The sequence below is a fragment of the Pongo abelii genome, chromosome 2, assembly GCF_028885655.2.
Source record: "Pongo abelii isolate AG06213 chromosome 2, NHGRI_mPonAbe1-v2.0_pri, whole genome shotgun sequence".
NCBI lineage: Eukaryota > Metazoa > Chordata > Mammalia > Primates > Hominidae > Pongo > Pongo abelii.
In genome coordinates this window covers 133,710,024-133,782,112 of record NC_085928.1, presented here as the reverse complement: position 1 = coordinate 133,782,112, position 72,089 = coordinate 133,710,024, and positions in this window count along the sequence as shown.

Below are 72,089 nucleotides of genomic sequence, written 5' to 3'. Positions count from 1 at the left end.
TCATTGTCCTCTATGGCTTTCAGGCAAACATGCATCATCTAAATTACAATTTCTCCCAAGGTCATAATTCCATCAATTCCTAGGCACATTCCCTTAAGACACGGTAAGTATTGCAGCTACCTATATAGGTAATGGAGAATATCTTTCTAAGTGTTTTCAGTAAACTTCCATGCTTCCCTTTCAAATTCACTCAGAATTTGTGGAACCATTGGTTTTACTGTCAAAATCTTTAAGGGATATTTCTCTAATTACTCTTACTGTAGAATATCAGTGATATTAAAACATTGCTTCTCAGTGGAATTCTGGACCTGCCTTTGATGAAGTCTTATCAGGCTGCTCTATGAATATGCCTGTTTTCCTGTGTTTTAACCTTAGTCTGTTAATATTTAAATTTTTCCTGTTTCACTCTCTTTTCTAATGCATTCTGTTTTCCATTTCATTTGTGTGACCAGCTGTCAACATTGTAGTCATTCTTCTAAGGAAATCTTTCTTTTCCTCTGACTGAATCAGTTTTTTTACTTTTGGTTTTATTTTCCTCTGTTTACCACTTCTCTTTTTAATGGTAAGACTGAAACAAATTTTTCAAACCATTCGAATTCCTACTGGATTTCCTGGGCAAATGTGACTCTTGAATATGCTCTGTTCCTCTCTCAGGACTTTTAAGTTCTTTGCCTTTGGAATTGTAATCATTTTACTGAGTTGCTTCTTTACCTCAACCCAACGAAGTGACGTATTTTGTTTATGGTAAGGTCCCCCTTGCTCTTTATTTGTTTTGTTTTTGTTTTTTGAAATTCAACATAAAGATTTAGTTTTCACACTCAGATCTCATATGCTCTCCAAGTGATAACCAGACTCATTGGTTTTCTTAGAGCCAACCCTCTAGTAAAATAATAATCTCTTTCCTTTTTATTTCCTTCATAGTCCTGTGAGCATGATCCCATTATAATATGATCCCCATGAAGGCCAGGATTTTGTCAGTCTTGGTCCCTGTTGTATCTCCAGGGTCTTGGACACTGCCTGGCATATATGAGGACAAAGTAAACATATGAATAAATACATGAGATGAATAAATTATTTAATCTTCTGTGAGTAAAGCCATGTTTATGGTCTTGGAAATCTAAAGCCATAGCCAATATTTATGTAATTAACAAATCCAGAGCCAAGTTGAGACCATAGAATTCCAGATAAATAAATGCTACATATCCTAGATTATTCCCAACAGATTTCTTTGAAAAGAAGAAAACAGTTCCAAAAAACATAAAATAAGGAGCCAAGGTGGTGTAGTCTATGTGTCTGTGTGCACTGCATGTTGGAGCTACACTAGGAATATTGATAATATATAAACCATTAATACTTTTCTCCAAGCCTGGAACTCTTCCCTTGCCATAGATGTGCCTGCTTAGGAAAAGATGTGCTTATTATAATTCAAACTGTAGCAACTGCATTAATATAATAAAATGGCTTCCATTTAGTATTTCCTATGTTCCAGGTATTGGTATCACTTATCTAAAGTAATTTTCATTAACACTTTATATAGCAGGTATAATTATCCTATTTGGTAGACATTGAAATAGACTCATAAATGTTAAGAAAATTGTGCAAGCACATAGAGCCAGAAATTGATGAAGCTATGATTCAAATTCAAGAATGTAAATATGATACTAATCAGTACATATAAGAAGATGTAGAGAATAAGGTGCACAGAGACTCTGGAGTATCACATTGTCCACGAGAAAGGGCAATAAAAAAACATTCTCAGGTCTAATGGGACTAGATACCTGAGTGGAGCAGATTTTAACTTGAGCTTGGAGAGTGACAGCAACAAAGGCATTTAGAAATTAAAAAAAAAATGCAGTCTTGTTAAAAAGTAAAAAATAAAACCAGAAAGTCAGCTGGGAATGGTTCCAAAACTTTTAAGAAAATTCCTGCAGCTCTCAGCTTCCAATAGCAATTTGAGGTCCCATTGCAAATGACATGTCTCAACATTAATGGCCTTTCTTAGCTTCTTTTCCTCCTTTGGCTTGTTAAGTCCTGGAAGAAACTTGGGTTTTGGAGGGGTATTTGGGTTATACTATTAAGGAAAGCTAAGTGAATCATAATGGGAAATTCTTGACCTCTTTTACTAGAGGTTTGTTGGAGTATGATTCTTATTCTAGAAAGAAGATTAATAGGGGGATTTCTCCTATTACTCCTATGCTCTCAGAGACTTGGGAATTCTAAGGGTCACTTGATTCCCCTTCAGGGACCTATGAAGAGAAGATGTGTAGTGAAGTGCATTGAAGACATTATTGCACAGTCTATAGTTATCCTGCTACAAGCAAAGAGATAAAATGGAAATTGTCCCAAGCCTTGTCTCATATAATTTTATTCAATCTTTTCTTCTTAAAGAAAGCATAATCAAACACAATGAAGAGACCTTTAGAAACTTCTATATCTAGTAAGCTGAATTAAGAAATGGTGATTAAATAAGTAATATTTATATTATTAATACTGATCATTAATACTATTATTAATACTGCCCATTTTCTACATCTGCTTACTGGTTATTTTAATCATTTTAGAGTAGAAATAATATTTATTGAGCTTAGAAATAGAAGTCAATGGAAATAAAGGTCAATTATGGCTTGTCCAAGATTACAAAAATATAACAGTTGTGAAAGGGTTAGTTTGGTTTCAGGTAATCTAAGTCGAGTATCTTACAAAGTCCTTCATTGGTTATTTACAGGTAGTGATACTCTTTCTATGTGTCCAGAAGCATATGGGACACAGTTGCATTTTTAATACATCACATAAGTAAATAGTGTAACAGCCACTTTGAAGGTGGTTCAAGGAGAATTAAGGTAAAGAAATTCAGATATAAAGAAGATGGTTGTAGTCCTCTTTGTTTTAAATTTGAATATGGTTTCATTCTTATCGATAAGAAAAAAATGTCATTTCATAAAAACTAGTAGAATTTTTTTAAATTAAAAAAGTGTATCTTAATTTAAAAATTTATAGAAAAGTTGCAAAAAATTGGAGTCATAGTATACTCTCATCTTGTGTTATGGGCTTATTTATGTCTCTTCAAATTTATATGTTGAAATCTTGACTGTTAGTACCTCAGAATGTGACTGTATTTGGAGATAAGGCCTTTAAAGAGGTAGTTAAGGAAAAATGAAGTTATAAAGGTGGGCCTTAATCCAATATGACTGGTGTCCTTATAAAAAGAAAACTAGGTCACAGTTATACAGACACAGGGACAACCCTGTGAGGACACAGTAAGAGGTCAGCCATGTGCAAGCCAAGGAATGAGGCCTCAGAAGAAACCAAATGTGCAAACACATTTATCTTGGATTTAAAGCCTCCAGAATTGTAAGAAAGTAAATTTCTGTTGTTTAAACCATCCAGTGCATGGTAGTTTGTTACGGCAACCCTTGTAAACTAATGTTTCTAGTTTTCTTCATTGTTAATGCCTTGTATTATCATGGTACATTTTAAAAACTGACATGGATACATTACAATTAACTAAATTTCAGACTTCAACTTTCAACAGTTTTTCATTAATGTCCTTGTCCCGTTCCAGAATTCAATTCAAGTACCACATTGCATTTAGCTGTCTGATCTCCTCAGTCTTTTCTGGTCTATGGTAGTTTCTCAGTCTTTCTCTGATCATTCAGTAGGATTTTGTCAGTGTGGAAAACCTATATGGAATATAGAAAAGGGGGACGGTTAGATATGTTGCTTTCAAAAGTAAAGAGAGAAGAAAATGCCGAGGGGAAAGAACACAACTGTTATTGTTGGGGAAAAGGGGATGTTTACAAAAATGAGACTCTTATCTATCAAAATATATTGTAGGAGAAAGGAACAAATTCTTACAAATTACTTTGAAAGTTTCATACCTCTAGAAAAAGAGGAGAGTTTGGATTTGTGAAAGCATTTGGATTGTGAAAGATTTGTCCTGGAATTTAAGACATAGCTCTTCTTATGTCCTATTTGGACAAAAAAATTATGCAGTTACCCTAATGGCAATTCAATAGGGTGTGAAATCCTGTAACTCTCAGGAATTTCCAGATCATGTCTCTTTTCCCAGAGGCATGAAAAGACCATTTGATCCTTTACGTGTTATTAAGTTGAAGGAAATAGAAGAAGCTAACACTGGAAATACGTCCTCTTTGATAGATCACTATTGGAGGAGTTCATTTAGCCACACGAGTCAGTCACTGAAAACAGTGGGACTAAGAATTACTTTAATTTATGTTATCTTTAACATTGAAATATAACATCTTCACTGAAACTGATTGGAAAGCTAGTTCCTGTCTGAGTTTGGAAAGTCTTCACTGCCTTGACACAGTTTAAACTTTATTTGAACCTAAGCCTTGTGTATTTAAAAACACAGAAATGGATATCTCTCACCTGGTTAATGTCTGACTCAATCATTGAGCTTGGAGCATTCTGAATCAATCAGAATTTTGGAAACAGAAGAAAACTAATTTTAGCTTGATTGACTATAATAGTATATCTTCAAATCTTTCTTTTTTCACATACTTTACGTATTGCATCTGTTTAGGGATCTTTCTCAGTGGAGCAGTATATAAAACAGATGCAGACTCTGAAGGATGTTAGAAGCACAAAGAAGGTCATGTGCACGACATTCAGCTGAGTACAAAATTCAACATCTGGAAGAGCTGAATTTTGATTCCAGTTCTGCCACTCCCTTGCAATATCACTTATGAAAAATCCATCATTTCTTCTGGGCTCCAAAACCATTTCTTAAGAATGGGAAGCATCCAGACATAAATTTTATGAGTTGAACACTGAATGAAATAGCTCATCTCAAAAGGAGTGAAAATTCTTACAAAAACAATGTAAACTGTTGTTAAATTTAGGCTAAGGCACACATAATCTATCTTTAGAAATTTTATTGATATTGGCTGGGCGCGGTGGCTCACGCCTGTAATCCCAGCACTCTGGGAGGCCGAGGTGGGCGGGTCACGAGGTCAGGAGATCGAGACCATCCTGGCTAACATTGTGAAACCCCATCTCCACTGAAAATGCAAAAAATTAGCTGGGCGTGGTGGCGGGCGCCTGTAGTTCCAGTTACTTGGGAGGCTGAGGTAGGAGAATGGTGTCAACCCGGGAATCGGAGCTTGCAGTGAGCCAAGATCGCGCCACTGCACTCCAGCCTGGGTGACAGAGGGAGACTTGGTCTCAAAAAAAAAAAAAAAAAAAAGGAAAGAAATTTTATAGATATCATACTCATACTCTGCTTGGTAGTGTAATCTACATATTCTGCTCTAAGAATTTTTTCAAGATCTTTGGATAGGAAGTTGGGGAGATGCTCATTCCACGTAACTCCCTCAACAGATTATTCCTGTTCTGAGGCTTAGCCATATTGTTAATTCTAACCCTAAATTTGTGCTGTCCCATGTCATCACAAAACCTTTCCTTAATCTGATATTAAAAGTAATATATTTTATTTTAGGAAATACACAGTTTTAAAAATTAAATTACCTGTTATCTCCTTGCTCAGATTTAACCTCTTTTAACACTTTGTATTCTTTGTTTCCTTTTTTTGAGTAAATCTGTCTATATATAAATAATACATGAGGATATATGTGTAAATGTGACTGTATGTGTGTATCCCACACTTCTCTGATTAATGTACTCTTTCACTTTTTAAGGCAGCTTGATTCCAATTTTTTCCAGGCTCTTTAAATTTTTAATGCTATGTCTGTCTCTTCCCTCTCAGCACATTATCTCACTTTTAATATTGAGAAATAAGAAGCCATCACTTGGGAATTTTCTCAACTTCTTCCCAACAAACCTACAGATTTGAAACATCTTCAACTATCTTTCTATGATATCCAGTTACACTTGAGAACGTGTCTCTTCCTTTCCATGGAAAATAGATTCAACTGTGCATATTCTGAAGAATCTTGTAATTGTTCTTTTAGAGTCTTCCTTTTTAATTAGTTCATTCACATTGGCATTTAACCTTTTTTCAGATGTAGAGTGTTATTTCTATGAGTCTCATGTGCATATTGGAGTTATTCATACTCCTCAGTTCATCGCTGGCAATCAACAGTTTCACATTTTGTTCCTTCAAATCCTAACTCTGTTTTTTTTTTTTTCAACCAGGACTTGATCCAAACAGCTTATCAACACACACGTTCTTATTCTTGTAAAATATATTAAGTATTTGTGGTGCTGAAAGTTTTCGCCTGAGATTAGAACAAAGATATTATCAGAAGAATATGAAAATATTTGTTTTAGAACTAGTAGAGAAAAAACAAAGTGGAGTTTTTGTCTGTGTTACGTGGTCAAATGAACTTCCTTACAGTTTTGTCTACATATCATCTTGTATTTCTTGTTATTTCTTGCATTATCACACAGGGTGGAACCCCTAGTAAAATTCTGAATCACAGTTATTGCATTAAACATTCTTGCTCTATTCTCGGTCTTGGAGAAAGAACACTTAGTCTTTCATCATCACTTATGATAATAGCCCCAGGTTTCTTTGTAGATCCCCCAACTTTTTCTTCAGGTGATCAGTTTTCCCTTTTGTTCCTAGTTGAGTGATAATTTTTATCAAATTTTTTCAAATTTTGTCCATTGCATTTTCTGCATTTATTAAGAATATTATGTGTTTCTTTCTTCTTAAATATGTTAATATGATGAAGTGTATTGACCAGTTTTCTATGTCAAATCTATCATGCATTTAGGTGATAAACCATATTTGGACATGAACTATTTATCATTTTCTGGATGATGGATTTAATATATATTCTGTCAAACAATTTCTTGTCTCCATTCCCAAAGAATATTGATCTGTAGTTTACTTGTGATGTCTTTGTCAAGTTTCATACAGAGTATGTCTGAGATCATAAAATATATTGAAATATGTTTTTGTATCTTTTGTTTTCTTCAAAAGTTTGTGTAGAATTGGTATTTCTTCTTAAAATGTTTGTTAGAAGTCACCACTTAAGACATCTGGGGCTGGAATTTTTCTTGTGCATTTTATAAACAATTTAATAGCTGTAGGATCTGAAATAATAGCCTCTCCTTTAATATTTTCCCTCTTTCATTCTTTTTCTAGATTCTGAAGTTAGAAACTCAGATGATTGACTTGAGATATTTCTTCTTTTCTAATATAATTGTTTAGTAATATTATTTCCTTCCTAAAAAACTTAACTGCATCTTACACACCTTAATTTGCTATGCTTTGATTTTCATTTAGTTAATTTTTTTCTAATACTTTTCTAATTTTCTTTGTGATTTTCTTTCATCCATAAGTTATTCTGAAGTTTGTAGTTTAATTTCAAAATACTTGGCAATTTTCCAGATATCTTTTTTATGTCAATTTCTAGTTTAAATCAATTTTGGTCATAAAACACACTTTTCATTATTTCATCCCTCTTAAACTGAACAAGATGTGTTTTATGGCCCAGACCTATATATGACCTATATATGTTCTATCTGGATGAATATCACATATTTATTTGAAAAGCATGTGTAGGCTATTGTTGTTGGAGGCATTGTTCTATACAGGTTAATTAGATAAACTTTTCTGATAGTGATGTTAAATTCTTCCATATCCTTACTAAATGCCTATCTACTTTTTGTATTAAGTATTGAGAGAGGAGGATTAACATTCTCAACACTATTTATGAATTTCTATATTTCTTCTTTTAGTACTATCACTTTTTGCTTTCTTTATCTTTAAATGTTGTTATTAGGTGCATGAACATTTAAGAATTTTTATATTCTCTTCATGAATAAATCCCTTTATTATTATAAAATTTTTCTCTTTAACTCTGGTATTGTGCCTTTCTCTGAAATCTTTTGGTTAATATTAATAGGATACTCTATATTTCTTTCAATTTGGGTTTTCATGGTCTAGATCTTTTATTATTTTATTTGTATTTTTATTTTTAACTTTTAGGTTCATGGGTACATTTATAGCTTTGTTAGATAGGTAAACTCATGTCATGGGGGTTTGTTGTACAGATTATTTCATCACCCAGGTCCTAGGCCTAGTACTCAATAGTTATTTTTTCTGATCTTCTCCCTCTTCCCCTGTTCCACCCTCAAGTAGGCCCCACTGTCTGTTGTTCCCCTCTTTCATCATTTAGCCCCCACTTACAAGTGAGAACATTTGGTTTTCTTTTCCTGCATTAGTTTGCTAAGAATAATGGCCTCCAGCGCCATCCATGTTCCCACAAAAGATATGATATTTTTCTTTCTTATGGCTGCTTAGTATTCCATGGTGTATATGCACCACATTTTCTTTATCCAGTCTGTCATTGGTGGGCATATAGGTTGATTCCATGTCTTTGCTATTGTGAATAGTTCTGTAATAAACATTTGTGTGCCTGTGTCTTTATGGAAGAATAATTTATATTCCTTTGGGTACATACTCAGTAATAGGATTGCAGGGTCAAAGGGTAATTCTGTTTTTAGCTCTCTGAGAAATTTCTACTCTGCTTTCCACAATGGTTGAACTGATTTACACTCCCACCAATCTTACCAGCATCTATTATTTTTTTGACTTCTTAATAAAAGACATTCTGACTGTTGTGAGATGGTATCTCATTGTGGTTTTGATTTGGATTTCTCTAATGATCAATGATATTGAGATTTTTTTTCATATTATTGTTGGCTGAATGCATGTCTTCTTTTGAAAAATGTCTGTTCATGTCCTTTGCTCACTTTCGAATGGGGTTATTTGTTTTTTTCTAATAAATTTGCTTAAGTTACTTATAGATACTGGATATTAGACCATTGTCAAATGCAAAGTTTGCAAATATTTTCTCCATTTTGTAGGTTGTCTGTTTACTCTGTTGATAGTTTCTTTTGCTGTGCAGAAGCTCTTAAGTCGAATTAGATCCCATTTGTCAATTTTTGCTTTTGTTGTGATTGCTTTTGGTGTCATCATCTTGAAATATTTACCCATTTGTATGTCCAGAGTGGTATTGCCTAGGTTGTTTTCCAAGGTTTTTATAGTATTTTATAGTATTACCTTTAAGTCTTTAATCTATTTTGAGTTGATTTTTGTACCTGATGTATGAAAGGGATCCAGTTTCAATCTTCTGCATATGGCTAGCTCATTATCCCAGCACCATTTATTCAATAGGAAGTCTTTTCCCCATTGCTTTTTTTTTTTTGTCACCTTTGTCAAAGATCACACAGTTGTAGGAGTGCAGCCTTATTCTTGGGCCCTCTATTCTGTTCCATTGGTCTATGTGTCTGTTTTTGTACCAGTACCATGCTGTTTTGGTTACTGTAGCTCAGTATTATAGTTTAAAGTCAGAAAACATGATGCCTCCAGCTTTGTTCTATTTGCTTAGGATTGTGTTGGCTATTCAAGTTCTTTTTTTATTCCATATGAATTTTAAAATAGTTCTTTTCTAGTTCTCTGAAGAATGTCATTGGTAGTTTGATAGGAATAGCATTGAATCTATAAATTGCTTTGGGCAGTATGGCCCTTTTAATACTGATTCTTCCTGTTCATGAACGTGGAATGTTTTTCCATTTGTTTGTGTCATCTCTGATTTCTTTGAGCAGTGTTTCATAATTTTCTTTTTTTTTCCACTTTCCATCAACGTTTATTATATATTTGCAGCTTTGACCCAGCGTTTTTTGTCTAGTTAAATGAAATTGGCAGAGAATCTCTTGCATGCATGCAATTACCCTGCAAAAGCCACAGCCTTCAGTGGCTCCTATCTTTTTTTTAATTTTATTTTAGTATTAATATACTTTAAGTTTTAGGGTACATGTGCACAATGTGCAGGTTAGTTACATATGTATACATGTGCCATGCTGGTGTGCTGCACCCATTAACTCGTCATTTAGCATTTGGTATATCTTCTAAAGCTATCCCTCCCCCCTCCCCCCACCCCACACAGTCCCCAGAGTGTGATGTTTCCTTTCCTGTGTCCATGTGTTCTCACTGTTCAGTTCCCACCTATGAGTGAGAATATGCAGTGTTTGGTTTTTTGTTCTTGCGATAGTTTACTGAGAATGATGATTTCTGATTTCATCCATGTCCCTACAAAGGACATGAACTCATCATTTTTTATGGCTGCATAGTATTCCATGGTGTATATGTGCCACATTTTCTTAATCCAGTCTATCATTGTTGGACATTTGGGTTGGTTCCAAGTCTTTGCTATTGTGAATAGTGCCACGATAAACATACGTGTGCATGTGTCTTTATAGCAGCATGATTTATAATCCTTTGGGTATACACCCAGTAATGGGATGGCTGGGTCAAATGGTATTTCTAGTTCTAGATCCCTGAGGAATCACCACACTGACTTCCACAATGGTTGAACTAGTTTACAGTCCCACCAACAGTGTACAAGTGTTCCTATTTCTCCGCATCCTCATTGTAGAAATTTTTCATCTCTCTGGTTAACTGTATTCCTAGATATTTTATTCTTTTTGTGGCATTTGTGAATAAGATTGCATTTCAAATTTGGCTCTCAGCTTGGCTGTTGTTGATATATAGAAATGGTAGCAATTTTTCTACATTCATTTTGTATACTGAAACCACTGAAGTTGTTTATCGGCTCTGGGAGCTTTGGGGCTGCAACTATGGGGTTTTCTAGACATAGAATCATGTCATCTGCAAACAGTGATAATTTGACTTCCTTTTTTCCTATTTGAATGGCTTTTATTTATTTCTCTTGCCAAATTGCTCTGGCCAAGACTTCCAATACTATATCGAATAGGAGGGGTGAGAGAGGGCATCCTTGTTTTGCTTGTTTTGTGCTGGTTTTCAAGGGGAATGCTTCCAGCTTTTCCCTATTCAGTATGATATTGGTTGTGAGTTTGTCATAGATAGCTCTTATTATTTTGAATTATATTCCTTCAAAACCTAGTTTACTGAAAGTTTTAAACAGGAAGGGATGTTAAATTTAATTGAATACCTTTTCTGCATCTATGAGATAATCATGTGGTTTTTGTCTGTAGTTCTGTTTATGTGATGAATCACAATTATTGATTTGTATGTGTTCAACCAACCTTGCATCACAGGGATGAAGCCTACTTGATCGTGGTGGATTGTCTTTTTTATGTACTGCTGGATTCAGTTTGCAAGTATTTTGCTGAGGATTTTTGCAATGGTGTTCATCAAGGATAGTGGCCTGAAGTTTTCTTTTTTTGTTGTGTCTCTGCCAGATTTTTGTATCAGGATGATACTGGCTTTATAAAATGAGTTGGGGAGAACTCCCTCCTCCTCAATTTTTTGGAATAGTTTCAATAGAAATGGTACTAGCTCTTCTTTAGTTCTGTACATTTTCCTCTTAAAACTGTCTTAGCTGTGTCCCAGAGATTCCAGCTTATTGTGTCTTTGTTCTCATTAGTTTCAAATAACTTCTTGATTTTTGCTTTATTCACTCAAAGGCCATTCAGAAACATGCTATTTAATTTTCATGTTATTACATGGTTTTGAGTGTTTGTTTGAGTCTTGGCTTCTATTTTTATTGCACTGTGGTTCGAGAGTGTATCTGGTATGATTTCAATTCTTTTGCCTTAGCTGAGGATTGTTTTATGTCTGATTATGTGGTCTATTTTAGAGTATGTGTCATGTGACGATGAGATTGTGTGTTGCTTTTGGTTGGAAAGTTCTGTAACAGTCTTTCAGATCTGTTTGGTCCAACCTGTTCTTGGTTGAAGACCAGGTTCTGAATAGCTTTGTTAATTTTCTGCCTCAATGATCTGTCTAATATTGTCAGTGGAGTGGTGAAGTCTCCCACAATTATTGTGTGGGAGTCTGCATTTTTTCATAGGTTTCTAAGAATTTGCTTTATGAATCTGGATGCTTGTGTGTGTTGGGTGCATATATATTTAGTATAGTTAGTTGTTCTTCTGAATTGAACCATTTACCATTATGTAATGTCCTTCCTTTGTCTTTTTGGATCTTTGTTGTTTTTAAGTCTGTTTTGTCTGAAATTAGGATTGCAACCCCTGCTTTTTTTCTGTTTTCCATTTGCTTGGTGTATTTCCCTTCATCCCTTTATTTTGAGTCTATGGGTATTATCTGCATGTGAGATAGGTCTTTTGAAGAGAGCATACCATTTGGTCCTGCTTTTTTTTTTTTTTTTTAATCCAGCAGTTCACTCTGTGTCTTTTAATAGGGCATTTAGCTTATTTATATTCTGGGATAGTATTGATATGTGAGAATTTGATACTGTCATTGTGTTGTTAGCTGGTAATTATGCCAGCTTGTTTGTGTGGTTGCTTTATAGTGTCACTGGTTTGTGTACTGAAGTGTGTTTTTGTATTGGCTGGTAATAATCTTTCTTTTCCAAATTTAGTGCTCCTTTCAAGATTCTTTTAAGGCAGGTCTGGTGGTAACAAACTCCCTCAGCATTTGCTTCTCTGAAAAGGATTTTATTTCTCCTTTGCTTAGGAAGCTTAGTTTGGCTAAATATGAAATTCTTGGTTGAAGATTTTTTTTAAAAGAATGTTGAATATAGGCCCCCAGTCTCTTCTGGCTTGTAGGGTTTCAGCTGAGAGGTCCTCTGTTCGCCTGATGGGGTTCTCTTTGTAGATGACCTTCCCTTTCTCTCTAGCTGCATTTAACATTCTTTCTTTCATTTCTCCCTTAGAAAATCTGATAATTATGTGTTTTGAGGATGATCTTCTTAGGTAGAATGTTGCAGGGGTTCTTTGTATTTCCTGAATTTGACTGTTGGCCTCTCTGGGAAGGTTGGGGAATTTTTATGGACAATATCCTGAAATACGTTTTCCAAGTTGTTTGCTTTCTCCCTGTCCCTTTCCAGGATATACTGATTAATAGATTTGGGCTCTTTATATAATCACACATTTTTTGGAGGTTTTGTTTATTTTTTCTTATTATTTTTTCTTTATTTTTGTCTGTCTTATTTCAGAGGTCAGTCTTCAAGTTTTGAAATTCTTTTCTCAGCTTGGTCTATTCTGCTATTAATGCTTGTGATTGCATTGTGGAATTCTTTAAGTGTGTCTTTCAGCTCTATCAGATTAGTTAGGTTCTTTTTTATACTGGCTATTTTGTCTATCAGTTCCTATATTGTTGGGGAGGCTCCCCTAGATCTGTGTCACTCCCAGGTCATTCTGCCTTGCTTTTATCCATTTTCCATGGGTCAAGTTGTTTCCTCGATGAGTCTCAATGCAGGTACCTGGATGTTTCAGTTGAAGGTGCTATATTTACTTGCCCCTTTCATTTCTCTCCAAAACAGTGGTGCACACTAGCTACTTCTAGTCAGCCATCTTGGCCACCCTCATTATTTTACTTTCAATCTATATATGTCTTTGCATTTAAAGTGTATTTCTGCCAGGCACGGTGGCTCACGCCTGTAATCCCAATACTTTGGGAGGCCGAGGCAGGTGGATCATGAGGTCAAGAGATCGAGACCATCCTGGCCAACATGGTGAAACCCCATCTCTACTAAAAATACAAAAAAAAACACAAAACAACAACAACAACAAAAAAAACAAAAAACAAAACAAAAAAAAAGCTGGGCGTGGTGGCACCCATGCCTGTAGTCTCAGCTGGGACTACTACTGGGAGGCTGAGGCAGGAGAATCGCTTGAACCTGGGAGGCGGAGGTTACAGTGAGCTGAGATTGCACCACTGCACTCCAGCCTGGCAACAGAGCGAGACTTCGTCTCAAAAAAAAAAAAAAAAAAGATACAGATTAAAGTGTGTTTCTTATAGACAACATTTGGTTAGATTATTGTTTTTGATCCCATGTGACAGTTTCTCACTTTTAATTAAAATGTTTAGACTATTACAGTTAATATAACTGAATAAAATTATTGACATTTTTGGGTTCAAATCTTACATGCTGTTATTTTTCCTCTATCTATCTGCTCTTTTCTTTTTCATTTTTTTCTGCATTCTTTTATTATTCTGCTTACCTACATTATTGGTTTAGTAAGTAAACACCATTGTTTAATTTTTAACAGTTTTTCTAAGGTTCACCTATAAATCTTTAAGTTATAACAGTCTAAATTCGTATAGTATAATTCCAGTACATATATAGTATAAAATCTTATAAAAGTATACTTTTAATCTTCTCTTTTTTGCGAACTTTAGTAAACATTTTACTTCTACAACATTTGAAAACCTAACAGTATTTTATGATATTTATAATTTTTGCTTTAAATCATCAAATATATTGTTAAATGTTTTTCAAATATGAAGGTGTAATAAAGACTTCTTCAGGCAAACATATGTTGAGAGATTTATCACCAGCAGACTATTATTATAAGAAATCTTAAAGTTATTTAAGGAGAATACCGACAAAAATTTAGATCTACACAAAGAAATGAAGAGTATATATATGTCTTAAAATATATTTGACTGTTTAAAAAAAATGTGTTGTATATACATATTAGAACACTATTGAGCCATAAAAAGAAACAAAATTATATCATGTGCTGTAACATGGATGAGCTTGAAGGACTTTATGTTAAGTGAAATAGCCAGACATAGAAAAATAAATACCGCATGTTCTGACCCATATATGAAAGATAAAAAAGTTGATTTCATAGAAGTAGAAAGTAGAATAGTGAGTACTAGAGGTGGGGAAGGGTAGGGAGGAGGGGAGATAGCCATAGCATGGTTAACAGATACAAAAGTATAGCTAGATAGGAGAAATAAGTTCTAGCATTCTGTAGCACTATAGGATGACTATAAATGACAACAATTTATTGTATATTTTTAAATAGCTAGAAGTGCAAATTTTGAATGTTCCCAACACAAATTATTACACATTGTATACATGTATTATTGATTATTACACATTGTATACATGTATCAAAATATCACACTGTAGTCCATCAGTATGTATAATTATTATGTATCAATCAATAATAATAACAAAAAGCTTAAATATATATATTTCCACATTTTAACTATTTGTTACACTGTTCATTTCATTGTGTAGATCCAAATTTTTATCTGGTATTCTCCTTAAAAAACTTCAAGATTTCTTGTAACAACTGCTGCTGGTGATAAGTTCTTTCAACATATGTTTGCCTAAAAGAGTCTTCATGCTACCTTCAAAACTGAAAAAATGTATTTTCACTTAATAAAGCATTACTTGTTTTTTTTTTAATTTTTCCACTTATGCAGATGTTTTTGCATTGTATTTTGACTTACACAGCATCTGATGAGAAGTCTGTTTTCATTCTTGTTGTTTTTTCTTCTATTTTTAATGTATCTTTTTCTATGTCTGCTTTTAAGAGTTTCTCTTTATTGCTAGATTTCAGCAGTTTGATTACAATTTACCTTGATATGGTTTTCTTTAAGTTTCCTCTAAGTGAGAGGTTTATCGAGCTTTCTAACTCCATGGATATGCAGTTTTCATCAAATTTGAAAAAAAGTTGTGAATATTCCTTCAGATGTTATTTCTGTTGTCTCATATTTCTCTTTTTTTTTCTGAAATTCTAGTTACACACAAGTTATCTCATTGTATATTGTACCACTGATTACTGGTATTTTTTTGTATTTCAATCTTTTTCTTCCTTCTTCATTTTGGATAATTTTTATTGCTATTTTTACAATGTCATTAATCACTGATCATTTGTTCTGTAATGTCTTTTCTTAACTTCATCCACTGTATTTTTCATTTCACAAATTACATTTTCTCACCTCTAAAATTTTTATTTGCACATTTTATACCTTAATTTTATCTCTTTATTATAGTAATATTTTCTACTTTCTCAAATATATAGAATATCTTTATAATATCTGCTTTAACAGCTTTGTCTGCTATTCCCACTGTACCTCATTCTTAGTTCTATCATTGATTTTTATCCTAATTAATAGCTATCAATTCCTGTTTCTTTGTGTGCCTGATAATGTTTTATTAGATGCCAGATATTGTGAACTTTTTCATTCTTTCTATTTTGTTGTATCCCTTTAAAGAGCATTGGCTTTTGTTCCAATAAATTTTTGGAAAATGGCTAGAAATAGCTAGATCTTTTTGAATTTGTTGAATTATTTCAAGCTTTGCTCTTAAGCTTTGGTAGGACAGGTTCAGAGCAGCTTTAATCTAAGGTTAAAATAATCCCACTTACTAAGGCAATACTTTTTTGTTTTAGACCAAGTCTGGGTCTGTCGCTAGGCTGGAGTGCAGTAGCGCGTTCTCGGCTCACTGCAACCTCCTCCTCCCGGATTCAAGCGATTCCCCTGCCTTAGCCTCCTGAGTAGCTGGGACTACAGGCGCAAGCCAACACGCCCGGCTAATTTTTTTTTTTTTTTTTGTATTTTAGTAGAGACAGGGTTTCACCATGTCACCATGTTGGCCAGGATGGTCTCGATCTCCTGACCTCGTGATCCACCTGCCTCAGCCTCCCAAAGTGCTGGGATTACAGATGTGAGCCACCGCTCCCGGCCAGGTAATACTCTTCTACATTTTCTACATGATGCCCTCATGAATTACAATTATTCCTAACCCTGTGTGAGCTATTGGAATTGTTAGACCTACTCCTTTGTACTACTCCCCTCTGGGGGTTCTTTTTCTAGTCTTGGGTAATATTTTCTCCCATTGCAGATATCCATATTTACCTAAATACCCCGGGAGTCCAAATTCAGATTTTCAGCTCTCTCTCTCTCTCTCTCTCCCCCGTCTATTTTTCTTTCTCTCCAGCTCCCTACTCTCCAGTACTTCACCCTACAAGTTCTGGCTAACTTGGCCTTGCCAAACTCCAAAATCTGTTTCCTCGATTGAGTGATATTTCCAGACTTTGTTTGGGTACATCTCACTCTGCTGTGCCTTAAAAATTGCCTTTCAGCTAGTAAGTTGGTACAACCATAGGCTCACATTGTTGCTTTGTCTTTTCTCTGGGATTATAGTCCTGCATTACATACGGTCTGATGCCTGAAATTATTATTTTCCATATATTGTCTAGTAAGGTAAATCTGAAGTCTTACTATACTGTTTTTGCATAACTCCGCTCTCCCATTATGCTATGTAATTTTCATTAACATGCTTTCTTTTTCCTCCTTTTCTCTCTCTCATTAAATGGCTCAATATTTTTTTCAGCTCTTTTGAAAATTCAAAGTCCATTTTATTTAATCTACTTTATTTTCCTTTAGGTAGTTATCCTTAATTAATTATAATCAATATTTTGGGTTATTTTTACCCATCATTTTGTTAAATTTACCAATATCTATATTTTGCCTCAAACTAGATACTCTGGCAAGTTATCTTTTTCCTCTTGTTTTTCACCAACCTGCCCCTGTCTCCTAACATTATATTTTTATCTAAAACTTCATATCTGGATTGTTATCACTGTACAATTTGGATTTGTTTATTTAGATAATAGTTGACATAATTATGATATTTTATTGCCCTCTTTAGAGCATCCTCCTATTTTTATTTACATCTTTCTGGTATACCTCCTCCAACAACACTTTCAGAGAGGGTCATTGTGTGATAAAGTCGTTGAAGCCTTTTATGAGTGAAAACATTACTCTTCTTTTGCTTTTTTGGATCTAAAGTTATCTTTAAATTTGCCCTGAACATACAAGGGGACTCAAAAAGTTCACAGAAAATGTGTATTGTGAAAAAACTATGCATGGATTTCAAAATATTTCTGGCACCAAAATAAGCTTACACTAACTTGTTATAACATGTCTGAACAGGATCTAGTTTGAAGCATTAAGAAAGATAAGACATCAGTTTGAAAAGAGCCCCCATTGTAGCAACATGAATTCAGCTGAAATTGAAGCAGGAACTTCAATTGTGGTGAAGCTTGGGTGAAAGAATGGTAAAATAATTGATGCTTTACAAAAAGTTTATGGGGACAATGACCCAAATAAATAAACAATTTACAGATAAATAACTCATTTTAAGAAGAACAAGATGATGTTGAAATGAAGCCCACAGTAGCAGACCATCCACATCAATTTGTGAGAAAAAAATTAATGTTGTTTTTACTCTTGCTCTGATTGAAAAGAACTGACAATTAACTGGAGAAACAATAGTCAATGCCATAGATATCTCAATTAGTTCAACTTACACAATTCTGACTAAAAAATTAAAGTTGAACACATTTTCCACTCAATGGGTGCTGAAACTGTTGTGCTCATATCAAGACAGAGAACAAGCTCTGTCTTGCGCAGACAAGAGCAGAGCTTTCAATGGAAATTTTTAAAAAGTGGGATCAAGATCCTGAAGCATGTCTCTGAAGAACTATAATAGGAGATGAAACATGACTTTACCAGTACAACCTTGAAGACAAAGCACAATCAAAGCAATGGCTACCAAGACATAAAAGTGGTCCAGTCAAAGCAAAAGCAGACAGGTCAAGAGCAGAAGTTATGGTAACAGCTGAAGTGCCAAAGTATAATAACATCTGCTTATTATGGGAGTGTTTTGAAAAAGTTAGCAAAAGCTTTAGCAGAATTAGCAAAAGCTTTAGCAGAAAAATACCCATGAAAGCTCCAACAGAGAATCTTTTGCCACCACAACAAAGCTCCTGCTCATTCCTCTCATCAAACAAGAGCAATTTTGCCAGTTTCAGTGGAAAACATTAAACATTCACTTTACAGTTCTGATTTGACTTTTTCTGATTTCCTTTAGTTTCCTAATCTTAAAAAAAAAAAGGTAAAGATCACTCATTTTTCTTTAGTTAGTAATGTAAAAAAAACTGTATTGATATGGTTGAATTCTGAGGACCCCTCAATTCTTTAGGAGTGGGCTAAATGGCTGGGATCATTACTTACAAAAGTTTCTTGATCTCAATGGAGCTTATGTTGGGAAATCACGTTGATATTTTTAATTTTTATCTTTTAATTCCATTTTTCCATGAACTTTGTGAAGCCCTTCATATTATTCCATACTCTATCTAGCACAGTTGCCAGTTATTTTCTTGTCTAGTGGTCAGTGTTGTACTGTTACTTTACTGTTAATTTTTTACATTGTGGCTGGGCACAGTGGCTCATGCCTGTAATCCCAACACTTTGGGAGGCCAAGGCAGGAGAATTATTTGAGCCCAGGAGTTTAAGGCCAGCCCGGACAGCATAGTGGGATTCTGTCTCTACAACAAAGTTAAAAAACAAAATTGCTGGGCATGATGGTGCATGCCTGTAGCCCAGTTACTTGAGAAGCTGAGGTGGGAGGATCACTTGAGCCTGAGAAGTTGAGGCTGCAGTGAGCCGAGATCATGCCACTGCACTCCAGCTGAGTCAAAAATATGTGATGAGGTATTGAGCAGAAAATATATTCTAATGTAGTGGATACGGGGAATTAGTGAGAATGACACAGCTTTGGTCTCATTAAATATTACAGACCATGCATGTGTGGAAATTCTCCTATTATCCTCATGCTATTTGTGGAGATTGGTGGACATTTTATATAGTGTTTTTCTATATACAATTCTGCTATTCTGCCTAAGGGCTTTATTATAACTTTTCTTCATGAAAATAAATTCCATCTGCAATATGAAAGTTCATTGACTAATGCTTATTTCTGTTTTAATTTGGGAATTTTTAAATGTATAATTTGGTAGGAATGTAGGAAAGGCCAAATCAGGCACTGCTAGAATTTTACCATAAAAATCTGGAAACCTTAACATTTCTGTGCCTCACACATGTGATTCACTCCCTTCTATATTTCCTTTTGAGTCCTGTACTGGACAACTGTTGTTTTGTTTTACTTTCCTATCTTTCTTCCATTCTTTTTCTTGGGAACTACTGCCTCTCCATTCCCTGTGTAGCGGTAGTCATCAATGTGCTTCCTTTTGCCAGTAGCTCGTCCTACCTCAGGTAGGGGGTGAACACTATCTTTTGTAAAGTGTAGACCATGAGATTCTGTCCTGGGAATTTGCATCTGGAACAAACTGATAAAATAATGGAAAATGTTGAAGAATTTTAGAGGGCCCCTATTCCTGTCCTTTCTAAGGCATGTTTGTAAAATCTTTAATCTATGAGTGACTTGCCATCCTTCCAATAAATTTCTTTTTTTTTCTTATGTAAGCCAAAATGTATTATTTTCTTGGAGAGAAGAAGTTAACTGATAATGAGATTTGTGTCAAAGAGTTAGCTGCAGGAAACAGATCCTCTGAGACACGGCAGTGTTTGGAATTAGTTTTTGAATAGAGATAAAATGAAAGACATTATGACTTTTCTCATTTTTATGGAAGTAAATTAGCATCCCATGGCACACAATTCAGAAATAGCTAATTATGGTCTGTCAACAACTGAAATCATGTAGGTAGCTCTAGGATACCAGGTAGACGTTGCCATAACAAAATTTAATGGGAGATAAATTGTAAGAAAAAAATCACAGTGTAAGATATTTGTTTCGGATAGGATCAGATAACTCAAAGCGAGAGAATGACAAGAAACAAGGTCAAAAGTCTTGCCTTAAGGCAAAGAATGACACTCAGTTGTGAAAGTATTACATACTCCTTATATGTTCAGATCTGTGAGTTTATAAATACTAAAGGCAAATTCAGTGATTAACGTCAAGTTGCTGAATTCTAAAAGTAGAATTCACAGCCTCATAAGCTTCTTATATGAAAGTTATGTTATTGATCAAGAACGCATTGAACCCTAACAGTTGAAATGAAAATATTTGAATATTCCAGTGAGTCATTGCAATACTCTGAAGAAGTTCAGCTGTATTTTCCAAGTCTGATGATTAAGTTTTGCCTTTTAAGAGAAAGCTAAAATGGTTCTCTTTTATTGTTTCTTACCCTGTAACTAAATCCTGGATTCATTGTACCCTGAGAAAATATTTAGAATCAGAGTGTTTAAGAAAAAGAGAGAGAGAGAAGGGACATAGGGAGGAAAAAATAGAGGAACTTCTTATTTACAATCTAAGTGCTGAGGTTTTGATAATAGTACTACAGTTATATAGGATATTAACCTTAGATGAAGCTGGTGAATGATAAATGGGAAGTTTCTGTTAGTAAATATGTATCAGTTTGCTAGGGTTTCTGTAACAAAATACCACAAACCAAGTGACTTAAACAACAATAAGTTATTTTTCACAGCTCTACAGGCTGGAATTCCAAGATCAACGTGGCAGACTTGGTTTCTCCTGTGGCTTCTCTCCTTGGCTTGGCAATGCCTGCCTTTTTGTGTGTGCTTACCTGGTCTCTCTGTGCATCCATGGTGTCTTGTGTATTCAAATTTCCTATAAGGATACTAGTTAGATTGCATTAGAGCCCACTCCAGTGGCCTCATTTTAACTTAGTCACCTCATTAAAAGGCCCTATCTCCAAAGTCACATTTTGAAGTACTGGGAGATAGGGCTTCAACATACAAATTTGGTGTGCACAATTCAGCCCATAACATAGTCAAAAGTTATTTTAAAAGAAGAAGTTTTTAAAAATCTGGGTATTATTTATGAGATTGGATATTAAGATAATTGCACCAATAAAACAAATTCCGTATGACTAGATTCACTGATGTGGGTAAACTGGCCAAAGTCTCCATTCAAGGATCCAGCAGAGGCCACACACTAATGTAATTGTTTGCTGAGTTGAATATTGCCAACCTGCATTAGCCTAACTAAATGACATTTAAGAGCCAGAAATGTTTCTTGTCATAATCTATAGGAAGGCATTGAAAATATTCTGGAACTTAAACAACCAAAAGTGGTTGTTTAATCTTTATTCATCTATGATGAGCTGCAACTGAGCCAAGGAAGCTTTACCTACAGCTTTGGCTAAAGAATGAATTACGGGGTGAAAATACCAAAATATTTTCAAAATGCTTTAGGGCCTGTTCTTTAAATGTTCTAAATTGTGGGGGAAAGAGTTGCTATTGAGTGGGTTTTCCACTGTCTGGAACCTGGCAGAAATACAGGTTTTTGACCTAGGAATAGCCTAAGTCAAAACAGCTGCACATACTGGGAAGGCATTGTTTTCAGAACATGGAGTCAGGAAGGGAAGTGTTATAATTTTAGGCTTGCTTCTCATCAACTTTTTTCATGTGTGCTTTGTTTACAAGTTTAGAAAAATGTTGTCACGTAGAAATTATTGAATAAACATATAAACTATAATAATATCTAAGTTTTAAGGAGGGCTTACTACCTGCCAAAACTTTTTTTTAAAGATTTCTTATGTGTTAACTCATGGAATCATCAAAACTTCTCTATTAATATTGGGCCTTTATTTTCTCCATAGTGCACATAGGGAACAATTATTTTCCCATTATTTCCTAGGTGATTACTGGTACAACTAGGACTTGACCCCAAGTTCAAGGTAGGCTCCAAAGCCCATATTCCTTAAAACTATTTATATTATTCTTAGAATTTCCAGAAATAACCTGTGGACCTTAATCTATATAACTATATTCTCATCTGGAAGATGAGATGGCTAAAGTGAGAATCTGTAAAAATTTCCTACTAAACTAGCTGGAAAGTTAGGGATCTGGAAAGAGTAATATTGATTGTGTGAAAGGAAAATAAAACCTGGGGCCCCCAAATCACTAAGCTAAATGGAAAAGTCAAGCTGGGAACTGCTTAGAGCCAACCTGCTTCTCATTCTATTCAAAGTCACCCCTCTGCTCACTGAGATAAATGCATATCTGATTGTGTTCTTTGGAGAGGCCGATCAGAAACCCAAAAGAATGCAACAATTTGTCTCTTCTCTACCTATGACCTAGAAGCCCCCTCTTTGCTTTGAGTCTTCCCACCTTTGCTTTGAGTTGTCCTGCCTTTCCAGACTGAACCAGTGTTCATCTTAGATATGCTGATTGATGTCTCATGTCTCCGAAAATGTATACAATCAAAGTGTGCTCTGACTACCTTGGGCGCATGTCATCAGGGCCTCCTGAGGCTGTGTCATGGGCGTGCATTCTCAACCTTGGCAAAATAAACTTTATAAATTAACTGAGACCTGTCTCAGACATTCAGTGTTCACATTTTGGTAACTGTGGAGGGATTCTGAGTAGAGATGCCCCTGACTTTTGACAAATCTCCTATCGGTGCTTGGTACCAGCATGAGCTAACTTTATGATTCAAACCAATAGGGCAATTTGCTGAGGTTTGGGAGCACCCGCTCCAGAGAATCCCTGATCTCACAAAATTAGGCTGAGGTCTAAGGTTTATTTTGCTGTATAACTCCTCTCTTTTTGGAGTTTTACTTGCTTCCAACAAGGAAGGCAAGATTTCCTGCTTCCATGATGATGGAAGGCAGGTAACTCCTTTATACAGTTTGAGCTCACTCCCAGCAGGGAAGATGAGTTTGCTTTTTTTTTTTCCTGCTTCTAGGATGGTAGAGTGCAGACATCAGCCTGAGACCTGTCCCTAGGCAAGTAGCTGAATTGGTGTTTTATTTTGGCTAACGTTAAACAACCAGCTGGTCTTAATTTCTCCTTACCATTAGAGTGCTCAGTAACAATATCAGTTGTGTGATACTTTGTTTTGCATAACTGTTTTTGTTGTTATTGTTTGTTTGTTTTTGTTTTTTGTTGTCTTGGTTTTTTCCCCATTGGGTTTGATCAACTCTGTCTGATTTGATCATATCTGAAGGAAAGTTCCAAATTGTAGGGAACAAGGCCTCTGAAGTGCTTAAATTTCCGCCAAAAAAAGAGGAAGTAAAAAGGTCTGGTGGGGGAGAAACCATCGTTAAATATAAGATGGTATTTGGTTTTCTTTGGACTATATTTCTATAAATATGTTATGGGTGTGTGTTCCAAAATCATGGGAAACTCCTATAATTCTGATATGACTTAGTGTACATCATCAGTAATAATTATAACTTATGTTAAATTATTGTGTGCCACAGAGGTAACAAATGTCCTTGTCAATTGTGTCTTTGGCTATGACTGCCCTAAAACTTTTTGTCCTTTACAGACAATTATTGTCTTGTTTTGGTCCTCTTTAGAAGGTGGTTTTAAAATCAGCTATAAAACTCTAACAGGTGGTCTTGAATGCAGGTTTCTGATAATTTTTGAGATTATGACATTAGAATAGAGGAAAAACTTTCAGGACTCATGGAAAGCTAAAATGTTCATGAATATTGAGCAGAACAGGAATTAACTGCATGGACTGAACTAATGCAAGACTGAAGTAATCTTTCTGACTTTTTGCTTAAAATGTTGCTGATGCTGTGTTTTGTTTCTCAGAGTCAAGAAAACTTTTCTTTTGAGCTGTTGACAGCTTTTAACAATTTAATATACTCCTGTGAACAAAATTTGGAGAATATTTGTTTCTCTCTACCTGATTGTAGAATTTGGAAACTATTTGTGAGTATTCTTAACTTATGGCAATACAGTTATTTGCATAAGTGCAATAAAAATCTGTTTTAGGCTAGGTGAGGTGGCTCATGCCTGTAATCCCAGCAGTTTTGGAGGCCAAGGTGGGTGGATCACGAGGTCAAGAGATCAAGACCATCCTGGCCAACATGGTGAAACCCTGTTTCTACTGAAAATACAAAAATTAGCTGGGCATGGTGGTTCGTGCCTGTAATCCCAGCTACTCAGGAGGCTGAGGCAGGAGAATGGCTTGAACCTGGGAGGCAGAGATTGCAGTGAGCCAAGATCGTGCTACTGCACTCCAGCCTGGTGAGAGAGCAAGACTCAGTCTCAAAAAAAAAAAAAAAAAAAGAAAAAAAAATCTGTTTTCATTTGTAACAGGACACAATTGGAGAAACTGGTTATTTTATCAAGGCTTTGACTAGAATAGAATACTTGTCTTTAAGAAATCAAACTTGACTTATGGAACCAATAAAGGCCCCTGGGGAAAACTGACCTCATACCTTGTCTACACAGTCTCTGTACAGGGTGACCTGTGATAAGTAAAGAATGTCACTTTCTGACAGACCCAGGAGCCCCAAGTTTATCTCGGAAACTCGAGAGGAATTCACCCAACTCATTGGTATTTTAGGGTACAAACCTATGGCTGGGCTTGGCTTTAAAAAAGTCTTATCTGAGATTCCTTCTATGGAACAAGGTTCCATCAAAGCCAGTTTACAAACCTATGTGAAATATAATTGTTCTTGCTGCACTGTGTAGAAATAATCAGGCCAAGTATAATACAGCAAATTCATCCTATCATGATTTGTCTTTAGTAAAAATGGAAAACTGGGGAGAGAAAAATTATGTCTCAGAAACTGTAGTACACCTGTTGTTAGATTCTAGTCTTGCCTATGTTTTTCAATTTGTATTATTTTCTGCAGTTTGGACTGAGTTATAATTTTTCTTGGCTACAAGTCTGAAAAATAATGTTTTCAATTTTTTTCCTTCTTTTTTCCTGATTTTTTCTAACTTGGAGTCACCAAAAACTAATCTGTACTTTTGTAAAGCCCTGTGAACTGAGGCTGGACAACGTAAACTTCAGAAGAAAATAACAGCCACCTAGTTATGTACATAAACCACCTTCATACCTGCCTGCTGATATATGGACCTCAGAGTAATGTGGAGTATGTCAATTTTCCAGGATTGTTCTTTTGTTTGTTGTTGTTTTTCTCCCTTCCTCCCCCTATTTTCTCTTCATAGGACATGAGACTTCACAACCTGCTAAAAACGAGCTTTCCTAATAACTCAGGACATACCCATCTAGGAATAAACCATCCTAGTCATGAGAGATGAGATGAAACCTGGGACCAAGATTCTTTTTATTCTAAAATGCTTTCTCCTAAAGATTTTCTTAAAAGGAGGGGAAACATGAAAGGAAAAAAATCTTGGGGCTCTGAAATCACTAAGCTAAAGGGAGAAGTCAAGCTGGGAACTGCTTAGGGCCAACCTGCTTCCCATTCTATTCAAAGTCACCCCTCTGCTCACTGAGATAAACGCATATCTGGTTGCCTCCTTTGGAGAGACTAATTAGAAACTCAAAAAAAATGAAGCCATTTGTTTCTTCTCCACCTATGACCTAGACACCCCATCCCCGCTTTGATTCTTCCCACCTTTGCTTTGAGTTATCCTGCCTTTCCAGACTGAACTAATGTTCATCTTACATATGTTGATTGATGTCTCATATCTCCCAAAAATGTATAAAACCAGTGTGTGCTCTGACTACCTTGGGCACATGTCATCAGGACCTGCTAAGTCTGTGTCACAGGTGCACGCCTTCAGTCTTTGCAAAATAAACTTTCTAAATTAACTGAGACCTGTCTCAGACATTTAGGGTTCACAGTAAACTGGTTATTGTGAGTCATAACAAGAACATTCTGGAAGAATAATCCTATTGAATTTTTTATTTATACAAATTTAAGAGGTACAAGTGCAGTTTTGTTAAAGTATATATTATGTAGCGGTGAAGTCTGGGCTTTTAGTGTAACCACCGTGCGAATAATATACATTGTACCCATTAAGTAATTTCTTATTCCTTTCCCCCTTTCCAGCCTCTTGAGTCTCCAATGTCTATTAGTCTATACTTTACGTCCATAGGTACACATTATTTAGCTTCCACTTATAAATGAGAACATGCAGTATTTGACTTTCTGTTCATGAGTTGTTTCATTTAAGATAATGACCTCTAATTCCATTCATGTTACTACAAAAGACATGATTTCATTCCTTTATATAGCTGAATAGTATTCCAACGTGTGTGCGCATGCATGTGTGTATGTGTGTGTGTGTATACATACACTTTTATATATACATACCACAATTTCTTTATCCATTTATCCACTGATGGAAATTTAGGTTGATTCCAAATATTTGTTATTGTGAATCGTGCTGTGATAAGTATATGAGTTCAGGTATCTTTTTGGCATAATAATTTCTTTTCCTTTGAGCAGATACCCAGTAGTGGAATTGCTGGATCAAATGGTAGTTCTATTTTTAGTTCTTTGACAAATCTCTATACTGCTTTCCATAGAGGTTGTACCAAATTACACTTGCACCAAAAGTGTATAAGTGTTCTTTTTTCTCTGCATACTTGCTAACATTTGTTATTATTTGACTTTTTCATAATAGCCATGCTGCACTGTATAGAAATAATCAGGCCAAGTGTAATACAGCAAATTCATCCTGTCATGAGTTGTCTTTAGTAAAAATGGAAAACTGGGGAGAGAAAAATTATGTCTCAGAAACTATAGTACACCTGTTGTTAGATTCTAGTCTTGCCTATGTTTTTCAATTTGTATTATTTTCTACAGTTTGGACTGAGTTATAATTTTTCTTGGCTACAAGTCTGAAAAATAATGTTTTCAATTTTTTTCCTTCTTTTTCCTGATTTTTTCTAACTTGGAGTCACCAGAAACTAATCTGTACTTTTGTAAAGCCCTGTGAACTGAAGCTGGACAACTTAAACTTCAGAAGAAAATAACAGCCACCTATTTACATACATAAACCACCTTCATACCTGCCTACTGATATATGGACCTCAGAGTAATGTGGAGTATATCAACTTATGTCTCATCATAAGTTTAATTTGCATTTCTCTTAGTGATGTTGAGCATTTTTACGTACGCTTGTCAGCCATTTGTATGTCTGCTTTTGAAAAATGTCTATTCATGTCCTTTGCCCATTTTTTCATGGAATTATTTGATTTTTGTTTTTGTTGAGTTGTTTGAGTTTCTTGTAAATTCTATATATCAGTATCCTGTCAGATTTATAGTTTGCAAATATTTTCTCCCATTCTGAAGGTGATCTGTTCACTCTGTTATATCTTTTTCTGGCAGAAGCTTTTTAGTTTAATTAAGTCGCATTTGTGTATTTCTGTTTCTGTTGCCTCTGCTTTTGAGGTCTTGGTCATGAAATCTTCGCCTAGACCAATATCCAGAAGAATTTCCCCTAGGTTTTCTGCCAGTATTTTTCTAATTTCAGGTCTTACATGTAAGTCTTTAATTTATATTGAATTAATTTTTGTAATAGGTAATAAATAGGGGTCTGGTTTTTTAATGGTAAATTTTTGTAATGGTAATAAATAGGGCTCTGGTTTTATTCTTCCATATATGGCAAACTAAGTTTCCCCTCACCATTTATTACAAAGAGTATCCTTTCCCCAGTGTATGTTTTTGTCAATTTTGTCAAATATCAGCTGACTATAAATAGCTGATATAAAGGACTCTTTTCTGGGTTCTTTATTCTGTTCACTTGAACTTTGTATCTATTTTTATACCAGGGCCATGCTTTGTTGGTTGCTATAGCTTTATAGAATAATTTGAGGTCAGTTATATGATCACTCTAGCTACGATTTTTTTTTTTTTTTGCTTAGAATTGCTTTGGCTATACAGGCTATTTTGTTCCATATGAATTTTAGGAATTTTTTAATTCTGTGAAGAATGATTTTGGTATTTTAATAGGAATTGCATTGAATCTGTAGATTGCTTTGAGCAGTATGGTCATTTTAATGATATTAATTCTTCCGATCCATGAGCATGGGATATTTTCCTACTTGTTTGTGTTATGTACAGCTTCTTTCATTGGTGCGTTGCAGTTTTTTGTACAGATTTTCCTTGGTTAAATATATTTCTGGGTATTTATTTTTGTAGCTATTGTAAATGGTATTGTGTTCTTGATTTGGTTCTCAGCTTGATTGTTATTGGTGAATAGAAATACTACTAATTTTGTGGATAGATTTTGTTTCCTGAAACATTGCTGAATTCATTTATCATATCTAAGAGTATCTGGAGGTTTCCTTAGGAGTTTCTAGGTATAAGATCATATCTGTGAACAGAGATAATATGACTTCCTGTTTTCTAATTTGGATATCTTTTATTTCCTTCTTTTACCTGATTGCTCTGGTTAGGACTTCCAGTACTATGTTGAATAGGAGTGGTGAAAGTTGACATCCTTGTCTTGTTCCAGTTCCTAGGGGGATTTCTTTAAACTTTTCCCCATTCAGTATGATGTTGGCTGTAGGTCTGTCATATACGGCCTTTATTATTTTAGGGTATGTTCCCTCTAGGCCTACCTTGTTGAGGATTTTTATTATGAGGGGATGCTGACTATTGTCAAATGCTATATTATTATTACTTATATAATTTGGTCAAATTATTTTTTATCCATTCTGCCAATCTATATCTTTTACTTGGAGCATTTAATTTATTTACATTCAAGATTAATATTTATATGTGAGGTTTCATTCCTATCATAAGGTTAATTTTTATCTAGTTGTTTCATAGGTTCTTTATTCTTTTTTTTTCTTCTATATGTTTGTCTTTCTGGTTTCATGGAGTTCTGTCATGCTGCTATTTTATTTATTTTTATTCCTCCTTTGTTTAATTTTTCATAAGACCTGAGAATTTTATACTTCCCTGTAGTTTTATGCTGGTGAATATTGACCTTTTATTTCTGTGTTTAGAACTCCTTTTGGACTTTCCTGTATGGCTGGTTTAGTGCTGATGAATTCCTTCAGAATTTATTTGTCTGTGAACAATTTTATATCTCATTTTTTAAAGGAGCTTATTGTACATAATATAAAATTTGTGATTGATAGCTTTTTTCTTTAAGAACTCTGAAAATAGTACTTCAAATTCTTATGGCCTGTAAGGTTTCTGCTGAGAAGTTCACTGTCAGTTGGATGGTGCTTCTTTATAGATTATTATATGCTTATCTCTTGCTGAATTTAGAAATTTTTTTCTTCACATGGACTTTAGACAGTTTGATGACTATATCCTTTCATGCGCATCCGTGTGAAGAGACCACCAAACAGGCTTTGTGTGAGCAACATGGCTGTTTATTTCACCTGGGTGCAGGTGGGCTGAGTCCAAAAAGAGAGTCAGCGAAGGGAGATAGGGGTGGGGCCATTTTATAGGATTTGGGTAGATAAAGGAAAATTACAGTCAAAGGGGGTTGTTCTCTGGCGGGCAGGAGTGGGGGTCACAAGGTACTCAGTGGGGAAGCTTTTGAGCCAGGATGAGCCAGGAGAAGGAATTTCACAAGACAATGTCATCAGTTAAGGCAGGAACAGGCCATTTTCACTTCTTTTGTGGTGGAATGTCATCAGTTAAGGCAGGAACCAGCCATCTGGATGTGTATGTGCAGGTCACAGGGGATATGATGGCTTAGCTTGGGCTCAGAGGCCTGACATTCCTGTCTTCTTATATTAATAAGAAAAATAAAATGAAACAGTGGTAAAGTGTTGGGATGGCGAAAATTTTGGGGGATGGTATGGAGAGATAATGGGCAATGTTTCTCAGGGCTGCTTCGAGCAGGATTAGGGGTGGCGTGGGAACCTAGAATGGGAGAGATTAAGCTGAAAGAAGATTTTGTGGTAAGGGGCGATATTATGGGGTTGTTAGAAGAAACATTTGTCATGTAGAATTATTGGTGATGGCCTGGATACGGTTTTGTATGAATTGAAAAACTAAATGGAATAACAGAAGGAGAAAAACAGGTATAAAAGGTCTAAGAATTGGGACAACTCAGGATATCTGATTAGACAGTGCCTAAGGAGATTCAGCATAGTCCTGCCAGTAAAGATTACTTATTTACTTCAAGAGTTAAGAGTGGCAGTTTGGGGATAGCACCAGGAGATATCAGCTGTGATGGCTTGGAGAAACGGTGTAAACCGGCAGTGTAAACAAGAGCAGGGCATGTATGAGTAGTTGAGAACGGTGAATAAGAGTATGACTAGAGAGAAGATAGTAGGGATGACAAGTTTTTTTGGGGCACAGTCTAAGTTTGTCTGGTGTCTGGAATGAGACTGGGGCCTAATAAAAAGGAGCATCTATACAGGAGCTTAAATGGGCTGTACCTTGTAGCATTCTGAGGACAGGTCTGACTTCTGAGAAGGGAAAGTGGTAAAAGTATTGTCCAGTCCTTTTTAAGTTGGTGGCTGAGTTTGGTGAGGTGTGTTTTTAAAAGACCTTTAGTCCATTCTACTTTTCTTGAAGATGGAGGATCGTAAGGGATATAAAGGTTTCACTGAATACTAAGAGCCTGAAAAACTGCTTGGCTGATTTGACTAATAAAGGCTCATCTGTTATCAGACTGTATAGAGGTGGGAAGGCTAAACTGAGGAATTATGTCTGACAGAAGGGAAGAAATGACTGCGGTGGCCTTCTCAGACCCTGTAGGAAAGGCCTCTACCTATCCAGTGAAAGTGTCTACCTAGACTAAGAGGTATTTTAGTTATCTGACTCAGGGCATGTTGAGTAAAGCTAATTTGCCAGTCCTGGGTGGGGGCAAATCCTCGAGCTTGATGTGTAGGGAAGGGAGGGGGCCTGAATAATCCCTGAGGAGTAGTAGAATAGCAGACGGAACACTGAGAAGTTATTTCCTTGAGGATAGATTGCCACGATGGAAAGGAAATGAGAGGTTCTAGGAGGCGGGCTAGTGTCTTGTACTATAGCATAGCCTGCCTTTGCTGGTGTGTGGCGATTAGGCCTGGTGGAACTGCCATCAATAAATCAAGCGTGATCAGGGTGAGGAACAGGAAAGAAGGAAATTTGGGGAAATGGGGTGAATGTCAGGTGGATCAGAGAGATACAGTCATGGGGGTCAGGTGTGGTATCAGGAATAATGTGGGAGGCTGACTGAAGTCCGGGTCAGGAACAATGGTAATTGTGGGACTTAACAAGAGTGAGTACAGCTGAAGGAGCCGGGGAGCAGAAAGTATATGCATCAGGTATGAGGAAGAAAATAGATTTTGGAAGTTATGAGAAATGCAGGGAGTGAGTTGAGCATAGTTTGTGATTTTTAGGGCCTCTAAAACTATTAAAGCAGCGGCAGCCACTGCATGCAGACATGAGGGCTAGGCTAAAACAGTAAGGTTAAGTTGTTTGCACAGAAAGGCTACAGGGTGCGGTCCTGGCTCTTGTATAAGAATTCTGACCGCAGTAACCATGCCTAGGAAGGAAAAGAGTTGTTGTTTTGTAAGGGATTGAGGTTTGGGAGATTAATTGGACACGATCAGCAGGGAAAGCACGTGTGTTTTTATGAGAGTTATGCCGAGATAGGTAACAGATGAGGATGAAATTTGGGCTTGACTGAAGTAATGGGGGCTGTCTGTGAAGCCTTGCGGCAGTACAGCCCAGGTAATTTGCTGAGCCTGATGGGTGTCAGGGTCAGTCTAAGTGAAAGCGAAGAGAGGCTGGGACGAGGGGTGCAGGGGAATAGTGAAAAAAGCATCTTTAAGATGGAGAATGGAACAGTGAGTTGTGGAGGAAGGTATTGAGGACAAAAGAGTGTACGGGTTGGGCACCACAGGATGGATAGGCAAAACAATTTGGTTAATAAGGCAGAGATCCTGAACTAATCTGTAAGACTGGTCCGGTTTTTGGACAGGTGAAATGGGGGCATTGTAAGGAGTGTTTATAGGCTTTAAAAGGCCACGCTGTAGCAGGCGAGTGATAATAGGCTTTAATCCTTTCAAAGCATGCTGCGGGATGGGATGTTGGCATTGAGTGGAGTAAGGGTGATTAGGTTTTAATGAGATGGTAAGGGGTGCCGAGGAGGGAGTAGAGCTATCTTATACTTGTGGGTTAAGGTGGGGGGATACAAGAGGAGGATGCAAAGGAGGCTTTGGATTGGGAAGAAGGGCAGCAATGAGATGTAGCTGTAATCCAGGAATAGTCAGGGAAGCATATAATTTAAAGTGTCTCGGCTTAATAAGGGAACTGGGCAGGTGGGGATAACTAAAAGGAGTGCTTAAAAGAGTGTTGTCTAAGTTGGCACCAGAGTTGGGGAGTTTTAAGAGGTTTAGAAGCCTGGCTGTCAATACCCACAACAGTTATGGAGGCAAGGGAAACAGGCCCTTGAAAATAAGGTAATGTGGAGTGAGTAGCCTCGGTATTGATTAAGAAGGGGACAGACTTAGCCTCCACTGTGAGGGTTACCTGAAGCTTGGCGTCCGTGATGGTCTAGGGGGCTTCCGAGGCGATCAGGCTGCGTCAGTCTTCAGCCGCTAAACCAAGAAGATCTGGGAAGGAGTCAGAGAGCCTTGGGCCAGAGTTCCAGGGGCTCTGGGAGTGGCTGCCAGGTGAGTTGAACAGTCTGATTTCCAGTGGGGCCCCGCACAGATGGGACGCGGCTTAGGAGGAATCCTGGGCTGCAGGCATTCCTTGGCCTGATGGCCAGATTTCTGGCACTTGTAGCAAGCTCCTGGGGGAGGAGGTTCTGGAGGAATGCCTGGCTGCTGAGGTTCAGGCGTTTGGAAGTTCTTGTGTGCTGGAGATGTGGCTGGGGTTTGTCTCACAGTGGAGGCAAGGAATTGCAACTTTTTTCTATTATTGTAAACCTTGAAGGTGAGGTTAATTAAATCCTGTTGTGGGGTTTGAGGTTAATTTTTGGAGTTTTACTTAATGTCGGGAGCAGATTGGGTAATAAAATGTATATTGAGAATAAGACGGCCTTTTGACCTTTTAGGGTCTAGGGCTGTAAAGTGTCTCAGGGTTGCTGCCGAGCGAGCCATGAACTGGGCTGGGTTTTTTTATATTTGATGAAAAAGAGTCTAAACGCTAACTGATTTGGGAGAGGCCGGATAAAGAAAAAGGAGAATTAACTTTGACTATGCCTTTAGCTTCAGCCACCTTTTTAAGAGGAAATTGCTGGGCAGGTGGGGGAGGGCTACTCACAGAATGAAACTGTAAACTGGAGCGGGTGTGAGGAGGGAAGGTGATAAAAAGATTATAGGGTGGAAGAGCAGAGGCTGAGGAAGAATTGGGACTTAGCTCGGCCTGGTGACGAGCAGCCTGAGGAGGAGGGGAAAGATCAGATGGGTCTGTAGAAGAGGAAGACTGGAAAGACAGCAATGGTATCAGGAATAATGTGGGAGGCTGACTGAAGTCCGGGTTGGGACTGAGGGGACAGGTGGGAGGGAAAGAAGGAGGATTTGGGAGGAATCGCATTGGGAACAGAGACTAGAGAGGGACCGATGTGTAAAAGAATGCCTGGACGTCAGGCACCTCAGACCATTTGCCCATTTTATGGACAAGAATTATTTAGATCTTGTAGGATGGAATAATTGAAAGTGCTGTTTTCTGGCTATTTGGAACTACTGTCAAGTTTGTATTGGGGTCAAGCGGCATTGCAGAAGAAAATAAGATGCTTAGATTTTAGGTCAGGTGAGAGTTGAAGAGGTTTTAAGTTCTTAAGAACACAGGCTAAGGGAGAAGAAGGAGGAATGGAGGGTGGAAGGTTGCCCATAGTGAAGGAGGCAAGCCCAGAGAAAAGAGACAGTAGGGACACGAAAGGAAGGGGTTCGCGGGTTCTTACCCTCCAGAAAAGCGGGAAAGGGGTCGGGGCACAGAGATACAAGCTCAGGGCATGGAAATAAGGGATCAGGGCACAGAGATATAAGAGGATGGGGTGCGGAAATAAGGGATTGGGGCACAGAGATATAAGAGGTTGGGGCACAGAAATAAGGGATCTGGGCTCAGAGATATAAGGGGCTGGGGTACTTGCCCCTCCCCTAGAAAAGCAGGACTTGCCGCTAAGGGTGAAGGAGAAGGGGTTGGGGGTTTCTTGCCCCCTGGAAAGGCAAAGAAGAGGTAGAGACACGGAGGGAAGGGGTTGGGATACTTGCCCCTTCCCCAGAAAAGCGGGACTTGCTGCTAAGGGTGAAGGACCAAGGCAGGTGTCCCTGCATGGTCTGACACCTCTGAAACCTGGGTGAATAATCAGAGAGGCATCCCTGCAATGGTTAAACACCAAGGGAAGGCTGCCTTCCCTAGTCCATGACCGGCACCGGAGTTTTGGGTCCATGGATAAAACATGTCTCCTTTGTCTCTACCAGAAAATGAAAGGAATTGAAATTAAGAGAAGGGAGAGATTGAAGTGTGGTGCCAAGATTGAAAGAAAAAAGAGGTTGAGGGATACTGAGGGAGATTGGAGAAGAGAGTAAGAAGAGGCCGCTTACCCGATTTAAAATTGTCTGAGGACCTGAGGTCGTAGGTGGATCTTTTTCATGGAGCAAAGAACAGGAGGACAGGGGATTGATCTCCCAAGGGAGGTCCCCCGATCCGAGTCATGGCGCCAAATTTCATGCGCGTCCATGTGAAGAGACCACCAAACAGGCTTTGTGTGAGCAACATGGCTGTTTATTTCACCTGAGTGCAAGTGGGCTGAGTCCAAAAAGAGAGTCAGCGAAGGGAGATGGGGTGGGGTCATTTTATAGGATTTGGGTAGATAAAGGAAAATTACAGTCAAAGGGGGTTGATCTCTGGTGGGCAGGAGTGGGGGTCACAAGGTGCTCAGTGGGGGAGCTTTTGAGCCAGGATGAGCCAGGAGAAGGAATTTCACAAGACAATGTCATCAGTTAAGGCAGGAACAGGCCATTTTCACTTCTTTTGTGGTGGAATGTCATCAGTTAAGGCAGGAACCAGCCATCTGGATGTGTATGTGCAGGTCACAGGGGATATGATGGCTTAGCTTGGGCTCAGAGACCTGACATATCCCATGGTGAAGTCTTTCCTGCAATGTATTTTTCTGGTGTTTGCTGAGCCTCTTGTATCTATATGTCTATATATCTTTCAAGGCAAGAAAGTTTTTATCAGTTATTTCCTTAGATATGTTTTCAAATGTTTTGCTTTTGACTCAGTAATACCAATAATTTGTAAGTTTAGTCATTAGGCAGTTCTGTGCTTCCTTATAGCTTTGTTTGCTCTTTTTTTATTTACTTTTGTCTGGCTGGGTTAATTCAAAAGACCTGTCTTCAAGTTCTGAGATTCTGCTTGGTTTAGCCTATTGTTGAAACTTTTACTTTTAGTCTGTAATATCTTCAGTGACTTTTTCATTTCCCAAAGTCCTTTTTTGTTGTTTCTTTTCTTTCTTCCTTTCTTTTTTAAGACTATCTATCTCTTTGGTAAATTTCTCTTTATAACCTGAATTGATTTTCTGATTTCTATGTACTGGTTTTTAGATTTCTCTTGGATCTCATTGAGCTTCTTTAAAATAAATATTTTTACTTTTTATCTGGAATTTCACAAACTCCATTTTGGTTAGGATCCACAGCTAGAGTTAGTGTTGATCTTTTGAGATTCACTCTGCTTTTGGATACTTCAAGTATTGTTACATTTGTTCTTTTATTTTTGCATATGGAGAAAGAACCACTTCTTATTTTTGAATTTACTTTCATTTGGACGGGATTTGTTTTCTTCTTCTCTTCTTAAGAATGCAACTATAATATATTTTAAGTAGTACAGTTTGCTTTGCTGATGTGCGTACTCAGTGGAAAAAAGTGTGTAAAAATTGTTTTACTTATAGATAGCCTTCATGTGGTGGCTTTCTCAAATGTTAGCTGTATTATTGGTATACTGAATGGGTGAGCAGACTCATAGCCTCCTGAGACTCCTGAGACTCCATGGAGGTCATGAGAAGCTTATCTCATTCCTAAGCACTGTGCATTTGTGTCCAGAATTTGTAGTGGATTGTTCAGGTTGACTTCCAGGATAGTAGGTGGCACTCACAGGTAAGAGCTGGCTGCTGTGGTACCTGTAGGGTTTATGCTTAATTGTTTACTAGAAGAAGTTCTCTGGTGCCCCAGGCAATGAGCTGATCTGTAGAATATGCAGTGGTCTGTGTCCCATGTTTAGCCTCAGAGAATGAGGGTGAAGCTGGGCAGAGCTGGACCAGGCAAACTCACACTCAGGCTCCCCAGTGTCGGGGGCAAGCACCTGCCCTCACAGGAATGGCAGGGAAGTCATCACATCCCTGGTGAAATGACCAGAGGTCTCTGCATAGTGAAGAGAGGGGCTGCTCTAACACCATAGCCTAGTCAGGAGGAAGTGTTATCAGTCTTCCTGTCACACCCCATCCCAGCACTTGGGATATCAGTTTAACCAGACACTGCTGTTTGTTTATAGGCTGCAATGTAGCTAAGAGAGCTATAGGAGATGCCAGCTCTGTGGCTCAACAATGAACATCTGTGCCATCTGTTAGTGGCTGTGGTGCAGTCTTCCACCACACCCCCAAACACAGCTATCTGGTACTCCTGCTTTTCATTGCAGCAACACTGCAGCTCTGTGTGGAGGAGGGGAGTGACCATTCTCTTCTCTCAAATCCAGAAGTGAAGGTGACTCTGACAGTGGGGTTGCAGTCTCGCTTCACAGCCCCAGATAGGCTTCCTTCCAATTTGCCTATATCAAACTTCATGTGGGAGCAGTAGCTGCTATGTCTCTAGCAGTGTGGCAAGTGGAAAGAGAAGTTCCCCTCTCTAAGCCTGGTTTTGAGCACAGAGTCCACTTGGCTGGTGGGATGGGATTTCCTTCTCACTTGCCAAGCCAAGCATAGAGTTGTGTCCCTGTTGGAAGTGGGGCCACCCCTCACAGCCCCAAGCAGGGAGCTCTCAGGCACTGGAAAGTGTATGTTTTGGTTTCCTTTGTCCCAGGAGTTTTCTCTTTGGTGCATTGCACTTTCCCTTCCCATAGGAGTGGCACTCCCTGAGGGCTAGATTACTGGAAACCCTGAAGGTCACTTGATTCCAGCCAGTGCTGCTGCAGCCATCTGAGTGGGTACTGGGTAATGTCAGCAGAACCTCCTGGGATATGCAACAAAGGTTGACGTTCTCTGAGCAAGATACAGTCTCCTTATGGCTGTGCTCTCACAATGGCATTCTGGCCCAGCCACTCAAGTCTTGGGGCAGAGTGAGTAATGCAATGTGCATTTATGATCTGGTGTAATACCCTCCAGACATCCCTAAGTCACTGCCAACACTAGTGTTTGAGTGTGCAAGGGTAGAGGAGCTCTCTCACAGTTTGGATACTGGCAGACCACAGCTAGGATGACAGGAGCCAAAATAGTCTCATTTACTTTTTCCACTCAGCGCTAAGTCCTCTGGGGCTCCCATCAATCTTTGCCAGCTGAGTTGGCCTCTCATTTCCTTCTTTTCCTGTGCCTCAGGTTTTTTCCTGTGAATTCTCCACTGGGCTCTAGTATTCTGTTCTTGATATTCTTTTGGAGTTAAAATTATCTATTGATGCTGTTTGTTCTTCTTTGTGAGAACAACTGGCATCTGACATCTCTAGTCAGCAATCTTTCTCCTTACCATAGTGAATCTTTTTTTTTTTCTTCAGAAAAGAAGCAGCTCTAGTTTGGCAACTGAGTTTGAGAGCAGAGATTTTTTTGAAGAAGAATTTGAAAGAAAGATGAATTGTTAGTCACATCAGGAAAAATTCCTTTGCTGTGATTACTATGATCCATGCATAGCAGTAGACACCCAGATATCCCTGGTTTGACAGTCAGAGTGCACAGAGAGATTTATTGCTGGAATGAGCAGTTCCCCTCACACTGGTATTGAGCTCTAGCTGATCAAACATCAACAACTATAGGCTGTAATCTTATCCAGGGCACTGCTTTCTAAGAGATGATGAGTAATGATGTGGTGAAAAATTTTATGGAATTTTGTTTTACATAATTTACATACTTCTTAAGAGGGTTTTATTGATTTCTGTCTATATAATTTGGGGTCATTGAGACTAGGGTCTGGTAAGTTGGAGAGTCAGAGGCATTGGACTGAGCAAATCAATAGAAATACTTCTTAGTATGGGGGTTAAGAATCATGTTAAGAAAAGAGTGTGAGATCCACTTCTTAAATAATATTTATATGAGCTCTACGTTCAAAAGCAGAATCCCAACTTGAACTAGCTTTTCTGTTCCACTAAAAAGCATGAGCAATACTTCAATTAGGATAGCCAACTAATTGGATGGGACAACCAACTTTTTACTTAGCTCCTCCAAAATCACTCTAAAACAGTCTTTAAATGTTTTTCCAAGAATTTGAGGGAAACAATGTTCAGACAAGAAGCTCTAATTTTATTTCAAATTTGAAACTAAATATTTTATTTTAGCCCTACTTTTATTCTAAGTGATTCATAGGGTTTGTGTAAATCACTGTCGTACATTTGCAAAGCACTCCTGATAAGCAAGAGGTATTTCACTCACTTTCTTGGTAGCAAGAAAAATGCTTCCCTGGTAAATTAAATCAATGAATGGAAAGAACACCAACTTTGAATCAGAACAAACATAACTTCAAATCTAGGCTTAACTAGCTGTATCACTTTCAGTAGGTTACTTTACTTCACCAGCTCTCAGTTTTACCACAAAGTGAGAATTTTAAAAATGTTTATTTTCATGCGCGTCCGTGTGAAGAGACCACCAAACAGGCTTTGCGTGAGCAATAAAGCTTTTTAATCACCTGGGTGCAGGCGGGCTGAGTCCGAAAAGAGAGTCAGCGAAGGGAGATAGGGGTTGGGCCGTTTTATAGGATTTGGGTAGGTAAAGGAAAAAGGGGGGTTGTTCTCTGGTGGGCAGGAATGGATGTCACAAGGTACTCAGTGGGGGAGCTTTGGAGCCAGGATGAGCCAGGAGAAGGAATTTCACAAGATAATGTCATCAGTTAAGGCAGGAACAGGCCATTTTCACTTCTTTTGTGGTGGAATGTCATCAGTTAAGGCAGGAACCGGCCATCTGGATGTGTGTGTACAGGTCACAGGGGATATGATGGCTTAGATTGGGCTCAGAGGCCTGACATTTATGTGTTGGAATTTTGAAATATTACTTGGGTATAACATAAATAAAAGTTTGGCTCATAGTAACAACGGATTAATATAAATTTATTTTACTTTTTGTATTTTTTTCCTGAGAGAGATAGACAGAAAAATCATAGGGCTTGAGGGAAAATAGATAGCAATGCAGTCCTAGATCACTGGAAAAGAAAATGAGAATGTGGAACGACATTTTAGGATTTCCTATATAAATGTGGAGTAGAAGTGAGAATGAGAGTTGTTCAAGTCATACATGAGTGGAAAATGACTGCCCGTCATCCACTTTGCCTGACTTCCAGGAACTCACATGTTGTGGAAAAGCTCTAGTGTTCCATTAACAACTAAGTACTAGTTTCTTGATGTAAGTTTCATAAAATAAAATTTCTATTTAAAAGTTAGAAAATGTGAGTGATAATATATTTTATTTTCACTTTTTATGTCAGTTTTGTAAAATTGTGCTTCATTAAGAATTTGAGTATTTAATATAGTTTTTCAAATTTGATGACATAAATTGTGGATAGTATCTTACTAAATTATTTTATTTTTGTAAGATCTTTAGTTATGTCTCTTTTTCCCATCTAAATATTAATAATGTTTGCCTTTATTCTCTTTTTTTTCTTGCCCTCTCTTTTTAGAGATCTATACGTTTTCTTAGACTTCAAAAACTTGTTTTTATAAATTTTCTTTTTGGTATGTCTATCTATACTTCAATTAATTTCTACTCTCGTCCTTATTATTTTCTCTCATCTATTAAATACATTGGAGGGGTGAGGGAATTATTTTACTATTATTTTCCTGATCTCTAGAAATGATATTTCTGATTTTCAGATTTTCTTAATTTCTAATGTGAATTAAGTTTTAACAGAGCTTTAGCTACATCTAGTGCCTTTTGACATATCATATTTCTCATTCATTTAGTTTAAAATATATTCTAATTTTCTTTGACACCTGGGATACTTTAATACATATTGCTTAACTTTCAATTATTTGAGAACTTTCTAATTTTTTTTTTTTGTTCTTGAGTTTTAGTTTAACATTAATGTGGCAGATAACATTTTCTGAATTATTTTAAACTTTGAAGCTTGTTGAGACTGGCTTTTTGACTCAGTCCATGGCCAATTTTGTTTAATGTTCCATATACACTTGAGAAATAATAAAGATGTATTATGTAATCATTCCATATAGTATTTAATTTTTATCAATTAGATTATATTAATCCAATTGTTAAGAACTTCTAAATACAGAGTTTTTATCTGTTTAGAACATAGTTTTGTTCTACTGCTTTTTGAAAAATGTGAGATAAAGTTTTCTATTGTAATTTTTACTTTAATAATTGCTAGTGTATATGCGTTTACATATTTATACATGATATATAATATATATAGAGAGAGAGACAGAGACAGAGAGAAGTGAACATGACATAACATAAATATCAATTTTAGTACATTTTCATAACGTGTACCCACCGTGTACTCAGCTACCAGATCAAGAGTGAAATATTATTAGCACTCAAAAAGTTAATTTTGTTCTCCCTTCCAGTCACTATTTCCTAAAGAGTAACCACAGTTCTGCCTTCTAATAGCATATGAACACTTTGCATGTGTTTTTAATATTTTAAAATGAATGGAATCATACTGTGCATTCTTTTGCCTGTGGCTTCTTTGGTTCAACATTATGCTTTGAGGCTAAACCACAGCAGTGGTAGTTGTTATAGATCATTTATTGTGATTGTTGTATACTATTTCACTTTGTGAATATACTATCATTTATTTGAATGCTGATGGAAATTTGAGTTATTTCCAATTTGGGTTATTTCCAGTAATATTGTGATAAATATTTCAATATTAACCTTTTGATAAGCATGTGTATAAATTTGGGGTGAATATATACCTAAAAGTAGAAGTGATGGGTCCTGGAGTTCAGCTTCAGCAGATATTATGAAAGAGTGCTACAGGGTGGCTGTATCAATTTATACTCTTCTTCAGCAGAGCATGAGAATTCTGGTTGTTCTGCAATGCTCAAGACTGATTACTTTCTGACTTTTTCATTTTAGCCATTCTGGTAGTCGTGTAGTGGTTTCTCACTGAGGCCTCAATTTGCATTTCCAGTGAAGTTTAACAACTATTTATATTCGAATATCCTCTTTTGTGATATGTCTGCTCATCTCCTTTGCCCATTATAAACACTGATTTGTAAGAGTTCTATATTCTGAATATGGGTCTTTTGTTAAATATAAGAATAGTGAATATAATCTCCCATTTCATGGGTTGCCTGTTAATTCTACTAATAATGTCTTTTGGTAAATATAAATAATTTTCGTATAATGTAGCCATTTACATTTTCCCCCCTATGTGGATAGAACTTTGGGGATCTATTAAGAAATATTTTCCCACATTAAGAAAATTGTCTTCTGTTTTTCTATAAATGGTTTATTGTTTTACATGCCATATTTAATATTCAACTCATCTGGAATTTATATTTTGTTTATGATATTAAATGAGAGCCAAAACACATAATTCCATATGGCTACTTCATTACAGTGTTATACTTTTTGATTATTTGTAAGTTATAATCCAAAGACCCTGATATGAGATCAATATTAGGATATTTGAAAGACTTTTTTCAGATTTAGGAATTCTCTAGTTTTTCTTAAAAGTACACACAGTGGGACTGCTAGAGAGATGATAGTGTTATATTTAAAATCCTCAGAAATATGGTGAAGAAACCAACAAAATATGTATGTACCAATAATTTGAGGGAAAGATATCTCAATGAAACTTTAAATATAAATGGTTGAAGACAAAGTAGTAATGGTTAAATAAGTACTATAAATATTTGTGTGTGTGAAACAGAAAGAATGAATAAGATATCTTAAGAAGCTAAGGCTAACAGAACACAAGCAGAAAACAGGCACTCAATGCAAAGATCAGAGAAGTAGTTTGAATACAGTAACTGAAACTAAAAGGCTGTTGCACACTGAGAGAAGTTCATGGTAGGTCTGAAGGAGCTGAAGCAATCTGTGCTCTCCCTATGAAGTGTCCAAACCATGAAGCCAAGGCTACCTTCTCAAAGCCAAGAACTGAAGAGAGACTACTGTGATTTGGATCCATATGAACAGAAGATAAGACAAAAGAAGGAAAAGGCTCAGACAAAAATGAGGAAGGAAACCAATGCCTGGAGATATCTGGAAGAATAAAACCACATTTTTGATCCCTTCACAAAAGTAAGAGAAATGATAATGTTGAAGTGCAAAGCTAGACAATTATCTTGACCCAACCCTCCTTCTTAAAGTTCAGGAAAATTAAAATTACATAAAATTTGGGAATAAAAATATTGTGTTTGATTTCCGTGGAAACATATTGCAAGAAAAAAGTTGGAGGAGAAGGAAGAAACCACATAACAAATCTGTAGACAAAAAAATGGCAAACCAAACAGATGAAACTATAATCTAGTATTCCAAAATGGGCTAAAATGGACAAGAAAATAAAGAGAAAACATGAAAGAACAGTACAGATTACCATCAGTAAAAACTCAGAAATGAAATCACAAAAATCAAAAAATAATTAAAGGGAAAATATTTCAAAAATCAGTATTAAACTAAAAAGAGAATTAAAACAGTAGATAATTCCTCAACATAAATAAAAGATGAATAGAAAGAATACTAAAAGCAAAAAAGAAATGACGTCTCAGATAAGCACTGAAGAAAAGTAGCAAAGGAAGTATGTATTCAGAGAAAATCTAACATATGTATAATGCAAATTCTCAAAAAGAAAAAATCAAAGGAAATAAATATTAATAATAAAACTTTAGGAAACTGGAAAGTCACTAGCATGATTAACATGGAGACTTAGTCTAGTAAAAAATAATAATAAACTTTAAAATTAGTCTTTAGATAGCCAAACAAAAAGAGGAAATCAATTGTAAGGAAGATAAAATTATCTTGTCATCAAACTTTTTAAATTGGAGTTGTTTATGTTGGATGCCACTGCTTAACCAAGGAAACATATTCGTAGAAAGAATAAATGAATCAATTATACTACATCCTTCTAAACTGATTTTCAAAATAAAACTTCATTTATAGTTATGAAAATGAAAATCCCAGAAAATTCTGTTTCCATGGGATTCTTCTAATGAATCTGCCAGAGGATGAGCTTCAGATTACCCAAAACTTTCGGAAGATATATATTAAAAGTCTATGAGTATTATATTTATCTACATATCTATTTTACCTATCTATGTATTAATATCTATGTGTGTTTTTGTGTGCGTCATCTAGAAGAATAAATTATAAAATATTTGCTTTGACAAAAGATATAGTTGAATTATTACAAAATAAGAGAATAAGGAAAGTTTGTCAAAATATGTAATAGCAATTATTACCTGGAGGTAAAATAATTTTACTTTATATGCTGTGTAAGAGGTTGGAGCAGGGGAAGAAAAGTTTATTTGTTGATTTCAATCTTGTTCTCAGTAAAGCACTAGTAAAAAACATTATTAAAGGGATATCATAAAATGGTGTTATTGTTAAACACAAAAATAAAAACACAAAAATCCATAAAACAAACCATATATTACAATAGGATACGCTACTTTCTACCTAAAGAGTGGTATTGTATAGCTATTTACTTTTCTTAAAAGTTGATGGGAAGAAAAAAATGATAAAACAATCAATCAAACAATAATTTAGCCTGTAAAAGTGAAAGAGAATAGAGTAGAGAAAACAGGGAAAGAGGTTGAAATGCTTTAAATATGCCTTATTTTATAAATTGTACTTGGAACTATGTAAATATTTTATGTAAAAATAGAACATTAAATATTTTTAAAATTTCTGAAGTTAACATTATAATAAATTAAGTGAATTAAATTGGCATGTACTTCAAGGCATAGAAAGGGTCTATTCTAAGTGATTCTGAACACATTAATTTGATAATAACCCCACATTAATTGGATAATGTATTACATTGAATTATAAGAAAAGTTGCAAAATAAAAATTTATATAATTTTTAACAATAATATTAGTAGTAGTGCCAGTAGTATCATTTTGTTTCCCTGTTTGTAATTTGGGATAAAATTATGAGTAATTATGTCATATTTTAATTCTAATATTTGCAGGATTTTTGCCAACTGAGATTTTTCAGCATTGAAGAAGATTGATGAAAATGTAAGATACAAGAAGTTATGTAAAAGTCTGTAATCCTGACTTTGATTTTAAAATATCCACATAAACGTATTATTATATCACTAAAATCTTTATTGATCTATCCAATGAAGAAGGCTAAAACAACAAATAACTCAAAAGTAATGGTTATATTCAATTCCCAGATTGTGATCACCTCATAAGGAATCAAGGAATTTGGAGAAATTGCTGATTTCAGATCTAGGGCAGCAAGTCTGGAATAACTTTACAGATCTGATAGCAAGAAGGTTATCAAAGAGCACTAGAAATGAGCCAAAATAATTTAAAAGACAAATTGAAAAAGGCTCCCAATTCAAAATTAAGACAATTTGTGATTCTATGCAAGTAACAACTACAAAAGATTCAGAATTTCGTGTGTATTTTATCCATTGAATCCATCTGACAATCATTTGAGAAGTATTGGCAACAATTAGAGAAGGATGGTAAATCAACATATTATTTTTAAAGCTGTTAAATAAGGGGAAAGAATCATGCATTTATCCTTCCCTTCCTATATGAACCGTACCATGGGATAAACAAATAGTTGAAGACAGTGTCTCTTTAAAGAAGTATAGTCATCCCTTTATACATGGGGGATTTGTTTAAAGAGTCCTCCCGCACATAGCCAGATCTGTGAATATCTAAGTCCCGCAGTCAGTTAGCCCTGCAGAACCCACTTTACTATACGAAAAGTCAGACCTCTATATACATGGGCTTCACTTTCCACCACTGCTGTACTTTCTGTCTGTGTTATTCTCCATGTATAAGTGGTCCTGCGCAGCTCAAACCCATGTTGTTTGAGGGTCAACTGTATTCCAGCTAATAAATGAAAATGGAATAATAGAATTAGGATATTGCAATTTTGCTGAGTATATGCTATTGTATATATACATGCCAATCTATACGCATTTTATATGCCATTTTGCAACCTTTAAGGGCTTACAGGATTTAGGCCCTGAAGATCAACAGCTGCTAATAACATAAAAGTAGAGGTAACAAGACGTATATGCCCCTGATAAAAAAAAAAAACTCATATTCTCTGAAGTAGTCATGCCAAAAACCAAACCAAAATCAAAACAATTTCGAATTTGATCAGGACTCTACATTCAGCTTTCATGTTATAGGACATTTGGAGTAGTGAAGACCATTTTAATAAGAATGTAGACAGCAAAATCTAAACTATGGCAGTTCTAAAGGACCATATTTTTCTTTTTAAATTTTTAGAGATGGGCTCTCACTCTGTTTCCCAGGCTGGAGTGCAGTGGTGTGATCATAGCTCACTGCAGCCTCAAATTCCTGGGCTCAAGGTATCCTCTTGCCTCAGCCTTTTGAGTAGCTGAGATCATGGGGTTGGGGGGAGCCACAGCACCCAGCTAACATTTCTTAAACAAATAAATTCCAAGAAAAGAGACAGAGACAGAAGGGGAGAGACAGGAAGAGAGAGAGAGAACCTAGAGAGAAGAAAAGAGATTTTAAAATATTCAACAATTGTAATATGTGGGCATTATTTAAATCTTGCTTCAAAAAAACAAAATATAAACATAAAAGAAAACATCTTTGACATTTATGGGACAACTAAAAATTTGAGCTGTCTGCACAACTGATGATATTAAAAGATTGTTGTTAAATTTTTGGAAGGTTTCATAATGTGACTGTTAAAAAAGGAGCCTAATATCCTAGAGACATACAAAAATTTTGACAAATGAAATTATATGATGTTTAATATTTGATTTAAACAATTGGAGATGTGGAAAATGGGTGAAAATCAGATGAAGCAAATTTGGCCACGAATTGGTAGCAGCTGGTTGGTGGTATATGAAGAGACTTTTAATATTCCATCCACTTTTGCATATGCTTGAAGTGCTCCATAATAAAAAGTTAAAATAATAATGATGTTAAGTATATATGCCGATCTTGAAAATAGCGGAGTGCCCACATGGCACACATAAAAAACAAACCTATCTTGTCTTTTTCCCTGGGTCTGCACTCAGGAATTTTAAAATTCATCTTTCTTCAGGAACAAAATCTTTATTTTTATATGCCATATTTGCTCAGAGCTGTTCAGACTTTTCTCATGAGACACCAATCATAGCATCTCATTTATTGCTTGTTATTTTTGTCGTTCATAGAGCTTGTCAGCCTTTTATTGTGTTTATTACAATAGAGCAAACCTTTTCCCTGGGACCATCTGGAGTTCTGCTCCTTAATAATATTTCTTTCAACACCTACTAGCTCTGAGGTGGTTGTGAGCATGCTCATAGGCTAAAATAGGCATCTATTTCATGGCCATGTTTTGTCAAATTCATTTATTTGAACATTGTGAGATCAATTTGTTATGGACTTTTGGTTAGATCAGTGTGTTTTAATTGGCACTAGACATGAGCTGGGTATTAAATGTACTCTTGGAATCCCTAATTGCAATACAACTGTTGCCCTATTCTGGTAAACACCTGCTTTAGAGCAGTCATTCTGTACAAACTTCAAACACATCTGCCAAGTGTTTCTAACAGACAGCACAAGTCACTAGGCTAGAAATGACAGTCATTTAAAGTCCTGTGTAATTATGAATCCTCCAAGACTTTAAAAGAAAAAGTTGGCATTTGGGGGAATAACTTGGAATCATTATACAGTCTATTTTGAATATTAGCTCAGTTCTACTAGGCCAAGTGGACTGGTGAGCAAGAAAAGAATTAACTTCTAAAAAATGAAGAAGATTGTGCCATAATTCATTACGTTTTTAACCAAGATTAGTGATAAGTCTTTCCTTAGGTTTCATAATGAATTTGATTCTTTAACAACAATAATTTTATTCAATTTTTCTATTTTAAAAGCATTTTTTCTTCAAGATGACTCAAATTCAGGAGCCAAAAAAAAGTCAGAAAATTAGATTTCCAGTTATATCACACCACAAACTTTATCATTGTCCAATAATGTAAGGTGCACATTTCCTTGCAATTAATTTCCTTAATAATTTTACCTTAGGGTCTCCTCTGTGATGACCTTGGCAATTTTGATCATAGCTAAGGTTATCAAAAATATTTACAGTGAGTTGCTAAGTCCAAGGAGGCAACATTATATTGTATCCTCTGAAGTACAAAGAATACTGCTCCTTGCAGTTGTGCAAAATAGTAGCACTGATATTTAGACTATATAGAAGCAAATATCTGTGCCAAAATGGAACAAATTATCTTTGCACGTTCCACAAACCTCTCTGAAATATTCCTCAACACCCCACCTTCTCTAAAAATGAAACTTTTTCAAACTTCACAGCATGTTTTTTCTTTGATTAAAAACATGGATTTTCACAACAAACTTAAAGGTAAAATGTTTCTGTAACCAAATAGGAGACTGTGATATTTATATTACAGAAATTTTTATTTAAAAGTAATTGTTGACTTGTTTCCAAGGCTATGGGGAAGATAAAGTAGAAATTTAAATGGCAGGCTTGAGAAAAGAAGTCAAATGTAGCCACAAGGCAAATGGAACATGAAGTTTTAAAGCTTTGTTGATGAAAAGAGTCAAAATCTGTAAAATATTCAAGGAGATTTATTCTGAACCAAATATGAGTGAGCATGGCCTGTGACAGAGCTCTCAGGAGGTCCTGAGAACGTGTCCCCAAGATGGTCGGGGCACAGCTTGGTTTTACATATTTTAGGGAGGTATGAGATATCAATCAAATACATTTAAGAAATACATTGGTTTCATTCAGAAAGGTGGGACAACTCAAAGTGGGGGCTTCCAGGCTATAGGCAAATTTAAATATTTTCTTGTTGACAATTGGTTGAGTTTATCTGAAGACCTGGGATCAAAGGCAATGTTCAGGTTAAGATAAAGGATTGTGGAAACCAAATTTTATTATACAGAGGAAGCTCTCAGATAGCAGACTTCAGAGAGAGCAGGTTGAAAAATGTTTCTTACCGGACTTAAAAGGGTGACTGGCTCTTAGTTGAATTATCTCCTGGATCTGGAAAGGAAGAAAGGAAAACAAAGTGGAAAGGGGATTCTCTATAGAATGTGGATTTTTCCCACAAGAAACTTTGCAGGGCAATTTCAAGGTATGTCAAGGAAATACATTTTGGGGTAAAACATTTTGAATTTTTCCCTGTTATGCCAGAGTCAGATTGGAAAGTAAGTCACAATACACAAGGTTAAATAAAACCCATCTGATGAGAATTTATGGTTTGTAGGGCATGACACCCCAGACTCCTTAGAAAGGAGTTTGGGCGAGATAAAAAAGAAAAAAATCAGAGCTTAGTCCTCAGTGCCCCTGCTTGGCCAAAAAGCATTCCATAGAATGCATGTGCAGGCCAACAACAGCAGCAGGTCCCTCGGCGCTAGGAAGGCTCATTCCTAGGGTTGTCTGATTCGGCCATCTGGAAAGGTCCCATAGTGCTAGGAAGGCTTGTTCCTCGAGTCCTCTGATTTGATGGTAATAGTTTTAAATATTAGTTATTTGGATAATTGAGAGAGGACATGGACTGACCTGATGTAATAGCCAGTTGTTTAAGGGGTGAGATGGAGTCAGGCCTAGGGTTAAATCTAAAAAAAAAAAAAAAAAATCCTGGATCAGGTCTATTTTCTGGGCTATCATGGTCCAGATCTTTAATTGTGCCTTTCATGCTGCTGTATGTGGCATAACAGTTACAAGAAAATGTCTAATGTTAATATAGTAACAAATATCATAAAGATAGTGAAGATTTTGCTGTCCGAGGTTATAGGTAGAATCAGAGGGCAGTAAACAACCCAATCAGCCAGAAAATAAAAACCCCACATGCATCATCATATTCTTTGTTTAGACTTACAATGTGTTTACCCTCCTTATTAGGAGTTATTTGAACCCTATAATAAATCTAATTTGAAAATTGTGGGACCAACATTAAATTGGGTTTTAATAAATTTAATCTCTCTTTTGGCCAATTTATCTCTATAGGTATAGCACCCTGAGGAAGGTACAAATTAAATGTGAGAAATGTCTGGTCCTCGGTGTCTAAATTGTTATAGACTTAACAGTAGACAAATCTATTTTTCCCATCATTTTTGTATTGCACCATATACTGGTACTTGGGAGAGAAAACGTTTTGTCACAGAAAGAGCCATATATCTCTACAGTGTCATTTTTCCTCAGCAAGACTTCCTGTGGCTGGGGGTCATAAGAGTCAAAAGACTTACAGCCAATTAATTGTTCTAGGCCAGATAGGAAAGGATGTAGACAGGCATTTGCTACTTCTTAAAATTATTATTTTAAGTAAAAAGGCTGACAGAAAAACTAAAAGGAAAAGTTATCAGACTGACTTATTTTTAACTTCCATGTGTTGAGCTGCTGTGAGCTTGGTTTTTGTTACAAACTTATAGAAATTAGCTATACAAAACATAAGCATTGTTCTGAAAAATTAAAACAAATATAAAGACAGATAGATTTATCTTCACAACTCAAAGTCGGGAGCATTATATCCAGGAGGCTTTGTTACAAGGTATTTTATCCTGTTAGTAAATATTTTCCTTTAATTTTATAGTAAGCAGATAATTTGTATGGTTGGGGTGAATGCAAAAGTGACACATAATAGTTTAGAAGGCAACTAAACTTTTTTTACCAGCTGTTTAAGAATTTTTTTGTACCCTCTTCTTGATTTGAAGGGCTTGTCCTCATTTTGTCCCTTAAAATTGGCCTTTACAATCTTACACACCCACCTCTTCTGCAATAGTCCCTGGGCCTAGAGCAAGGCAGCTTGTCCAGTTTTAGCAGCAGAGCATTAACGGTGAAACAGACCGGGCCCAGTGAGATGCCAAATGATGGAGATTCATATCTCTGGTCTTCAGAATACCATGATTTTGGTTTCCTTGGAAGTAAAACAAAAAGAGATAAATAACACTTATAGTTTGACAATTTTAAGAGTAATTCGTATGTCAGAACAGAAAAAGTAACCTATTCTGTCAGGGCACCAACTAAAAATATGAAAAAAATTATAATCTGGTACTTTCTAGAGGATTATTGTAGCCAACAAATAATGCTTTAATCTGCACTCAAAAATTTAGGGCTGAAATCTAGTATTAAGTGTTACGTTTTACCCTTGAAATATTTTTTTAGCCGCCTTTTTTATTAAAGAGAATATTATAGCAAGGCCAATTTGTGTTCAAGGTTAGTTTTAGGCTTATTATGCTTGTCTGATTATTTGCATAAAATGCAGCAAGAAAGTGACTGGCCAAACAGTTTCCTTTTAAAGTTGGTTTTGCCAAAACTTTACCTAAAAATAGGCTATTTTAGTTTCAGTCTTGGTAAAATAACCAGTGTCTCCAATTGCTTTTTTGAAAAAAAAAAAAAAAAAACTATTATTGAACTTATGCAGACAACTACATTGCTATAAAATTACAATCTGAATTTTGGAAGACTCAGAAAGGTAAATTTGTTTACAAAAACATACTGTACCCAAATAACTTAAAACAAAAAGATTTTTTTTTTTTTTAAGTTCTAGGGTTCATGTACACAACATGTAGGTTTGTTACATCTGTATACATGTGCCATGTTGGTGAGCTGTACCCATTAACTCATCATTTATATTAGGTATATCTCCTAATGCTATCCCTCCCCAATCCCCCCACCCCACAACAGGCCCCAGTGTGTGATGTTCCCCTTCCTGTGTCCAAGTGTTCTCATTGTTCAATTCCCACCTATGAGTGAGAACATGTGGTGTTTGGTTTTTTGTCCTTGCGATAGTTTGCTGAGAATGATGGTTTCCAGCTTCATCCATGTCCCTACAAAGGACATGAACTCATCCTTTTTTATGGCTGCATAGTATTCCATGGTGTATATGTACCACATTTTCTTAATCCAGTCTATGATTGTTGGACATTTGGGTTGGTTCCAAGTCTTTGCTATTGTGAATAGTGCCACAATAAACATACGTGTGCATGTGTCTTTATAGCAGCATGATTTATAATCCTTTGGGTATATACCCAGTAATGGGATGGCTTGGTCAAATGGTATTTCTAGTTCTAGATCCCTGAGGAATCGCCACACTGTCTTCCACAATGGTTGAACTAGTTTACAGTCCCAGCAACCGTGTAAAAATGTTCCTATTTCTCCACATCCTCTCCAGCACCTGTTGTTTCCTGACTTTTTAATGATGGCCATTCTGACTGGTGTGAGATGGTATCTCATTATGGTTTTGATTTGCATTTCTCTGATGGCCAGTGATGATGAGCATTTTTTCATGTGTCTGTTGGCTGCATAAATGTTTTTTTACCCTAATTTAACCAGAGCAGCAGCTTTTAAAACAATAATGTTTGTTTACCTTGGAAATGCCATTTACTGTAGAATTTAGCAGCTGCTCACAATTAGTCCTAGAAAAGAGGCTCTCTGCCTATTAGGTAGCAAGATTTTATGTAAACCATTTTTTCTTATCATGGAACTTTTTGGGAAACATTTCCAGTAGTATAGGGGTAGCTTCAATTAATATTCCATAGCAAGACAGTAAATGCCCCATCAAGTAGAACTTCTCTAGCTCAGTCGTTGTTACTGAAAAGTACTCACAGTTTTTACCATCAGCCCAGATAAATGCTCCACACAAAAGTTACACAGTGGAGGATTTACATGAGCAGATTCACATGTCTTCAGTTTTATAGTGCTAGAAAGGGGAAAACATTCCCCAGTTAGATATAGTACCCATTTTCATAAGACATTTAGGTAAAGGGGGTTAAAACTACCTTACATAAAGCTTGTTTAAACATCTTACATTTTATAAATTTATTAACCTGTATGTTTTCATGTTCTTCCCAGGACGTCTTTTGTAACCCCAGACCATCTTACCTTTTCTGGTGAAAAGGGTTTGGGCTCCCAGGAAGGAGTTGAATCTGTAAGACCTATGAGGGACAGCAGATTTGATTCTGTGGGGCACCCATGTAAAAGGTGCTCCCTTAACCCCCAAATTTACCATGACAGAGGTAATAGACATTATTTGGTGGGTGTGTTCCTGGACCAAACTGAGGGTCAGGCTGCTATTCTTGTGGCCCAATAACGAGACACAGATGAACTGGAGAGGAAGAGAGTTTTTATTTTCTGTAGCCGGTTACAGGGAGAAGGCCTAGAAATGATCACCAGACCAACTCAAAATTGCAAAGTTTTCCAGAGCTTATATACCTTCTAAGCTATATGACTATGTGTAAGTATGCATTCAACTGAAGACATAAGTGATTAACTTCTTTTAATCTATAATTAAGGTCTGAGTCCTGAAGACCTTCTTCTGGAGCCTCAGTAAATTTACTTAATCTAAATGGGTCTAGGTGTGGAGATGATTACCCTTATCTCATCTCCTGCTAAATCGTAAAGATTTTGGGGAGTTCCTTTAGACCCCAATAAACTTGTTTGTGGAGGCCTGGGGAGTTTCTTCAGACCCCCAATAAAACTTGTTTAATCCTAAAAGGGTCCTGTTAAGAATTCCTTTGTTATTTTGTCATACTTAAAGCCCCAGGAAAAGCCTAAGCAAAACTCTTGGTGGGCTCTGTTATATTCCAGCCTTTGTATAAGGAGACTGGCTCACTTAGCTTTTAATGTTTAACCGAGCTACTCAGTCAGTGCTGGGACAGTTGTAAAGGAGGGCTGTGTTAATGAGGCCTGGCCTGCCACAGGAGGATATCATAAAATTATCATAAAGCTAGTCCAACATGGCTTGCATATGAGACATATTAACTGCATCTTCTGTGGTACTTCACTTGGTATTTTACAGGGAGAGTTGGGCAGTCCCTTCTCAGGGCAAACAGGCTTTATAATGGCATTATCTGGCCCACCAGGCTGATTGCTTTCTCAGGAATAACGCCCTGTGCATTTGTATCACATATACTCAGTGACTGTTTAGTAATGAGCTGTGGGTACTGCATTAATTCAAACAAGCTCTTAAATTCTGTAGTATTTAAAATTAAGAATTTTATCCTTAAAGTGGTTATTTTTACAATCCACTATAGTAAAGAATTTTTTTAAAGAAGCTGAATGATACCAACCTACAAAATGGAATGATTCCTTTACATTATACTCTTTGGTTTTAAATAGTTACTTGGTTTTACCCTTCCCCCATATCAACTATTTTCTTGGTGACCACAGGGCTCAGAGTTAACTTTCGTTGCTCTAGCTTTTTTTTTTTTTTTTTTAAATAAAAACCCATGTAGTTTTATCTGTATAATTTCCTCCATTATAAAGCAACTCTTAAATGGGTTCTTAATAAAAAAACCTCACATTTTTTGGAAAATTAACATTGTGTTTTATATAATTTTAACAAAAGCATATTTTATGCTTCTATTTTAACTTTTAGTAACCCAAATTTCCAGTGGGAAAAAAAACTGAGGGTTTAAACATGACTTTAAAATTTTTAAATTACTGTAGAGTTTGGAGATGAAATTTACCAAATTAGTTTTTACCAAAGAGTACCAAGTTTATATAAATTAAAAGGCATCTGAGCTAGCTTTTACCAATCTGATAAGCACTTACATTTTTAAGTTACTTGATTAGAGCTCTTTTATATAGTTTGGTAGTGAAATATCACTTCTACATTACACATATAAAAATAGAGATCGAATAGGCATGCAAAATAAAAGCCATGTTCAAAAAAAATACTTTACTTGCCTGTTTTCAAAAACAATTTTTCTCCCTTAATTTAGATAATTAGTAAAACTTACAGGAGCCAACAAAAGGTGAAGGAAAGAGCCAGAATTCAAGCCCTTTTCAAAAGAGAAAGAGTAGCACTTTTAAGATATCAATCTGAAGAATGTTAAAGGAAACAGATTATAGAATTTAAAAATTTTAAAACTTCTTACACTAAAAATAAGTCAATATTTGTAATAAAATCTTGTTTAAACCAATTATTTAGTTTTGTATTAGTGCATTTTTTAATATGAAAGAGTGATCTCTAGAAAGACTATTATGATTTCCTTTAATCACAGCCAACTGAATTATGCAACCTCTTTGAATATTCCTTCTTACTAACCTTATTATGACTTACATAACATAGACCATTTACAATGGTCAGACAGACTCTCTGTTTTACCCTAAATATCTCTTTCTTGAACAACCCAGTTATTTTATGTTAGGGCAAAAATTCACCACACATGATTCTTTCTTATATAAAATTACTTTCCTTTTTACCTTCTTACCAAAAACACCTGTTTATATCTTTCACTCTCTTTACAGCTCTTATTGCCTGACTTCTTTACCTTGTTTTATACATAACCCTTAAATAAGCTTTGAATTAGACAAACATATTTTACCTTTAATAAGAACATTTAAAAACAAAGTTTTTCTATAATACTTATATTGGAAATTGCTCAGATACTTAATATCAATTAATAACCTTAGATCTTAAATCATGACAAGTTTGTTTACAAAGATGTATTACATTTACCTGATTAATTTAGTAGTTTACCTAGATTATTTACCAAAAAAACTGTGATAGCCAATATTTAAAGTTATTTTCATAATTACCATTTTTATAGCTGTGAATTTCAGGTAGTTAAGTAGTAAAACTTATGGTTAAATTTAAGGCTATTTATACCAATAACTCATTATTTAAGCTGTTTCCATTTAAGCCAACAATATTTCATAAGCATATACAAGCAAAGATTATTCTGTCTTGGGCTGGGTTTTATTGTTGATAACCCTTATTGGAAATCTTATAGTATTCTGCGGGAATAAACATGAAACTCCATGATCAATAGATGCAAACAAAACGCTAAGAATTCTAAAGACATTGCTGATATTATTTTACCAATAATTTTAAAGCTGGCTTATTTGGTAAATAAAGGTTTTAGTTAAATCATGTGAACTTGAAAAAGCATTTGACTAGTATCTGATTTTAAACACTTTAAATACCTGATTTTAAACGCTTTTGCATATTTTTTAGTCAATTAATTAGAACTCTTTATATATTTTTAGGAGTGAAAATATTGTGTACACACACATAAATATATAGATGTATTAGGCATGATGATAGAAGCACATTGCATAGAATCATAAACACCTCCTTTTTTTCTGTTTTTTAAAATCTTTTCCTAGGCAGTTGTTAGCCAAATAGTCTTAAATTTGCATATTACAGGCAAGTCAGGTGAAAATCAGATAGCAAATTTATATCATAGGGTAAGAAGAGAAAGTCCTGTGTGCTCGAGGGAAATTAAAGCAGATTCAATTGCCAATTAAACATAAAATTATACGTCTATTATAAAGGCCTTTAAATATACACACAGGCGTGCGCGCGCGCGCACACACACACACACACACACACACACACACACACAAAGTTCCCATAGCTATTCAGTACTTTAGCCATGAGACAAATACAACTTCACCAGCTTGCAGAAAAAACAAACAACAACAACAACAAAAAACTCACTGTTAGATAACAGTGGTTTTTATCTGAGTAGAAAAGTAACAGCAGATTTAGGCAGAAAAGAAAATAAAAGCTAGGAACTCTATTGTTTGCAGGTTGACCTAAGGGATCTTTTTCCTTAATGTAAATGTGCACAGAGATCATACTACTTCAATTTTATATAAACTCTGGCAAACAGAGGTGCCATAAAACCTATGGAGTTCTTGAAAGGGGACATTCTCCTGATTTTCCCCTTATTCTTAGATTTGTTTCCCGCTTTCTTTCTTTTTTTCTTTTTTTTTTTTTTCCTTAAAAGGAGGAACTGAGCTGTAGCCTAGGGTTTTTGTGTGGTGCATCAATGCATGCTGTTTGTGGGCAGGACTCCACAGTGTGTCACTATTGGGTCGTTTCCACCCTCCTTCGTGCCTCAGTTTCTCTCTCCAGAGGCCTGTGAACTCTGAGAGGGCTCAAAACACTGGGTGATCAGCCGTGATAGGCATTTCCTGGATGAGCCATTTTTAAATTAATTTTTGTTAAGGATTTTCCTGCAGGGCCACTGCATGTCTTGAGGGGTCAACCCCCCAGACACTCTCACGAGGACCCCAGTCACCCAGGGGTGCCTTTCAGCTGGGAGGAGCAAATGCCCTGAAAAACTCAGTCTCTCATTTATCTGTGAAAACAACAGTTCAGTTCCTCATGTAAATGTGCACAGACAAGCCGAATTAAGATAAATTTTAGGAGGAAAAGCATTAGAGAATTCCCTTTAGAATGCATCTCTGAACTAGAACTAGGATCCTTAAACAACAACTTTCTAGGAGAAAACCAGCTCAGAATAAATCAAGGACCGTCAACCAAAGGGAGGTCCGGGGCTCAGGAGGACTTACTAGTTCCACTGGAAGAGAAGCTGGAACTCGGTGGGACTTCAGTGGGCTCCTGTATGTATCTTAGCTCCGGTTTCTGGCAACTCCTTTGGGGTCCTGAGTTTTCTCTGAGTTCCCACGTGTTTGGGTGCCAGATTATTGTTGATGAAAAGAGTCATGTTCCAAGACAAATATGAGTGGCCATGGCCTGTGGCACGGCCCCCAGGAGGTCCTGAAAACATGTGCCTAAGGTTGTCGGGGTACAGCTTGGTTTTATGAATCTCAGGGAGGCATGAGACATCAATCAAATACATTTAAGAAATACACTGGTTTTGTTCAGAAAGGCAGGACAACTCAAGGTGGGGGTTTCCAGGCTATAGGTAAATTTAAACATTTTCTAGTTGACAATTGGTAAAGTTTATCTGAAGACCTGGAATCAAAGGACATGTTCAGGTCAAGATAAAGGATTGTGGAGACCAAGTTTTATTGTGCAGAAGAAGCTCTCAGCAGACTTCAGAGAGAGCAGGTTGAAAAATGTTTCTTATCAGACTTAAAAGGGTGCCTGGCTCTTAGCTGATTACCTCCTGAATCTGGAAAGGAAGAAAGGAAAACAAAGGGGAAAGAGGATTCTCTATAGAATATGGATTTTTTCTACAAGAGACTTTCAGGGGCAGTTCTAGGGTATGGCAAGAAAATATATTTTGGGGCAACACATTTTGAATTTTTCCCTTGTTATGCCAGAGTCAGACTGGAAAGTAAGTCACATCATACAAGGTTAAATAAAACCCATTTGATGAGAATTTATGGTTTGTAGGGCATGACTCCCCAGACCCTTTAGAAAGACATTTGGGTAAGATAAAAAAAAATCAGAGCTTAGTCCTCAGGTTCTGTGCTATATTGAATTCCAAAGCTGTTATTTTTAAGAGGGTTCTAAAGTTGGCAATCAAAATTCTCTCATCCTTAAATTAAAACAGTGAATTTAATGAAATGCTCTTAAAAATAAATACACTTGAGTGGACTGTTTTGAATACTTTAGGGAAAAATAACCTGATTACAAACCCTAACAAGAAAGAAGAGGAATGCCTTTGGGATATGTTTTTGAAAGCAAGGGCCTCACTCCCCTTTCTTTTACTTTCTTAAGCTTCATCATGAGAAACTATTTCAGATATTTCAAAAAATCCCTACTAGCCGATTAATGATTCCGTTGTTCACATGTTTGTGTATGTTTGTGTGTCTTCTGTTACCATTGTTCACATGTTTGTGTATGTTTGTGTGTCTTCTGTTAGTGGATGTTCAACTTCATGGTAGTTGATTGATCCTATCTAAAACAAAAGTATTTTCAAAACATAATGTCTAATGTGATGAATCTGACAGGTCTGGCCATAACTGTAGAAAAAGATGGATATATATTTGTTTTCATTATTATATGATAAGCAGAACTTCTTCTTGCTGGTCAAATTCAGGAGAAAATTCATGTCTACTTACCATTTTACTTAATGGTGTCTGTGTATTAGTGAAAGACAAAATTTGAACAACTCTTAATATAGCAGTCATGCCACTAAATACCTGCTCATCCAGATTCTCTGTAAACTTTGACTCTGAGTGTAAAACCAAAGATAATGATTTTAATTTCTATAAAAGAGTACAGAATCGTAATTATTGTTTCCAGAATTAGTACAACTCTGTTTCTCTCCCTCATCATAATTCACAATCAATCCCTCTGACCTTAACCTTCTTTAGAAAGAATTAACTTACCTGCCTTTCCTTTTACTTTCAGATTCAAATACAAAACGTGGAATAATATGGCCTTTACAGTTGGTTCCAAATTTTCATCCAGGGTGCTGAAACTATGGGAGAATAGATTTCAGCATAATAAATGTAAGAACTTTCAACAGCGTTGTCCAAAGATAGAACTGATTCCTATCATGGGTGGTGGATTCACTCTCAATGGACAACCACTTGGCTGTACTGTTTCAGATGTGAGGTACATGCAAATGGAAACATAACAAAGTAGTTAATGGCATGGTCAGGCTTCCAAGGCTCAAATCACAACTCCTTTACTTACTAGCTGCACTAACTTAGACAAGTTAATTTTCTGTACTTATCTTTATCATACTTATAAGTACAATATTATGTGAAGATCAAACCAGATACCATACATAAATCAGATAATGATATAATTTGTTACTCAGAATAGGCCACTTCTGAGATTGAAGAAGGGGTTATTAATAGCTATGTCAAGAAAATTGGTGTTCTATCCAGGGGATTCTACAGCCAAAAACTTAAAAGATGGCCTGACATAAATAAGGACTGACTAGATGTTAGCTCTTAATATTGTTGATGTTACTGTTGTTGTTTTAGTTGTTATCAAAAAAGATGGCTCTAAGGGTTTCTTCTAACCTTGAGATTCTAAAATTTGCTAATAAATAGCTGCTATTTGCCAGCCCTGGTGAATTCATTTTCAAACTACCCAGCTCAGGAGAAAGGTGAGAGAGCGAGAGGCAGATGGTAAGTGTGAAGGAATATGTTTATTTCCAGAATCAATATGCTTTATCTTCGGCATACCAGCTAAGCATAAAATGGAGAATATCTCTGTCAAATCTGTGGAGGAGACCACTTTGTCAAATTGGCACCTTTCTTTCTTCCTATCAACTTTATATCATAAAAGACAAGTAAATTATGTTGATGTTCTCTGTTGTGACATGCACTGACATGATTGATATGAAGTAACTTTCATGTTGCATAAGTGAAAAGAAAATAATGGTATCATGCAGCCAAATGGAGTGTGTCAGGCATAGAGGACCCCTGTGAACCAGAAACATTTTGTTCTTATTTTTCCTCAAGTTAAGAAGAAAAATAATAAAGTCACAGTTTTACAAGTTAGGGTGGTGCAGCAGAAGTATATTAATGCTTTCTACTATAGTGCTGTTAATATAGTAATTTTTGAAAAAGGTAAAGTCATGATTATCACACAGGTATAAATTGAACATGTGTTAAAAATTTAATTCATTAATTAAATAAGGAGGCCAGCAGATGTCAAATCAGTTCAAAGGAAAATCCAAAGAACAGGTATATATGTAATATACAGAAAGAACAGATATATATGTATATATATATGTGTGTGTGTGGGTGTGTGTGTATGTATAAAGAATATTGAAATCAATGTGCAAATGAAAGACAAAGCTGGCTTCACAGCTGGAGAAAAAAGTAAATTCAGCCTCTGACAAACAGAATTTACATGTTTATAGGCATGAATTATTTTGCATTGCTATCAATTACTATTTTGCATTATCTGTACGTAACAATGTTGTTAGTCCTAGAATCAGAATCAGATAACCCAAAAGGGATCTCTAGACTAGGGGTTGGCAAACTGTGGCTCTAAGCAAGCAATCCTTGTTTGTGAATAAAGTTTTACTGAAATATAGTCATGTCCTTTTGTTTATGCATTGCTTATCATGCTAAATGGCAGAGTTGAATAAATGCAATGAAACTTTATAGCCTACAATCTTGAAGTATTTACTATTGAGTCCTGTAAAGAAAAAGTTGCTGATCCCTGCTGTAGATAGTGAATAGGACAGTGCACAATTTTTTTTCTGGATTGTGTAGTGGGAAGACAACAATTTAGGAACTAGATAAATCTGGACTCAAATCTTAATTCCACTACTTGATAAGTGTGTAATTTGAGGCAAGTTATGCAAGCTTTCTGGTATTCAATTATTAAATATGATTATACCTCTCATATGGTTATCATGAGGATGAACTAAAATAGTGGATAAAAAGACTAGTAGAATTTTTAGATCGAATGTGGTAGGAGGTTTTTAAAAAATGTTATTTTTATTATCATTTATCAGAATATCAGAATCTTCTGTCATAATTCTATCTTTAGGGCCAAAACTATCTGTAAGTTAATAGCCTTAAATTACTGGACTTGTCATCAAAAGAGAGGATGCCATTCATGCTGCCTGCAATAGAATATGACCACCATGCTATTCTTTGGCACAATAAAGAGCAGCCTCCTGTATCAGCCAGCACAGTGAACTGAGGCTTAGTTGATTAGAAACCCAGATTGGTGAATATGGAAAACTCTTTTTTTTCCTCTGCAAAGATTTTTTTTTTTAATTTTATTATTATTATACTTTAAGTTTCAGGGCACATGTGCACAACGTGCAGGTTTGTTACACATGTATACATGTGCCATGTTAGTATGCTGCACCCGGAAAACTCTTGAATCTCTCTGATGGTCAATTACTTTATCTCTAAAGTAAAAATGTTACATCAGGGACGGAAAACTGCTAAGATCCTTCAAGGCTTTACAATTCTGTGAAACAATGTCACCATAGCTTCTTTCTTCTACCATTTCACAGCTGAGAAAGGAAGGTTTTAGATAAAGAGAAGAGATGATGGGAAATTATGACCACATAGAAGGCAATTATATTTTCAGCATAACACTATTACTTTCATCTTATATTTTCTAGCAGGAATTCCTTTAGACAGAAGACAAGGTCTGATATATTCTTTGTTACCTATTCACTCTGCTTCTTACAGAGTTAATAGAGTTCTGCACACAGTGGCACTCAATTAATATCCAATGAAGATGGAAACACTTTTTAAATGGTTATTATCATTAACTGTTTTTCATAGCATCCCTAGGAGGCAGTGTCAGGATAATTACCTATGTTTTACAGGTGAGAAATCTGAACCCGGAGAGGATAAAGCCACATGGCTAAAGTTATACAGTTACTAATCAGCAGAACTGGGAATAGAATTCAGCATCCCAAGTCCTGAGATTTTGTTCAAACAAAATCATAACTACAGCCTGCCAAAAGACTAGGAACCTTGGGGAAAGGCATTCCCCCGAAAAGACCAGAGGCTTTATACTGCCAGCCAAAAGCAAGGAGCAGAATGCACTCCTGGGAAGCCATTTTATCTCACTTGTTAATTTATTTTCTCAATTATTTTGAACAATTTATATAAAAAAATTATCCTTCAGGTTCTAGACAGCTTGTTAACATGGTCTTCTGATTCTTGGGTAAAATATCTAAGCTCTAAAGGCCTGTACTAGCAATGAGATTCGTGAGTTTAAAGTACTAGCAATTAAGAGAAAGTAGGTGGCACAGAGAGCATGATTTATTTTACTCACTCATGCAACAAATATTTATTGAATACCAGTCACTGATCTAGGCATTGGGAAGACAGCCACAAACCAATAGTATCCTGATGGATGTTACGATCTGGTGGGGTACAGAAAATGACTAAATATGTAATCTAAGGTTAGTAGTACAAATACTATGGAGAATCATACAACAAGTGTAGACAAAGATAATAAGTAGGGTTTTACAGAGTTTGCTATCTTTATATACAATTGTCAGGTTAAAAACTTTCTAGGGAGGTAACATTTGAGAAGAAACCTAAATAAAGTTAGAAGGTGATGCTGGGAAAAGAGTAGCTGGGTAATCTAGTATGCCAAGAGGCCTTGAAATATCACATGGCCAGTGTGTTCATGGAGTGACAAACTAGCCTGTGCTGATGGAGCAAGGTAAGCGGGAGTAAGAAAAAATCACGTTGGAAAGAAAACTGAGCAGGCCATGGTAAAGACTTTGAATTTTATTCTGAGTAGAGAAAGCACTGGAAGGTTGAAAGTAGAGAAGTGACATGTTCTAGTTTGTATTTTACCTTGCTCTTCCAACGGTAATATGGAGAATGGATCACCAGAAGTATAAAGTGGGAGAAGAAAGACTTCAGAGGGCCCTGTAAAGGTTGAGTTGTGAGATGTGGAGGTTGTTGTGGTGATGGTGGATGGTTTTTGGAGACTAGATATATTTTGAAGATAATCCCAACTTATTTTCTAATGAATTAGATGCAGAGTGTGAAAGAAAGGGAAAAGTTAAAGATAATTTCATGTTTTTTATCTTAAGCACCTAAGTGAATCATGATATAATTTACTGAAACAGAGAACAGAAATGAGAAAATATTGGGGAAGATGCAAGATTTCAGTGTTGGACAACTTAAATTTGAAATCTGAGTGAAGCTGTTCAGAAGGCAGTAGGACTTATGAGTTTGGAGTTTAGAGGACAAGTTGAGACTGATCACGTTTTTGTAGTAATTACTATGTAGATGGAATTTAAAACTGTAGAACTGATCAAGATAACACCTAGAAAGTAATTAAAGATTAAGCTCTGGGACATTGTAAAATGTAGATTCTGGGAGAGAAGGAGAAGCCATATATTAACAGTAAACTGGGAAGGAAGAAGAGCCAGGTGAGCATAGCAGAGGACGTGAAGAGTGTGTCTAAATAGGGTTTGATTGCCAGTGTCAAATGCTGTTGAGAATATGAATTAGGAGGGAATTGATAATTGACTGTTGAATTTGGTAATGTGGATGTTGGCAACAAAGTCCTTGGGGATTTCACAAAAATGGTTTTAGTGAAGAGGTAGACACAAAAACTTTCTCGAAGAGCATTCAAGAGAATTCAAGAAGAGGTATTGGAAAAAGAGAAACAGAAATTTTCAGTTCAGCTTTCCTAAAGGAGGAATCAGAGAACTGGTGCAAGCGCTGGTTGGAGATATCAGTGAAAAAAAATCATTTTTTTTTAACATAGGAGATATTACATTATGTTTGAATACTAATTGGACCAATTCAGGGAAAAGGCTTGCAAGGCAAAGGGGAAACAGATTGATGGGAATGATAGGCAGTGAAACTTTGTGGGGCCAGTGGTTTAGAAATTATTGGGGGTTTAAAAATTCATTGGGCTTGTGTTACTAGAAGAAGCAAATTTGAGATATAAAAGATCGAGAAGTGAGATGCTTCAAATGGAGTTCTTATTAATAGACAAGTTCCAATCATGTAATAGAATGAGACTATTACTTCCTTGTATGCTATATTTGTTAATTCATTGATCCCTACAGAGGACAAGTGCTAGTTCTGTTTTCTATATTCACTATGAATACTCAAAATATACGTATTTAGAATAAAATCTAAAAGAAAATCTAAGTATAACTAATTTTTTCTATTTTGAGGTTATTTATGGTTTATATATGCATAACATTCTGCAATGGAAATGGGTAAAGAAGAAGAGATAATTTCTGTAGTAAGGCATTCTAGACAATTTATCGATCCTATCAGAAAGATACAGTTGCATGGGGACAAATAATAGGCAAGGAATCGTAACGTAAGAATAGGAAAGCTATCTTCTGATGGCAATGTTTTAGTGAAATGAGAAAGAAAAGCTCTAAAGAGGGAGAGTGAGCTGAGTGGAGAAATGGAGAAGATTGCTAGGTAGCTTGGAAGGCCCACTTGAGGTTTGTGGTAATAAATTTAAAGTATGAGCAGCCAGCACGTTTATGTGTAGTACAATATTAGGCTTTTCCATTGAAATAAAAAAAATTATTGAATTCCTTCTTCATCTTTTTTTTTTGCTTACTGCCATCCAAAATAATATCTTCAGGCATTAAGGAAAGAATTTTATTTCTGTGAAAATTGGATGATAAAAGTTGGCAACCAATATTTATACTTATTTCTGAAAAGCAAATAGACTCTGTACTTAAACTAATTTATTTGCTTCTATTAAAGAGTTTTTCAATGACATTTCTTCTTCTAGAGATATGTATGTTAACATAATTTCATTTAATATTTTGATAAAAAATAAATTTTTATATTGCATGTTATAATATTCATTATGCAAATGAAAAAGAATGAGTTAAAAATATAATAAAAAAAATCTGTGTCCCTATCAACCACTTATAATTACTAGTACTGTTTTAGTGTATATATTTTTCTGGGTGTGTACAGATAAATAAATTTATTTCTCTAGCAATAAACACTATACTTTAAAATTTGTATTACCTGATTTTCATAATATCTGTCTATCTAAATAGGTATCTAAAATGTCTTTCAAAATTACTCTTTAGCATATTATTTTAATAAATCCTTTAGTTTGATATTACCAATCATATTGTGAACAGTTTTGTCATAAAACTGACAAATTACTTATAAAGTTCAAATTGAAGAGAGAAAATAAGGGAATATCTAAAAATATTTGGAAAAAACCCACAAAACAAAGAAAATGCATACCCTTTACCTAGCAATGCGATATATATATATATATATTTTATATATATATATTTTATATATATATATTATATATATATATTTTATATATATATATTTATATATATATTTTTATATATATATTTTTATATATATATATATATAAATTTGTATTTTTTTTAGTATAGATGGTGTCTCACCATGTTGCCCAGGCTGGTCTTGAACTTTGGAGCTCAAGCAATCTGCCCACCTCAGCCTCCCAAAGTACTGAGAACCACCACACCTGGCCAACCTAAGCTGTATTTTAATAGAAATATTAGTATGTGTAAGAACACTTACTGAAGCATTGATTCCGATAATTCAAATTTAGAAATTACTCAAATGTTTTTCAGTAGATAAATAACGATGCATTTAATTTAAAAGACAGGTTTTCTACAACAGACAATTCAGTGATAAATATCAAGTAATAGATATCATATAGTAAATTTTTATATGAATATTTATATTCATATTCATGTATGAATTCATATATATTTATATTCATATAAAAATGAAATATGAACAAAACTTTCTATGTTTAGAGGCATATGAAAGAAAGTCTATAAAAGAAAGTTTATAAGGCTATGCAATGAATGAATTAACAGTGGGTATCTCTGAGGCAAGAAATAGGATTTGAGGAAGGACAGTAAAGCAATTTGGGGGAAGTGTTTGCATTTTTATTTTGTATATTTCTTATCAGTTTCATTATTTTATATTTAGAATAACATTATGCATTATTTATCAGTTATTATTATATGTGTATTTTTATAAATTTTATATATATATTATTTTATAAGGCACCAAAATAAAATTAATAACAAAAATGGAATTTGCTGGTAAATTTTTGGAGCTTGCTATAGCTAAATTTGTTTGGGATATGTGTGTTCATAGATAATATAGATAAGGGACATCTAAAGTTTCATTGAGTAAGTAAATTAGAAGTTGCAGCAAAAAGAATGACCAGGCATTAGGCAATAATATCAGAAACATAAGAAACAGCAAGTGTGAAGGCTCAGAGGTAAGAAGAAGCATATGGTATTCCTGTAGAGTGGAACTCAAAGATGTAGGATAAGGATGGTGAGATGGGCAGAGATCAGATCCTAAAGGGTTTTGCAATTTATGCTGTTTGGGCAATTGGAGAGCAATCAGTACAGAGTTTTTAAATTTGAGAGTGACATGGTCAGATTCAGATTTTTATAATTCCAGTTATACTTCAGAATGAAAAATGGATTAAATGCGCATGTTTGGATAGGGAAGGCCTACTCCTCACGTAGTGGTCCAAGTAAGACAAGTCAGTAAAGTAGACAAGGATGATGGTAGCAGATATGAAAACAACTGGAATAATTCTAAGAACAGCTATAAAAGCATATTGGCAGGAATTACTGGTTGGTTGGATATGAATGAGGATACCAAAAAAGTTGTCTTTGCACTTTACAAAAGAGGCACAGGTGAAACAAATACACAGAAAGATTGAAAGTAAAACAGTGAAAAGATTATATCAGGCAAGTACTAACTTAACTAATGTTGCCATATTGGCATCAGGTTATTAAACTTAAGGAAGAAAACATTGTTTCAGAGAATTATCTAAATTGTGATAAATTCCAATGTACCAGATACATACAAATTTAAATTGCTAGGTATTACTACATTCTAAATAAAATAAAAGCAAAATTTAAAAAATAATAATGGCAAATTGGGATCTACCAAGTCTAGCAGTGGTCCCCAACTTTTTGGCACCAGGGACCAGTTTCATGAAAGACAATTTTTCCATGGATGGTGGATTGTGGGTGTGGGGTAGTTTCAGGATTAAACTGTTCCACCTCACATCATTAGGCCTTAGATTCTCATAAGGAGCACACAATCTAGAACCCCCTTATGCACAGTTCACAATAGGGTTCATGAGAATCTAATGCCTCCGCTGACCTGAAAGGAGGTAGAGCTCATGCGGTAATGCTTGCCCACCTGCTGTTCACCTCCTGCTGTGCAGCTGGATTCCTAACAGGCATGGACTCATAGGGGTCTGCAGCCCAGGGGTTGGGGACTCCTCATCTATAGGAGAGATTTTAGTATATCTTTCTCAATTAAGAATAGATAAGCAATTAACTAAGTCTGAGGAAAATAAGAACAACACAATAAATGAATATGGTCTAATTATACAAAATATTGCATCTAGTTATTTAAAATTGCATATTATTTCAACATATAAAATATCTACAAATATACAATGACAATGTACCAGTCAAACATACCAGTCAAACATAATAACAAAAATTATGTATGTGTTAAATATCAGAAAAGCAAATTGAGGAATTATGAGTAAAGCTGAATTGAATATATTATATATTATTGCTATTAGAACGTTCAAATAGGCTAAATTGGAGGGAAAACTTCTAAGCCATTAAAGAAAGTGAATTTATAGGTTAAAATCTTCTTACAAATTTAGGTGATTTTATTGTGAGTTCTTTCAAACTTAATTCTCCTTAGCTTGATAAACTATATCTATCAAAACCTGTATCAAACATATGTGGCAATAATATGTTAAGAAATAGTCCCTCCCAAAACAGAAAAGCACATTGTTAAAAAATAATTTTTTAAAAAGATAAAGTCATGACACATAGAGTAAAATGAATGTGAACAGGTCAGGCGCGGTGGCTCACGCCTGTAATCCCAGCACTTAAAGAGACTGAGGTGGACAGATCACCGAGGTCAGGAGTTTGAGACCAGCCTGGCCAGGATGGTGAAACCCAGTCTCTACTAAAAATACAAAAATTAGCCAGGCATGGTGGCGGGCACCTGTCGTCCCAGCTACTCAGGAGGCTGAGGCACAAGAATCACTTGAACCTGGGAGGTGGAGGTTGCAGTGAGCTGGGATTGTGCCACTGCACTGTAGCCTGGGCGACAGAGCGAGACTCTGTCTCAAAAAAAAAAAAAAAAAAAGAACATATGCTAAAGATTTTAAAGTTAAAACCTTTAAAATCTTTAGCATATGTTCATATTAATTAACCAATAAGATGTAGCAAGTAGTTCAAAGAAAGTTTTTTTTTGTTTTCGTTTTTTAAAAAAAACCCAACATATATATTGGCAATCAGAAATGCTGAAATGAATTTGCTTAACAAATATGAAATTGGTCAATATCCTTATGGCAATAATCAATGACATCTAAAACACACAATTTCCGTTTCTATGGGCAAGAATTATTTGCATTACCGTCAGTGTTCTACAATTTACAGAATTGTAAAATAGCTTAAAGACGGAAAAAAAAAAACCAAAAAACCACAGTCTCCATAGCATTATATAACTCAGGCAATACTTAGTTATCCATTAAAGAAACACAGTAATACTTTTGGTCCATTTCAAAAACCTCAAATTTTTCCTATAACTTGTACATTTTAAAGTAAAATTATTAACATTTTGTTTTTCAAGAAATTTGATCATGAACATTTACTTTGTACATTCACCGTGAGCCAGTAGTGATATTATTAACCACACGGAAACAAAAAATACAAATGTGCTAAAAAAGCAAAGTCTGTTTCAAAGAGTAGCAATTAGATTAAGAAGGCAGTGTATGACTGTAATGAATCTTTTCCTTTCAATCATTTTTAGATCATTTATTACATAATTTTGCTCATTTTTTAGCTCCAAATTTTCTTGTGTATATACAAAATATGAACCATGTTCATATATTGTGATTAATTGAAAAAAAAAAACCTTGCAAATAGCAAATGCTTAAAACAGAAAAGGATTTAATTCTAAAATTTTTTATATACCAAGGTAATGGAATCAAAGTAAAGCTTTTCAAATTTTATTCTGCCCATGGTGAATATTGCATTTAAAATAACGTTTGGCACCCCAACAAGAAACTTTTATACATTAACGGTCACTCTCCATTTTTCCCCAAATGATCCCTCTCCCAGCACTGGGAAACCATGAATCCATTTTCTGTCTCTATAGATTTGCCCATTCTGGACATTTCATAAAAACTGAATTGTCCAGTTTATGGTTTTTAGTTTCTTTCAGTTAGCATAATGTTTTTGAGGTTCATCCATATGACAGCATGTACCAATACTTTGTTTATTTTTATTGCTGAATAATATTTCATATTATGGAAATACTGCATTTTCTTTATCCATTCATCAGTTTTTGGACATTTGGGTTGTTTCCACTTTTGGCTATTATAAATAATTTGGCTACGAGCACTTTATGTGAAAGTATTCTTGTGAATCTGTATTTATTTATTTTGGGTACCTCAGGGTGAAATTGTTGAGTTAAATGGCATCTTTACATTTAAACTTTTGAGCCAACTCTGATGATGGAGTCTTAATTTTCAAGATTTCATTTCAAAATTCTCTTCATCAAAAATCACAATTAAAATTTTGAAAAGATAAGCCATAGACTAGAAGATAGTTAGAACAAATATGTTCTATAATAGATTAGCATCCAAATATTTAAGGACTTCTGTGAATCAGTTAAGAAATTCCAACTTAAAAATGAGCAGGAGACATGAATAGACATTTCAGAGTATAGGCATTGAATGGCATTTTCTAAAAAGAATCTCAGGAGCTTCTCTGGTTTCTGTGGGAACTCTTCTTCCAACAGGAAGGATTGGATCCAAACAGCCTCCTACAGATTCAGTAGCTCCCTAGACCTGAAAGTGTGTTCTCTACCTTGCAAATCCAGCACTTTCAGACTTGGGTCAGGTATAGAGAGTAGTGAAAGCAAAAAGTATCTTATTATCATCCCTCCTTTATAAAAGTGGTAATTGTATCGTGAGATGAAACCTTGATATGAAGCAAGCCTGTCAGCACCCCAATGGGTATTTAACGTTAAATTAAGGGCAACATAGCAAAGATTCCGACATTCAGTTATGTGGCAGTTTTATTTTTCAGTGGTACCAGGAATTTTTATTTTTACTTGTATTTTCATAAAAATTAAACTGAGTGTTGGAAGCTGCATGGTCTATTAGCAAGTTTCTATTTTTCACTTTCATTTTAAGTTGAAGTGTAGAAAATAAAGAGCTCTACGTGCAGGCAAGATGCATTTATTTATTGCTGGGGATGACAAAAGGAGAGCCACTTGGCTTAACAGTAGTAGGGATGATTTTGACTGGGCATTATGAGTGTGTCCTGAGTTGGTTCCTTCCAGTGGGTTCATGGTCTCGCAGACTTCAAGAATGAAGCCACGGACCTTTGCAGTGAGTGTTACAGCTCTTAAAGATGGCACAGACCTGAAGAATGAACAGCAGCAAGATTTATTGTGAACAGTGAAAGAACACAGCGTGAAAGGGGACCCGAGTGGGTTGCCGCTGCTGGCTGGGGTGGCCAGCTTTTATTGCCTTATTTGTCCCCTCCTATATTCCGTTTCTGTTCTATCAGAATGCCCCTTTCTCAATCCTCCCGGCAGTTGGTTACTTTTAGAATCCTACTGATTGGTCCATTTTACAGAGCGCTGATTGGTCTATTTTACAGAGCGCTAATTGGTCCAGTTTAAAAACCCTTGCTAGCTACAGAGCACTGATTGGTGCGTTTTTGCAAAGTGCTGATTGGTGCATTTTACAAACCTCTTGCTAGCTACAGAGCACGGATTGGTGCATTTTACAATCCCCTTGTAAGGCAGAAAAGTTCTCCAAGTCCCCAGTTGACACAGGAAGTCCAGCTGGCTTCACTTATCATGAGGACTGTCTTATTGGTCCTAGAGATAAAATACTGAAACGGGCTATTGATATAGACTGCCATATTCCATCTTCAGAAACCTTTCAGAAGAGGAAAGGAGACAACATGATACAACACCACTTTAATGGCAAGTCAGATGATTCCAGGAAACAGCAACATCAAGCCAAGAAAAAAAAAAAAAAAAAGGAAAGACAACTTTCCCTTAGGTCTTTGACAAAGTTAAATTGACTTTTTTCAGTTTCTTCTAGAAGAAGGTTATCTCCCAAGTGGAAATCATTCCAAGCCCATTTTCCTGCTTCAACTGACTGAAGAGAGAAAAGTAAAGAGAAGACACTCCATGTGGGCTCCAACCTGTATTTCCCTCCATTATCAAAAGGAGAGCACCAAATCTCAGCCACATGTTCTAACATTGCTTCTTTTACTTGACTAATCCATCAGTAATCTTCTTTGCGATTAGAGTTATTTTAATGAAGAAGCGCTGATTGGTGCATTTTCTTCCCAGAAGCTAACAAATTCTATGCTTTAGGTTTTGGAATCAGGTTTTTATCATGCTCTACCTCATAGATTTTTAGCAGTGGCTTCTATGTGTCATTCATAAAATGACTTGAAAGAGTTTTGTGTTTTTCCTTTTAAATTAGAGCTCTGTGGGGTTGATTCAGGGGTCTCATAGTGGGAGGGAATGGTTACAAGAGTGGGGTTCCATGCTTTTTACTTCTCCTTTTTTTTCTTTTTTAACAGCTTTATTGAGATATATTTTATGTACCATAAAAGTCATGCATTTAAAGTATAGAAGTCAGTGGTATTTAGTATATTCACAAATATGTAACAGAAGCATAGTCAATTTTAGAATATTTTATTGTTGCGGCAAGTCAGGGACCCTGAACAGAGGGACCGGCTGAAGCCATGGCAGAAGAACATAAGTTGTGAAGATTTCATGGCCATTTATCACTTCCCCAATCAATACTCTTGTGATTTCCTATGTCTGTCTTTACTTGAATCTCTTAATCCCGTCATCTTCATAAGCTGAGGATGTATGTCGCCTCAGGACTCTGTGATGATTGCGTTAACTGCACAAATTGTTTAAACAATATGAAATCTGGGCACTTTGAAAAAAGAACAGGATAACAGCGATGTTCAGGGAACAAGGGAGATAACCTTAAAATCTGGTTGCCTGTAGGCTGGGTGGGACAGAGCCATATTTCTCTTATTACTGAAAATGGGTAAGAGAAATATTGCTGAATTATTTCCCCAGTAAGGAATATTAATAATTAACAGCCCTGGGAAAAGAATATATTCCCAGGGCGGGGCCTCTAAAATGGCCACCCTGGGGGTGTCTGCCTTATGCAGATGTAGATAGGGATGAAACATGCCCTAGTCTCCTGCAGCGCCCCCAGGCTTGCTAGGATTAGGAAATTCCAGACTGGTGAATTGTAGTCAGACCGGTTCTCTGCTCTTGAACCCTGACAATGCATGCACAGTAGGACATGGAAGTTCATTAGTGATTCTAGTTTCACCCTGACCTTCTGCCTTGTAATCTTTTGTCGCCCTTGAAGCATGTGATTTCAGTGACCCACACCCTATTCGTGCACTCCCTCCCCTTTGAAAATTGCTAATAAAAACTTGCTGGTTTTATGGCTCAGGGGG